The 72089-nt window shown below is 32.5% G+C and overlaps 2 protein-coding genes across 2 annotated transcripts; one reads left to right on the top strand and one right to left on the bottom strand.

Annotated features, from left to right (window-relative positions):
* Window positions 1-44832: 44832 nt before the first annotated feature.
* On the bottom strand, window positions 44833-52260 carry LOC148596723 (serine protease 29-like). The gene is made up of 7 exons (XM_088563878.1): window positions 52121-52260; window positions 51160-51306; window positions 49554-49645; window positions 48690-48778; window positions 46661-46929; window positions 46202-46341; window positions 44833-45055 (listed from the first exon to the last, which is right to left on the bottom strand). Exons 1-7 carry the CDS (start codon window positions 52176-52178, stop codon window positions 44834-44836), a joined length of 1017 nt encoding a protein of 338 aa, XP_088420004.1. The 5' UTR covers window positions 52179-52260; the 3' UTR covers window position 44833.
* A 7240-nt stretch (window positions 52261-59500) lies between these two features.
* Window positions 59501-71197, top strand: LOC148596722 (uncharacterized). The gene is made up of 11 exons (XM_088563788.1): window positions 59501-59580; window positions 60965-61030; window positions 62125-62210; window positions 63555-63626; window positions 64556-64691; window positions 65355-65446; window positions 66570-66644; window positions 67896-67998; window positions 69488-69612; window positions 70432-70597; window positions 71136-71197. The coding sequence occupies exons 1-11, from the start codon at window positions 59574-59576 to the stop codon at window positions 71144-71146; spliced, it is 939 nt and encodes a 312-aa protein (XP_088419914.1). The 5' UTR covers window positions 59501-59573; the 3' UTR covers window positions 71147-71197.
* The last annotated feature ends 892 nt before the right edge of the window (window positions 71198-72089 follow it).

The following is a 72089-nucleotide window of genomic DNA, read 5'->3' as shown; positions in this document are numbered from 1 at the left end:
TTCCTCATAGTGCTGTGAAAAAAGTTCTCATCTTATTTTAAAAATTTAAACAGTTTCTGAAAGGAAAAACATTTCTGTACATTTTATAGGTGCATTTTGCTTCTTGTGATGTGAAGCCTAATCTCCATAATGATTTTTAAATATACCCCTATCTTGTGAAAACACTGGGATTTCCCATGCTATTTATAGACCCTTCACTTCCGGTGACCAGTACTGCACTGCAAGTCTGCTAACCCCACATGCCATTCTGGGGATTGTGAGCTGACATATGTAGAATCAGGCTGATATATAGTCATCTGCAGGTTAAAGTTAAGGTAAAGTCCAGAGAAGCCATTGAATATTGTGAAATTAGCATAGAAGCCTATGGGAAGTGGAATTAGTGGTTTTTAGCCTGAAGATGAAGCCATGACAAAATGAAAAGTTTCTTGAAATAGCTTTAAACTACTTGAAGATCTTGTTAACTTTGCCATGAGAGGAATACACTACAAAAAGCCTTCAAAATATGCATTTTTTTAAGTTATAGGTCCAAATTATGGAAAATTGGTCTTTTTGGCTGATTTTTATGTCCTATCTTGTAAAAAGTGTAGAAAATTTAGTAAAAATATCAAATATTAAACTTTGAGGGCTATATTTACCTAAATATGGTAGTAATAAGCACTTGAAATCAAGTTTTGTGTAGATTTGAGCAAAAATTAGGTTAGAAATGAGGAAAAACTCACTTTCATTACTGCGGTTAAGGCCATATAAGCATTCCCCTATGGCAACATGGAAAATCCATTATTGAGCACTTTTTTTGCTTTAGGTGCCCTTTACTGGTCATGTTTCAATGTAAAAACACTGTATTTACAAATTTAAAGCCAAATATATCACCTTTTGTGAAAATTTAAAGATTTAGGATTTTTGACATGTGATCAAGAAAAAGGGGGAGGCATGTCAGAAATAAATTTTTAAAAATAGACCAATTTCTCAGAAAATGATTACTTTTAAAACTATTTCTTCATTAATATTGTTAAAAAACAAGTTGTGATTGATATTTTTTATTTGAAAAGTCAGAAAAAGTTCTTTGCAAATATTTAATGCATTTCAGTATGGTAGAATATTTTCACTTTTTTGCTCGCACAACTTGGTTACCCTATATTTAAAAATCAAATATTTAAAAAAGTGCTTGTCACATTTCACTGAAACTTTGCAAATGCATTCAGTATGTGTGTAGGAAGATACCTGTATAGTTATTTATTTTTTCTAAGACAAAAAGTGACCCTTTGAAGATGAAGCCATGACAAAATGAAAAGTTTCTTGAAATAGCTTTAAACTACTTGAAGATTTTGTTAACTTTGCCATGAGAGGAATACACTACAAAAAGCCTTCAAAATATGCATTTTTTTAAGTTATAGGTCCAAATTATGGAAAATTGGTCTTTTTGGCTGATTTTTATGTCCTATCTTGTAAAAAGTGTAGAAAATTTAGTAAAAATATCAAATATTAAACTTTGAGGGCTATATTTACCTAAATATGGTAGTAATAAGCACTTGAAATCAAGTTTTGTGTAGATTTGAGCAAAAATTAGGTTAGAAATGAGGAAAAACTCACTTTCATTACTGCGGTTAAGGCCATATAAGCATTCCCCTATGGCAACATGGAAAATCCATTATTGAGCACTTTTTTTGCTTTAGGTGCCCTTTACTGGTCATGTTTCAATGTGAAAACACTGTATTTACAAATTTAAAGCCAAATATATCACCTTTTGTGAAAATTTAAAGATTTAGGATTTTTGACATGTGATCAAGAAAAAGGGGGAGGCATGTCAGAAATAAATTTTTAAAAATAGACCAATTTCTCAGAAAATGATTACTTTTAAAACTATTTCTTCATTAATATTGTTAAAAAACAAGTTGTGATTGATATTTTTTATTTGAAAAGTCAGAAAAAGTTCTTTGCAAATATTTAATGCATTTCAGTATGGTAGAATATTTTCACTTTTTTGCTCGCACAACTTGGTTACCCTATATTTAAAAATCAAATATTTAAAAAAGTGCTTGTCACATTTCACTGAAACTTTGCAAATGCATTCAGTATGTGTGTAGGAAGATACCTGTATAGTTATTTATTTTTTCTAAGACAAAAAGTGACCCTTTAGGTTACAGACCACCAATTCAACCAATGAGCATTTGGAACGTACGCAAAAATAGTCCTACGCAGAAATTACCCCTGTTCCTCATAGTGCTGTGAAAAAAGTTCTCATCTTATTTTAAAAATTTAAACAGTTTCTGAAAGGAAAAACATTTCTGTACATTTTATAGGTGCATTTTGCTTCTTGTGATGTGAAGCCTAATCTCCATAATGATTTTTAAATATACCCCTATCTTGTGAAAACACTGGGATTTCCCATGCTATTTATAGACCCTTCACTTCCGGTGACCAGTACTGCACTGCAAGTCTGCTAACCCCACATGCCATTCTGGGGATTGTGAGCTGACATATGTAGAATCAGGCTGATATATAGTCATCTGCAGGTTAAAGTTAAGGTAAAGTCCAGAAAAGCCATTGAATATTGTGAAATTAGCATAGAAGCCTATGGGAAGTGGAATTAGTGGTTTTTAGCCTGAAGATGAAGCCATGACAAAATGAAAAGTTTCTTGAAATAGCTTTAAACTACTTGAAGATCTTGTTAACTTTGCCATGAGAGGAATACACTACAAAAAGCCTTCAAAATATGCATTTTTTTAAGTTATAGGTCCAAATTATGGAAAATTGGTCTTTTTGGCTGATTTTTATGTCCTATCTTGTAAAAAGTGTAGAAAATTTAGTAAAAATATCAAATATTAAACTTTGAGGGCTATATTTACCTAAATATGGTAGTAATAAGCACTTGAAATCAAGTTTTGTGTAGATTTGAGCAAAAATTAGGTTAGAAATGAGGAAAAACTCACTTTCATTACTGCGGTTAAGGCCATATAAGCATTCCCCTATGGCAACATGGAAAATCCATTATTGAGCACTTTTTTTGCTTTAGGTGCCCTTTACTGGTCATGTTTCAATGTGAAAACACTGTATTTACAAATTTAAAGCCAAATATATCACCTTTTGTGAAAATTTAAAGATTTAGGATTTTTGACATGTGATCAAGAAAAAGGGGGAGGCATGTCAGAAATAAATTTTTAAAAATAGACCAATTTCTCAGAAAATGATTACTTTTAAAACTATTTCTTCATTAATATTGTTAAAAAACAAGTTGTGATTGATATTTTTTATTTGAAAAGTCAGAAAAAGTTCTTTGCAAATATTTAATGCATTTCAGTATGGTAGAATATTTTCACTTTTTTGCTCGCACAACTTGGTTACCCTATATTTAAAAATCAAATATTTAAAAAAGTGCTTGTCACATTTCACTGAAACTTTGCAAATGCATTCAGTATGTGTGTAGGAAGATACCTGTATAGTTATTTATTTTTTCTAAGACAAAAAGTGACCCTTTAGGTTACAGACCACCAATTCAACCAATGAGCATTTGGAACGTACGCAAAAATAGTCCTACGCAGAAATTACCCCTGTTCCTCATAGTGCTGTGAAAAAAGTTCTCATCTTATTTTAAAAATTTAAACAGTTTCTGAAAGGAAAAACATTTCTGTACATTTTATAGGTGCATTTTGCTTCTTGTGATGTGAAGCCTAATCTCCATAATGATTTTTAAATATACCCCTATCTTGTGAAAACACTGGGATTTCCCATGCTATTTATAGACCCTTCACTTCCGGTGACCAGTACTGCACTGCAAGTCTGCTAACCCCACATGCCATTCTGGGGATTGTGAGCTGACATATGTAGAATCAGGCTGATATATAGTCATCTGCAGGTTAAAGTTAAGGTAAAGTCCAGAGAAGCCATTGAATATTGTGAAATTAGCATAGAAGCCTATGGGAAGTGGAATTAGTGGTTTTTAGCCTGAAGATGAAGCCATGACAAAATGAAAAGTTTCTTGAAATAGCTTTAAACTACTTGAAGATCTTGTTAACTTTGCCATGAGAGGAATACACTACAAAAAGCCTTCAAAATATGCATTTTTTTAAGTTATAGGTCCAAATTATGGAAAATTGGTCTTTTTGGCTGATTTTTATGTCCTATCTTGTAAAAAGTGTAGAAAATTTAGTAAAAATATCAAATATTAAACTTTGAGGGCTATATTTACCTAAATATGGTAGTAATAAGCACTTGAAATCAAGTTTTGTGTAGATTTGAGCAAAAATTAGGTTAGAAATGAGGAAAAACTCACTTTCATTACTGCGGTTAAGGCCATATAAGCATTCCCCTATGGCAACATGGAAAATCCATTATTGAGCACTTTTTTTGCTTTAGGTGCCCTTTACTGGTCATGTTTCAATGTGAAAACACTGTATTTACAAATTTAAAGCCAAATATATCACCTTTTGTGAAAATTTAAAGATTTAGGATTTTTGACATGTGATCAAGAAAAAGGGGGAGGCATGTCAGAAATAAATTTTTAAAAATAGACCAATTTCTCAGAAAATGATTACTTTTAAAACTATTTCTTCATTAATATTGTTAAAAAACAAGTTGTGATTGATATTTTTTATTTGAAAAGTCAGAAAAAGTTCTTTGCAAATATTTAATGCATTTCAGTATGGTAGAATATTTTCACTTTTTTGCTCGCACAACTTGGTTACCCTATATTTAAAAATCAAATATTTAAAAAAGTGCTTGTCACATTTCATTGAAACTTTGCAAATGCATTCAGTATGTGTGTAGGAAGATACCTGTATAGTTATTTATTTTTTCTAAGACAAAAAGTGACCCTTTAGGTTACAGACCACCAATTCAACCAATGAGCATTTGGAACGTACGCAAAAATAGTCCTACGCAGAAATTACCCCTGTTCCTCATAGTGCTGTGAAAAAAGTTCTCATCTTATTTTAAAAATTTAAACAGTTTCTGAAAGGAAAAACATTTCTGTACATTTTATAGGTGCATTTTGCTTCTTGTGATGTGAAGCCTAATCTCCATAATGATTTTTAAATATACCCCTATCTTGTGAAAACACTGGGATTTCCCATGCTATTTATAGACCCTTCACTTCCGGTGACCAGTACTGCACTGCAAGTCTGCTAACCCCACATGCCATTCTGGGGATTGTGAGCTGACATATGTAGAATCAGGCTGATATATAGTCATCTGCAGGTTAAAGTTAAGGTAAAGTCCAGAGAAGCCATTGAATATTGTGAAATTAGCATAGAAGCCTATGGGAAGTGGAATTAGTGGTTTTTAGCCTGAAGATGAAGCCATGACAAAATGAAAAGTTTCTTGAAATAGCTTTAAACTACTTGAAGATCTTGTTAACTTTGCCATGAGAGGAATACACTACAAAAAGCCTTCAAAATATGCATTTTTTTAAGTTATAGGTCCAAATTATGGAAAATTGGTCTTTTTGGCTGATTTTTATGTCCTATCTTGTAAAAAGTGTAGAAAATTTAGTAAAAATATCAAATATTAAACTTTGAGGGCTATATTTACCTAAATATGGTAGTAATAAGCACTTGAAATCAAGTTTTGTGTAGATTTGAGCAAAAATTAGGTTAGAAATGAGGAAAAACTCACTTTCATTACTGCGGTTAAGGCCATATAAGCATTCCCCTATGGCAACATGGAAAATCCATTATTGAGCACTTTTTTTGCTTTAGGTGCCCTTTACTGGTCATGTTTCAATGTGAAAACACTGTATTTACAAATTTAAAGCCAAATATATCACCTTTTGTGAAAATTTAAAGATTTAGGATTTTTGACATGTGATCAAGAAAAAGGGGGAGGCATGTCAGAAATAAATTTTTAAAAATAGACCAATTTCTCAGAAAATGATTACTTTTAAAACTATTTCTTCATTAATATTGTTAAAAAACAAGTTGTGATTGATATTTTTTATTTGAAAAGTCAGAAAAAGTTCTTTGCAAATATTTAATGCATTTCAGTATGGTAGAATATTTTCACTTTTTTGCTCGCACAACTTGGTTACCCTATATTTAAAAATCAAATATTTAAAAAAGTGCTTGTCACATTTCACTGAAACTTTGCAAATGCATTCAGTATGTGTGTAGGAAGATACCTGTATAGTTATTTATTTTTTCTAAGACAAAAAGTGACCCTTTAGGTTACAGACCACCAATTCAACCAATGAGCATTTGGAACGTACGCAAAAATAGTCCTACGCAGAAATTACCCCTGTTCCTCATAGTGCTGTGAAAAAAGTTCTCATCTTATTTTAAAAATTTAAACAGTTTCTGAAAGGAAAAACATTTCTGTACATTTTATAGGTGCATTTTGCTTCTTGTGATGTGAAGCCTAATCTCCATAATGATTTTTAAATATACCCCTATCTTGTGAAAACACTGGGATTTCCCATGCTATTTATAGACCCTTCACTTCCGGTGACCAGTACTGCACTGCAAGTCTGCTAACCCCACATGCCATTCTGGGGATTGTGAGCTGACATATGTAGAATCAGGCTGATATATAGTCATCTGCAGGTTAAAGTTAAGGTAAAGTCCAGAGAAGCCATTGAATATTGTGAAATTAGCATAGAAGCCTATGGGAAGTGGAATTAGTGGTTTTTAGCCTGAAGATGAAGCCATGACAAAATGAAAAGTTTCTTGAAATAGCTTTAAACTACTTGAAGATCTTGTTAACTTTGCCATGAGAGGAATACACTACAAAAAGCCTTCAAAATATGCATTTTTTTAAGTTATAGGTCCAAATTATGGAAAATTGGTCTTTTTGGCTGATTTTTATGTCCTATCTTGTAAAAAGTGTAGAAAATTTAGTAAAAATATCAAATATTAAACTTTGAGGGCTATATTTACCTAAATATGGTAGTAATAAGCACTTGAAATCAAGTTTTGTGTAGATTTGAGCAAAAATTAGGTTAGAAATGAGGAAAAACTCACTTTCATTACTGCGGTTAAGGCCATATAAGCATTCCCCTATGGCAACATGGAAAATCCATTATTGAGCACTTTTTTTGCTTTAGGTGCCCTTTACTGGTCATGTTTCAATGTGAAAACACTGTATTTACAAATTTAAAGCCAAATATATCACCTTTTGTGAAAATTTAAAGATTTAGGATTTTTGACATGTGATCAAGAAAAAGGGGGAGGCATGTCAGAAATAAATTTTTAAAAATAGACCAATTTCTCAGAAAATGATTACTTTTAAAACTATTTCTTCATTAATATTGTTAAAAAACAAGTTGTGATTGATATTTTTTATTTGAAAAGTCAGAAAAAGTTCTTTGCAAATATTTAATGCATTTCAGTATGGTAGAATATTTTCACTTTTTTGCTCGCACAACTTGGTTACCCTATATTTAAAAATCAAATATTTAAAAAAGTGCTTGTCACATTTCACTGAAACTTTGCAAATGCATTCAGTATGTGTGTAGGAAGATACCTGTATAGTTATTTATTTTTTCTAAGACAAAAAGTGACCCTTTAGGTTACAGACCACCAATTCAACCAATGAGCATTTGGAACGTACGCAAAAATAGTCCTACGCAGAAATTACCCCTGTTCCTCATAGTGCTGTGAAAAAAGTTCTCATCTTATTTTAAAAATTTAAACAGTTTCTGAAAGGAAAAACATTTCTGTACATTTTATAGGTGCATTTTGCTTCTTGTGATGTGAAGCCTAATCTCCATAATGATTTTTAAATATACCCCTATCTTGTGAAAACACTGGGATTTCCCATGCTATTTATAGACCCTTCACTTCCGGTGACCAGTACTGCACTGCAAGTCTGCTAACCCCACATGCCATTCTGGGGATTGTGAGCTGACATATGTAGAATCAGGCTGATATATAGTCATCTGCAGGTTAAAGTTAAGGTAAAGTCCAGAGAAGCCATTGAATATTGTGAAATTAGCATAGAAGCCTATGGGAAGTGGAATTAGTGGTTTTTAGCCTGAAGATGAAGCCATGACAAAATGAAAAGTTTCTTGAAATAGCTTTAAACTACTTGAAGATCTTGTTAACTTTGCCATGAGAGGAATACACTACAAAAAGCCTTCAAAATATGCATTTTTTTAAGTTATAGGTCCAAATTATGGAAAATTGGTCTTTTTGGCTGATTTTTATGTCCTATCTTGTAAAAAGTGTAGAAAATTTAGTAAAAATATCAAATATTAAACTTTGAGGGCTATATTTACCTAAATATGGTAGTAATAAGCACTTGAAATCAAGTTTTGTGTAGATTTGAGCAAAAATTAGGTTAGAAATGAGGAAAAACTCACTTTCATTACTGCGGTTAAGGCCATATAAGCATTCCCCTATGGCAACATGGAAAATCCATTATTGAGCACTTTTTTTGCTTTAGGTGCCCTTTACTGGTCATGTTTCAATGTGAAAACACTGTATTTACAAATTTAAAGCCAAATATATCACCTTTTGTGAAAATTTAAAGATTTAGGATTTTTGACATGTGATCAAGAAAAAGGGGGAGGCATGTCAGAAATAAATTTTTAAAAATAGACCAATTTCTCAGAAAATGATTACTTTTAAAACTATTTCTTCATTAATATTGTTAAAAAACAAGTTGTGATTGATATTTTTTATTTGAAAAGTCAGAAAAAGTTCTTTGCAAATATTTAATGCATTTCAGTATGGTAGAATATTTTCACTTTTTTGCTCGCACAACTTGGTTACCCTATATTTAAAAATCAAATATTTAAAAAAGTGCTTGTCACATTTCACTGAAACTTTGCAAATGCATTCAGTATGTGTGTAGGAAGATACCTGTATAGTTATTTATTTTTTCTAAGACAAAAAGTGACCCTTTAGGTTACAGACCACCAATTCAACCAATGAGCATTTGGAACGTACGCAAAAATAGTCCTACGCAGAAATTACCCCTGTTCCTCATAGTGCTGTGAAAAAAGTTCTCATCTTATTTTAAAAATTTAAACAGTTTCTGAAAGGAAAAACATTTCTGTACATTTTATAGGTGCATTTTGCTTCTTGTGATGTGAAGCCTAATCTCCATAATGATTTTTAAATATACCCCTATCTTGTGAAAACACTGGGATTTCCCATGCTATTTATAGACCCTTCACTTCCGGTGACCAGTACTGCACTGCAAGTCTGCTAACCCCACATGCCATTCTGGGGATTGTGAGCTGACATATGTAGAATCAGGCTGATATATAGTCATCTGCAGGTTAAAGTTAAGGTAAAGTCCAGAGAAGCCATTGAATATTGTGAAATTAGCATAGAAGCCTATGGGAAATGGAATTAGTGATTTTTAGCCTGAAGATGAAGCCATGACAAAATGAAAAGTTTCTTGAAATAGCTTTAAACTACTTGAAGATCTTGTTAACTTTGCCATGAGAGGAATACACTACAAAAAGCCTTCAAAATATGCATTTTTTTAAGTTATAGGTCCAAATTATGGAAAATTGGTCTTTTTGGCTGATTTTTATGTCCTATCTTGTAAAAAGTGTAGAAAATTTAGTAAAAATATCAAATATTAAACTTTGAGGGCTATATTTACCTAAATATGGTAGTAATAAGCACTTGAAATCAAGTTTTGTGTAGATTTGAGCAAAAATTAGGTTAGAAATGAGGAAAAACTCACTTTCATTACTGCGGTTAAGGCCATATAAGCATTCCCCTATGGCAACATGGAAAATCCATTATTGAGCACTTTTTTTGCTTTAGGTGCCCTTTACTGGTCATGTTTCAATGTGAAAACACTGTATTTACAAATTTAAAGCCAAATATATCACCTTTTGTGAAAATTTAAAGATTTAGGATTTTTGACATGTGATCAAGAAAAAGGGGGAGGCATGTCAGAAATAAATTTTTAAAAATAGACCAATTTCTCAGAAAATGATTACTTTTAAAACTATTTCTTCATTAATATTGTTAAAAAACAAGTTGTGATTGATATTTTTTATTTGAAAAGTCAGAAAAAGTTCTTTGCAAATATTTAATGCATTTCAGTATGGTAGAATATTTTCACTTTTTTGCTCGCACAACTTGGTTACCCTATATTTAAAAATCAAATATTTAAAAAAGTGCTTGTCACATTTCACTGAAACTTTGCAAATGCATTCAGTATGTGTGTAGGAAGATACCTGTATAGTTATTTATTTTTTCTAAGACAAAAAGTGACCCTTTAGGTTACAGACCACCAATTCAACCAATGAGCATTTGGAACGTACGCAAAAATAGTCCTACGCAGAAATTACCCCTGTTCCTCATAGTGCTGTGAAAAAAGTTCTCATCTTATTTTAAAAATTTAAACAGTTTCTGAAAGGAAAAACATTTCTGTACATTTTATAGGTGCATTTTGCTTCTTGTGATGTGAAGCCTAATCTCCATAATGATTTTTAAATATACCCCTATCTTGTGAAAACACTGGGATTTCCCATGCTATTTATAGACCCTTCACTTCCGGTGACCAGTACTGCACTGCAAGTCTGCTAACCCCACATGCCATTCTGGGGATTGTGAGCTGACATATGTAGAATCAGGCTGATATATAGTCATCTGCAGGTTAAAGTTAAGGTAAAGTCCAGAGAAGCCATTGAATATTGTGAAATTAGCATAGAAGCCTATGGGAAGTGGAATTAGTGGTTTTTAGCCTGAAGATGAAGCCATGACAAAATGAAAAGTTTCTTGAAATAGCTTTAAACTACTTGAAGATCTTGTTAACTTTGCCATGAGAGGAATACACTACAAAAAGCCTTCAAAATATGCATTTTTTTAAGTTATAGGTCCAAATTATGGAAAATTGGTCTTTTTGGCTGATTTTTATGTCCTATCTTGTAAAAAGTGTAGAAAATTTAGTAAAAATATCAAATATTAAACTTTGAGGGCTATATTTACCTAAATATGGTAGTAATAAGCACTTGAAATCAAGTTTTGTGTAGATTTGAGCAAAAATTAGGTTAGAAATGAGGAAAAACTCACTTTCATTACTGCGGTTAAGGCCATATAAGCATTCCCCTATGGCAACATGGAAAATCCATTATTGAGCACTTTTTTTGCTTTAGGTGCCCTTTACTGGTCATGTTTCAATGTGAAAACACTGTATTTACAAATTTAAAGCCAAATATATCACCTTTTGTGAAAATTTAAAGATTTAGGATTTTTGACATGTGATCAAGAAAAAGGGGGAGGCATGTCAGAAATAAATTTTTAAAAATAGACCAATTTCTCAGAAAATGATTACTTTTAAAACTATTTCTTCATTAATATTGTTAAAAAACAAGTTGTGATTGATATTTTTTATTTGAAAAGTCAGAAAAAGTTCTTTGCAAATATTTAATGCATTTCAGTATGGTAGAATATTTTCACTTTTTTGCTCGCACAACTTGGTTACCCTATATTTAAAAATCAAATATTTAAAAAAGTGCTTGTCACATTTCACTGAAACTTTGCAAATGCATTCAGTATGTGTGTAGGAAGATACCTGTATAGTTATTTATTTTTTCTAAGACAAAAAGTGACCCTTTGAAGATGAAGCCATGACAAAATGAAAAGTTTCTTGAAATAGCTTTAAACTACTTGAAGATCTTGTTAACTTTGCCATGAGAGGAATACACTACAAAAAGCCTTCAAAATATGCATTTTTTTAAGTTATAGGTCCAAATTATGGAAAATTGGTCTTTTTGGCTGATTTTTATGTCCTATCTTGTAAAAAGTGTAGAAAATTTAGTAAAAATATCAAATATTAAACTTTGAGGGCTATATTTACCTAAATATGGTAGTAATAAGCACTTGAAATCAAGTTTTGTGTAGATTTGAGCAAAAATTAGGTTAGAAATGAGGAAAAACTCACTTTCATTACTGCGGTTAAGGCCATATAAGCATTCCCCTATGGCAACATGGAAAATCCATTATTGAGCACTTTTTTTGCTTTAGGTGCCCTTTACTGGTCATGTTTCAATGTGAAAACACTGTATTTACAAATTTAAAGCCAAATATATCACCTTTTGTGAAAATTTAAAGATTTAGGATTTTTGACATGTGATCAAGAAAAAGGGGGAGGCATGTCAGAAATAAATTTTTAAAAATAGACCAATTTCTCAGAAAATGATTACTTTTAAAACTATTTCTTCATTAATATTGTTAAAAAACAAGTTGTGATTGATATTTTGTATTTGAAAAGTCAGAAAAAGTTCTTTGCAAATATTTAATGCATTTCAGTATGGTAGAATATTTTCACTTTTTTGCTCGCACAACTTGGTTACCCTATATTTAAAAATCAAATATTTAAAAAAGTGCTTGTCACATTTCACTGAAACTTTGCAAATGCATTCAGTATGTGTGTAGGAAGATACCTGTATAGTTATTTATTTTTTCTAAGACAAAAAGTGACCCTTTAGGTTACAGACCACCAATTCAACCAATGAGCATTTGGAACGTATGCAAAAATAGTCCTACGCAGAAATTACCCCTGTTCCTCATAGTGCTGTGAAAAAAGTTCTCATCTTATTTTAAAAATTTAAACAGTTTCTGAAAGGAAAAACATTTCTGTACATTTTATAGGTGCATTTTGCTTCTTGTGATGTGAAGCCTAATCTCCATAATGATTTTTAAATATACCCCTATCTTGTGAAAACACTGGGATTTCCCATGCTATTTATAGACCCTTCACTTCCGGTGACCAGTACTGCACTGCAAGTCTGCTAACCCCACATGCCATTCTGGGGATTGTGAGCTGACATATGTAGAATCAGGCTGATATATAGTCATCTGCAGGTTAAAGTTAAGGTAAAGTCCAGAGAAGCCATTGAATATTGTGAAATTAGCATAGAAGCCTATGGGAAGTGGAATTAGTGGTTTTTAGCCTGAAGATGAAGCCATGACAAAATGAAAAGTTTCTTGAAATAGCTTTAAACTACTTGAAGATCTTGTTAACTTTGCCATGAGAGGAATACACTACAAAAAGCCTTCAAAATATGCATTTTTTTAAGTTATAGGTCCAAATTATGGAAAATTGGTCTTTTTGGCTGATTTTTATGTCCTATCTTGTAAAAAGTGTAGAAAATTTAGTAAAAATATCAAATATTAAACTTTGAGGGCTATATTTACCTAAATATGGTAGTAATAAGCACTTGAAATCAAGTTTTGTGTAGATTTGAGCAAAAATTAGGTTAGAAATGAGGAAAAACTCACTTTCATTACTGCGGTTAAGGCCATATAAGCATTCCCCTATGGCAACATGGAAAATCCATTATTGAGCACTTTTTTTGCTTTAGGTGCCCTTTACTGGTCATGTTTCAATGTGAAAACACTGTATTTACAAATTTAAAGCCAAATATATCACCTTTTGTGAAAATTTAAAGATTTAGGATTTTTGACATGTGATCAAGAAAAAGGGGGAGGCATGTCAGAAATAAATTTTTAAAAATAGACCAATTTCTCAGAAAATGATTACTTTTAAAACTATTTCTTCATTAATATTGTTAAAAAACAAGTTGTGATTGATATTTTTTATTTGAAAAGTCAGAAAAAGTTCTTTGCAAATATTTAATGCATTTCAGTATGGTAGAATATTTTCACTTTTTTGCTCGCACAACTTGGTTACCCTATATTTAAAAATCAAATATTTAAAAAAGTGCTTGTCACATTTCACTGAAACTTTGCAAATGCATTCAGTATGTGTGTAGGAAGATACCTGTATAGTTATTTATTTTTTCTAAGACAAAAAGTGACCCTTTAGGTTACAGACCACCAATTCAACCAATGAGCATTTGGAACGTACGCAAAAATAGTCCTACGCAGAAATTACCCCTGTTCCTCATAGTGCTGTGAAAAAAGTTCTCATCTTATTTTAAAAATTTAAACAGTTTCTGAAAGGAAAAACATTTCTGTACATTTTATAGGTGCATTTTGCTTCTTGTGATGTGAAGCCTAATCTCCATAATGATTTTTAAATATACCCCTATCTTGTGAAAACACTGGGATTTCCCATGCTATTTATAGACCCTTCACTTCCGGTGACCAGTACTGCACTGCAAGTCTGCTAACCCCACATGCCATTCTGGGGATTGTGAGCTGACATATGTAGAATCAGGCTGATATATAGTCATCTGCAGGTTAAAGTTAAGGTAAAGTCCAGAGAAGCCATTGAATATTGTGAAATTAGCATAGAAGCCTATGGGAAGTGGAATTAGTGGTTTTTAGCCTGAAGATGAAGCCATGACAAAATGAAAAGTTTCTTGAAATAGCTTTAAACTACTTGAAGATCTTGTTAACTTTGCCATGAGAGGAATACACTACAAAAAGCCTTCAAAATATGCATTTTTTTAAGTTATAGGTCCAAATTATGGAAAATTGGTCTTTTTGGCTGATTTTTATGTCCTATCTTGTAAAAAGTGTAGAAAATTTAGTAAAAATATCAAATATTAAACTTTGAGGGCTATATTTACCTAAATATGGTAGTAATAAGCACTTGAAATCAAGTTTTGTGTAGATTTGAGCAAAAATTAGGTTAGAAATGAGGAAAAACTCACTTTCATTACTGCGGTTAAGGCCATATAAGCATTCCCCTATGGCAACATGGAAAATCCATTATTGAGCACTTTTTTTGCTTTAGGTGCCCTTTACTGGTCATGTTTCAATGTGAAAACACTGTATTTACAAATTTAAAGCCAAATATATCACCTTTTGTGAAAATTTAAAGATTTAGGATTTTTGACATGTGATCAAGAAAAAGGGGGAGGCATGTCAGAAATAAATTTTTAAAAATAGACCAATTTCTCAGAAAATGATTACTTTTAAAACTATTTCTTCATTAATATTGTTAAAAAACAAGTTGTGATTGATATTTTTTATTTGAAAAGTCAGAAAAAGTTCTTTGCAAATATTTAATGCATTTCAGTATGGTAGAATATTTTCACTTTTTTGCTCGCACAACTTGGTTACCCTATATTTAAAAATCAAATATTTAAAAAAGTGCTTGTCACATTTCACTGAAACTTTGCAAATGCATTCAGTATGTGTGTAGGAAGATACCTGTATAGTTATTTATTTTTTCTAAGACAAAAAGTGACCCTTTAGGTTACAGACCACCAATTCAACCAATGAGCATTTGGAACGTACGCAAAAATAGTCCTACGCAGAAATTACCCCTGTTCCTCATAGTGCTGTGAAAAAAGTTCTCATCTTATTTTAAAAATTTAAACAGTTTCTGAAAGGAAAAACATTTCTGTACATTTTATAGGTGCATTTTGCTTCTTGTGATGTGAAGCCTAATCTCCATAATGATTTTTAAATATACCCCTATCTTGTGAAAACACTGGGATTTCCCATGCTATTTATAGACCCTTCACTTCCGGTGACCAGTACTGCACTGCAAGTCTGCTAACCCCACATGCCATTCTGGGGATTGTGAGCTGACATATGTAGAATCAGGCTGATATATAGTCATCTGCAGGTTAAAGTTAAGGTAAAGTCCAGAGAAGCCATTGAATATTGTGAAATTAACATAGAAGCCTATGGGAAGTGGAATTAGTGGTTTTTAGCCTGAAGATGAAGCCATGACAAAATGAAAAGTTTCTTGAAATAGCTTTAAACTACTTGAAGATCTTGTTAACTTTGCCATGAGAGGAATACACTACAAAAAGCCTTCAAAATATGCATTTTTTTAAGTTATAGGTCCAAATTATGGAAAATTGGTCTTTTTGGCTGATTTTTATGTCCTATCTTGTAAAAAGTGTAGAAAATTTAGTAAAAATATCAAATATTAAACTTTGAGGGCTATATTTACCTAAATATGGTAGTAATAAGCACTTGAAATCAAGTTTTGTGTAGATTTGAGCAAAAATTAGGTTAGAAATGAGGAAAAACTCACTTTCATTACTGCGGTTAAGGCCATATAAGCATTCCCCTATGGCAACATGGAAAATCCATTATTGAGCACTTTTTTTGCTTTAGGTGCCCTTTACTGGTCATGTTTCAATGTGAAAACACTGTATTTACAAATTTAAAGCCAAATATATCACCTTTTGTGAAAATTTAAAGATTTAGGATTTTTGACATGTGATCAAGAAAAAGGGGGAGGCATGTCAGAAATAAATTTTTAAAAATAGACCAATTTCTCAGAAAATGATTACTTTTAAAACTATTTCTTCATTAATATTGTTAAAAAACAAGTTGTGATTGATATTTTTTATTTGAAAAGTCAGAAAAAGTTCTTTGCAAATATTTAATGCATTTCAGTATGGTAGAATATTTTCACTTTTTTGCTCGCACAACTTGGTTACCCTATATTTAAAAATCAAATATTTAAAAAAGTGCTTGTCACATTTCACTGAAACTTTGCAAATGCATTCAGTATGTGTGTAGGAAGATACCTGTATAGTTATTTATTTTTTCTAAGACAAAAAGTGACCCTTTAGGTTACAGACCACCAATTCAACCAATGAGCATTTGGAACGTACGCAAAAATAGTCCTACGCAGAAATTACCCCTGTTCCTCATAGTGCTGTGAAAAAAGTTCTCATCTTATTTTAAAAATTTAAACAGTTTCTGAAAGGAAAAACATTTCTGTACATTTTATAGGTGCATTTTGCTTCTTGTGATGTGAAGCCTAATCTCCATAATGATTTTTAAATATACCCCTATCTTGTGAAAACACTGGGATTTCCCATGCTATTTATAGACCCTTCACTTCCGGTGACCAGTACTGCACTGCAAGTCTGCTAACCCCACATGCCATTCTGGGGATTGTGAGCTGACATATGTAGAATCAGGCTGATATATAGTCATCTGCAGGTTAAAGTTAAGGTAAAGTCCAGAGAAGCCATTGAATATTGTGAAATTAGCATAGAAGCCTATGGGAAGTGGAATTAGTGGTTTTTAGCCTGAAGATGAAGCCATGACAAAATGAAAAGTTTCTTGAAATAGCTTTAAACTACTTGAAGATCTTGTTAACTTTGCCATGAGAGGAATACACTACAAAAAGCCTTCAAAATATGCATTTTTTTAAGTTATAGGTCCAAATTATGGAAAATTGGTCTTTTTGGCTGATTTTTATGTCCTATCTTGTAAAAAGTGTAGAAAATTTAGTAAAAATATCAAATATTAAACTTTGAGGGCTATATTTACCTAAATATGGTAGTAATAAGCACTTGAAATCAAGTTTTGTGTAGATTTGAGCAAAAATTAGGTTAGAAATGAGGAAAAACTCACTTTCATTACTGCGGTTAAGGCCATATAAGCATTCCCCTATGGCAACATGGAAAATCCATTATTGAGCACTTTTTTTGCTTTAGGTGCCCTTTACTGGTCATGTTTCAATGTGAAAACACTGTATTTACAAATTTAAAGCCAAATATATCACCTTTTGTGAAAATTTAAAGATTTAGGATTTTTGACATGTGATCAAGAAAAAGGGGGAGGCATGTCAGAAATAAATTTTTAAAAATAGACCAATTTCTCAGAAAATGATTACTTTTAAAACTATTTCTTCATTAATATTGTTAAAAAACAAGTTGTGATTGATATTTTTTATTTGAAAAGTCAGAAAAAGTTCTTTGCAAATATTTAATGCATTTCAGTATGGTAGAATATTTTCACTTTTTTGCTCGCACAACTTGGTTACCCTATATTTAAAAATCAAATATTTAAAAAAGTGCTTGTCACATTTCACTGAAACTTTGCAAATGCATTCAGTATGTGTGTAGGAAGATACCTGTATAGTTATTTATTTTTTCTAAGACAAAAAGTGACCCTTTAGGTTACAGACCACCAATTCAACCAATGAGCATATGGAACGTACGCAAAAATAGTCCTACGCAGAAATTACCCCTGTTCCTCATAGTGCTGTGAAAAAAGTTCTCATCTTATTTTAAAAATTTAAACAGTTTCTGAAAGGAAAAACATTTCTGTACATTTTATAGGTGCATTTTGCTTCTTGTGATGTGAAGCCTAATCTCCATAATGATTTTTAAATATACCCCTATCTTGTGAAAACACTGGGATTTCCCATGCTATTTATAGACCCTTCACTTCCGGTGACCAGTACTGCACTGCAAGTCTGCTAACCCCACATGCCATTCTGGGGATTGTGAGCTGACATATGTAGAATCAGGCTGATATATAGTCATCTGCAGGTTAAAGTTAAGGTAAAGTCCAGAGAAGCCATTGAATATTGTGAAATTAGCATAGAAGCCTATGGGAAGTGGAATTAGTGGTTTTTAGCCTGAAGATGAAGCCATGACAAAATGAAAAGTTTCTTGAAATAGCTTTAAACTACTTGAAGATCTTGTTAACTTTGCCATGAGAGGAATACACTACAAAAAGCCTTCAAAATATGCATTTTTTTAAGTTATAGGTCCAAATTATGGAAAATTGGTCTTTTTGGCTGATTTTTATGTCCTATCTTGTAAAAAGTGTAGAAAATTTAGTAAAAATATCAAATATTAAACTTTGAGGGCTATATTTACCTAAATATGGTAGTAATAAGCACTTGAAATCAAGTTTTGTGTAGATTTGAGCAAAAATTAGGTTAGAAATGAGGAAAAACTCACTTTCATTACTGCGGTTAAGGCCATATAAGCATTCCCCTATGGCAACATGGAAAATCCATTATTGAGCACTTTTTTTGCTTTAGGTGCCCTTTACTGGTCATGTTTCAATGTGAAAACACTGTATTTACAAATTTAAAGCCAAATATATCACCTTTTGTGAAAATTTAAAGATTTAGGATTTTTGACATGTGATCAAGAAAAAGGGGGAGGCATGTCAGAAATAAATTTTTAAAAATAGACCAATTTCTCAGAAAATGATTACTTTTAAAACTATTTCTTCATTAATATTGTTAAAAAACAAGTTGTGATTGATATTTTTTATTTGAAAAGTCAGAAAAAGTTCTTTGCAAATATTTAATGCATTTCAGTATGGTAGAATATTTTCACTTTTTTGCTCGCACAACTTGGTTACCCTATATTTAAAAATCAAATATTTAAAAAAGTGCTTGTCACATTTCACTGAAACTTTGCAAATGCATTCAGTATGTGTGTAGGAAGATACCTGTATAGTTATTTATTTTTTCTAAGACAAAAAGTGACCCTTTAGGTTACAGACCACCAATTCAACCAATGAGCATATGGAACGTACGCAAAAATAGTCCTACGCAGAAATTACCCCTGTTCCTCATAGTGCTGTGAAAAAAGTTCTCATCTTATTTTAAAAATTTAAACAGTTTCTGAAAGGAAAAACATTTCTGTACATTTTATAGGTGCATTTTGCTTCTTGTGATGTGAAGCCTAATCTCCATAATGATTTTTAAATATACCCCTATCTTGTGAAAACACTGGGATTTCCCATGCTATTTATAGACCCTTCACTTCCGGTGACCAGTACTGCACTGCAAGTCTGCTAACCCCACATGCCATTCTGGGGATTGTGAGCTGACATATGTAGAATCAGGCTGATATATAGTCATCTGCAGGTTAAAGTTAAGGTAAAGTCCAGAGAAGCCATTGAATATTGTGAAATTAGCATAGAAGCCTATGGGAAGTGGAATTAGTGGTTTTTAGCCTGAAGATGAAGCCATGACAAAATGAAAAGTTTCTTGAAATAGCTTTAAACTACTTGAAGATCTTGTTAACTTTGCCATGAGAGGAATACACTACAAAAAGCCTTCAAAATATGCATTTTTTTAAGTTATAGGTCCAAATTATGGAAAATTGGTCTTTTTGGCTGATTTTTATGTCCTATCTTGTAAAAAGTGTAGAAAATTTAGTAAAAATATCAAATATTAAACTTTGAGGGCTATATTTACCTAAATATGGTAGTAATAAGCACTTGAAATCAAGTTTTGTGTAGATTTGAGCAAAAATTAGGTTAGAAATGAGGAAAAACTCACTTTCATTACTGCGGTTAAGGCCATATAAGCATTCCCCTATGGCAACATGGAAAATCCATTATTGAGCACTTTTTTTGCTTTAGGTGCCCTTTACTGGTCATGTTTCAATGTGAAAACACTGTATTTACAAATTTAAAGCCAAATATATCACCTTTTGTGAAAATTTAAAGATTTAGGATTTTTGACATGTGATCAAGAAAAAGGGGGAGGCATGTCAGAAATAAATTTTTAAAAATAGACCAATTTCTCAGAAAATGATTACTTTTAAAACTATTTCTTCATTAATATTGTTAAAAAACAAGTTGTGATTGATATTTTTTATTTGAAAAGTCAGAAAAAGTTCTTTGCAAATATTTAATGCATTTCAGTATGGTAGAATATTTTCACTTTTTTGCTCGCACAACTTGGTTACCCTATATTTAAAAATCAAATATTTAAAAAAGTGCTTGTCACATTTCACTGAAACTTTGCAAATGCATTCAGTATGTGTGTAGGAAGATACCTGTATAGTTATTTATTTTTTCTAAGACAAAAAGTGACCCTTTAGGTTACAGACCACCAATTCAACCAATGAGCATATGGAACGTACGCAAAAATAGTCCTACGCAGAAATTACCCCTGTTCCTCATAGTGCTGTGAAAAAAGTTCTCATCTTATTTTAAAAATTTAAACAGTTTCTGAAAGGAAAAACATTTCTGTACATTTTATAGGTGCATTTTGCTTCTTGTGATGTGAAGCCTAATCTCCATAATGATTTTTAAATATACCCCTATCTTGTGAAAACACTGGGATTTCCCATGCTATTTATAGACCCTTCACTTCCGGTGACCAGTACTGCACTGCAAGTCTGCTAACCCCACATGCCATTCTGGGGATTGTGAGCTGACATATGTAGAATCAGGCTGATATATAGTCATCTGCAGGTTAAAGTTAAGGTAAAGTCCAGAGAAGCCATTGAATATTGTGAAATTAGCATAGAAGCCTATGGGAAGTGGAATTAGTGGTTTTTAGCCTGAAGATGAAGCCATGACAAAATGAAAAGTTTCTTGAAATAGCTTTAAACTACTTGAAGATCTTGTTAACTTTGCCATGAGAGGAATACACTACAAAAAGCCTTCAAAATATGCATTTTTTTAAGTTATAGGTCCAAATTATGGAAAATTGGTCTTTTTGGCTGATTTTTATGTCCTATCTTGTAAAAAGTGTAGAAAATTTAGTAAAAATATCAAATATTAAACTTTGAGGGCTATATTTACCTAAATATGGTAGTAATAAGCACTTGAAATCAAGTTTTGTGTAGATTTGAGCAAAAATTAGGTTAGAAATGAGGAAAAACTCACTTTCATTACTGCGGTTAAGGCCATATAAGCATTCCCCTATGGCAACATGGAAAATCCATTATTGAGCACTTTTTTTGCTTTAGGTGCCCTTTACTGGTCATGTTTCAATGTGAAAACACTGTATTTACAAATTTAAAGCCAAATATATCACCTTTTGTGAAAATTTAAAGATTTAGGATTTTTGACATGTGATCAAGAAAAAGGGGGAGGCATGTCAGAAATAAATTTTTAAAAATAGACCAATTTCTCAGAAAATGATTACTTTTAAAACTATTTCTTCATTAATATTGTTAAAAAACAAGTTGTGATTGATATTTTTTATTTGAAAAGTCAGAAAAAGTTCTTTGCAAATATTTAATGCATTTCAGTATGGTAGAATATTTTCACTTTTTTGCTCGCACAACTTGGTTACCCTATATTTAAAAATCAAATATTTAAAAAAGTGCTTGTCACATTTCACTGAAACTTTGCAAATGCATTCAGTATGTGTGTAGGAAGATACCTGTATAGTTATTTATTTTTTCTAAGACAAAAAGTGACCCTTTGAAGATGAAGCCATGACAAAATGAAAAGTTTCTTGAAATAGCTTTAAACTACTTGAAGATCTTGTTAACTTTGCCATGAGAGGAATACACTACAAAAAGCCTTCAAAATATGCATTTTTTTAAGTTATAGGTCCAAATTATGGAAAATTGGTCTTTTTGGCTGATTTTTATGTCCTATCTTGTAAAAAGTGTAGAAAATTTAGTAAAAATATCAAATATTAAACTTTGAGGGCTATATTTACCTAAATATGGTAGTAATAAGCACTTGAAATCAAGTTTTGTGTAGATTTGAGCAAAAATTAGGTTAGAAATGAGGAAAAACTCACTTTCATTACTGCGGTTAAGGCCATATAAGCATTCCCCTATGGCAACATGGAAAATCCATTATTGAGCACTTTTTTTGCTTTAGGTGCCCTTTACTGGTCATGTTTCAATGTGAAAACACTGTATTTACAAATTTAAAGCCAAATATATCACCTTTTGTGAAAATTTAAAGATTTAGGATTTTTGACATGTGATCAAGAAAAAGGGGGAGGCATGTCAGAAATAAATTTTTAAAAATAGACCAATTTCTCAGAAAATGATTACTTTTAAAACTATTTCTTCATTAATATTGTTAAAAAACAAGTTGTGATTGATATTTTTTATTTGAAAAGTCAGAAAAAGTTCTTTGCAAATATTTAATGCATTTCAGTATGGTAGAATATTTTCACTTTTTTGCTCGCACAACTTGGTTACCCTATATTTAAAAATCAAATATTTAAAAAAGTGCTTGTCACATTTCACTGAAACTTTGCAAATGCATTCAGTATGTGTGTAGGAAGATACCTGTATAGTTATTTATTTTTTCTAAGACAAAAAGTGACCCTTTAGGTTACAGACCACCAATTCAACCAATGAGCATATGGAACGTACGCAAAAATAGTCCTACGCAGAAATTACCCCTGTTCCTCATAGTGCTGTGAAAAAAGTTCTCATCTTATTTTAAAAATTTAAACAGTTTCTGAAAGGAAAAACATTTCTGTACATTTTATAGGTGCATTTTGCTTCTTGTGATGTGAAGCCTAATCTCCATAATGATTTTTAAATATACCCCTATCTTGTGAAAACACTGGGATTTCCCATGCTATTTATAGACCCTTCACTTCCGGTGACCAGTACTGCACTGCAAGTCTGCTAACCCCACATGCCATTCTGGGGATTGTGAGCTGACATATGTAGAATCAGGCTGATATATAGTCATCTGCAGGTTAAAGTTAAGGTAAAGTCCAGAGAAGCCATTGAATATTGTGAAATTAGCATAGAAGCCTATGGGAAGTGGAATTAGTGGTTTTTAGCCTGAAGATGAAGCCATGACAAAATGAAAAGTTTCTTGAAATAGCTTTAAACTACTTGAAGATCTTGTTAACTTTGCCATGAGAGGAATACACTACAAAAAGCCTTCAAAATATGCATTTTTTTAAGTTATAGGTCCAAATTATGGAAAATTGGTCTTTTTGGCTGATTTTTATGTCCTATCTTGTAAAAAGTGTAGAAAATTTAGTAAAAATATCAAATATTAAACTTTGAGGGCTATATTTACCTAAATATGGTAGTAATAAGCACTTGAAATCAAGTTTTGTGTAGATTTGAGCAAAAATTAGGTTAGAAATGAGGAAAAACTCACTTTCATTACTGCGGTTAAGGCCATATAAGCATTCCCCTATGGCAACATGGAAAATCCATTATTGAGCACTTTTTTTGCTTTAGGTGCCCTTTACTGGTCATGTTTCAATGTGAAAACACTGTATTTACAAATTTAAAGCCAAATATATCACCTTTTGTGAAAATTTAAAGATTTAGGATTTTTGACATGTGATCAAGAAAAAGGGGGAGGCATGTCAGAAATAAATTTTTAAAAATAGACCAATTTCTCAGAAAATGATTACTTTTAAAACTATTTCTTCATTAATATTGTTAAAAAACAAGTTGTGATTGATATTTTTTATTTGAAAAGTCAGAAAAAGTTCTTTGCAAATATTTAATGCATTTCAGTATGGTAGAATATTTTCACTTTTTTGCTCGCACAACTTGGTTACCCTATATTTAAAAATCAAATATTTAAAAAAGTGCTTGTCACATTTCACTGAAACTTTGCAAATGCATTCAGTATGTGTGTAGGAAGATACCTGTATAGTTATTTATTTTTTCTAAGACAAAAAGTGACCCTTTGAAGATGAAGCCATGACAAAATGAAAAGTTTCTTGAAATAGCTTTAAACTACTTGAAGATCTTGTTAACTTTGCCATGAGAGGAATACACTACAAAAAGCCTTCAAAATATGCATTTTTTTAAGTTATAGGTCCAAATTATGGAAAATTGGTCTTTTTGGCTGATTTTTATGTCCTATCTTGTAAAAAGTGTAGAAAATTTAGTAAAAATATCAAATATTAAACTTTGAGGGCTATATTTACCTAAATATGGTAGTAATAAGCACTTGAAATCAAGTTTTGTGTAGATTTGAGCAAAAATTAGGTTAGAAATGAGGAAAAACTCACTTTCATTACTGCGGTTAAGGCCATATAAGCATTCCCCTATGGCAACATGGAAAATCCATTATTGAGCACTTTTTTTGCTTTAGGTGCCCTTTACTGGTCATGTTTCAATGTGAAAACACTGTATTTACAAATTTAAAGCCAAATATATCACCTTTTGTGAAAATTTAAAGATTTAGGATTTTTGACATGTGATCAAGAAAAAGGGGGAGGCATGTCAGAAATAAATTTTTAAAAATAGACCAATTTCTCAGAAAATGATTACTTTTAAAACTATTTCTTCATTAATATTGTTAAAAAACAAGTTGTGATTGATATTTTTTATTTGAAAAGTCAGAAAAAGTTCTTTGCAAATATTTAATGCATTTCAGTATGGTAGAATATTTTCACTTTTTTGCTCGCACAACTTGGTTACCCTATATTTAAAAATCAAATATTTAAAAAAGTGCTTGTCACATTTCACTGAAACTTTGCAAATGCATTCAGTATGTGTGTAGGAAGATACCTGTATAGTTATTTATTTTTTCTAAGACAAAAAGTGACCCTTTAGGTTACAGACCACCAATTCAACCAATGAGCATTTGGAACGTACGCAAAAATAGTCCTACGCAGAAATTACCCCTGTTCCTCATAGTGCTGTGAAAAAAGTTCTCATCTTATTTTAAAAATTTAAACAGTTTCTGAAAGGAAAAACATTTCTGTACATTTTATAGGTGCATTTTGCTTCTTGTGATGTGAAGCCTAATCTCCATAATGATTTTTAAATATACCCCTATCTTGTGAAAACACTGGGATTTCCCATGCTATTTATAGACCCTTCACTTCCGGTGACCAGTACTGCACTGCAAGTCTGCTAACCCCACATGCCATTCTGGGGATTGTGAGCTGACATATGTAGAATCAGGCTGATATATAGTCATCTGCAGGTTAAAGTTAAGGTAAAGTCCAGAGAAGCCATTGAATATTGTGAAATTAGCATAGAAGCCTATGGGAAGTGGAATTAGTGGTTTTTAGCCTGAAGATGAAGCCATGACAAAATGAAAAGTTTCTTGAAATAGCTTTAAACTACTTGAAGATCTTGTTAACTTTGCCATGAGAGGAATACACTACAAAAAGCCTTCAAAATATGCATTTTTTTAAGTTATAGGTCCAAATTATGGAAAATTGGTCTTTTTGGCTGATTTTTATGTCCTATCTTGTAAAAAGTGTAGAAAATTTAGTAAAAATATCAAATATTAAACTTTGAGGGCTATATTTACCTAAATATGGTAGTAATAAGCACTTGAAATCAAGTTTTGTGTAGATTTGAGCAAAAATTAGGTTAGAAATGAGGAAAAACTCACTTTCATTACTGCGGTTAAGGCCATATAAGCATTCCCCTATGGCAACATGGAAAATCCATTATTGAGCACTTTTTTTGCTTTAGGTGCCCTTTACTGGTCATGTTTCAATGTGAAAACACTGTATTTACAAATTTAAAGCCAAATATATCACCTTTTGTGAAAATTTAAAGATTTAGGATTTTTGACATGTGATCAAGAAAAAGGGGGAGGCATGTCAGAAATAAATTTTTAAAAATAGACCAATTTCTCAGAAAATGATTACTTTTAAAACTATTTCTTCATTAATATTGTTAAAAAACAAGTTGTGATTGATATTTTTTATTTGAAAAGTCAGAAAAAGTTCTTTGCAAATATTTAATGCATTTCAGTATGGTAGAATATTTTCACTTTTTTGCTCGCACAACTTGGTTACCCTATATTTAAAAATCAAATATTTAAAAAAGTGCTTGTCACATTTCACTGAAACTTTGCAAATGCATTCAGTATGTGTGTAGGAAGATACCTGTATAGTTATTTATTTTTTCTAAGACAAAAAGTGACCCTTTAGGTTACAGACCACCAATTCAACCAATGAGCATATGGAACGTACGCAAAAATAGTCCTACGCAGAAATTACCCCTGTTCCTCATAGTGCTGTGAAAAAAGTTCTCATCTTATTTTAAAAATTTAAACAGTTTCTGAAAGGAAAAACATTTCTGTACATTTTATAGGTGCATTTTGCTTCTTGTGATGTGAAGCCTAATCTCCATAATGATTTTTAAATATACCCCTATCTTGTGAAAACACTGGGATTTCCCATGCTATTTATAGACCCTTCACTTCCGGTGACCAGTACTGCACTGCAAGTCTGCTAACCCCACATGCCATTCTGGGGATTGTGAGCTGACATATGTAGAATCAGGCTGATATATAGTCATCTGCAGGTTAAAGTTAAGGTAAAGTCCAGAGAAGCCATTGAATATTGTGAAATTAGCATAGAAGCCTATGGGAAGTGGAATTAGTGGTTTTTAGCCTGAAGATGAAGCCATGACAAAATGAAAAGTTTCTTGAAATAGCTTTAAACTACTTGAAGATCTTGTTAACTTTGCCATGAGAGGAATACACTACAAAAAGCCTTCAAAATATGCATTTTTTTAAGTTATAGGTCCAAATTATGGAAAATTGGTCTTTTTGGCTGATTTTTATGTCCTATCTTGTAAAAAGTGTAGAAAATTTAGTAAAAATATCAAATATTAAACTTTGAGGGCTATATTTACCTAAATATGGTAGTAATAAGCACTTGAAATCAAGTTTTGTGTAGATTTGAGCAAAAATTAGGTTAGAAATGAGGAAAAACTCACTTTCATTACTGCGGTTAAGGCCATATAAGCATTCCCCTATGGCAACATGGAAAATCCATTATTGAGCACTTTTTTTGCTTTAGGTGCCCTTTACTGGTCATGTTTCAATGTGAAAACACTGTATTTACAAATTTAAAGCCAAATATATCACCTTTTGTGAAAATTTAAAGATTTAGGATTTTTGACATGTGATCAAGAAAAAGGGGGAGGCATGTCAGAAATAAATTTTTAAAAATAGACCAATTTCTCAGAAAATGATTACTTTTAAAACTATTTCTTCATTAATATTGTTAAAAAACAAGTTGTGATTGATATTTTTTATTTGAAAAGTCAGAAAAAGTTCTTTGCAAATATTTAATGCATTTCAGTATGGTAGAATATTTTCACTTTTTTGCTCGCACAACTTGGTTACCCTATATTTAAAAATCAAATATTTAAAAAAGTGCTTGTCACATTTCACTGAAACTTTGCAAATGCATTCAGTATGTGTGTAGGAAGATACCTGTATAGTTATTTATTTTTTCTAAGACAAAAAGTGACCCTTTAGGTTACAGACCACCAATTCAACCAATGAGCATTTGGAACGTACGCAAAAATAGTCCTACGCAGAAATTACCCCTGTTCCTCATAGTGCTGTGAAAAAAGTTCTCATCTTATTTTAAAAATTTAAACAGTTTCTGAAAGGAAAAACATTTCTGTACATTTTATAGGTGCATTTTGCTTCTTGTGATGTGAAGCCTAATCTCCATAATGATTTTTAAATATACCCCTATCTTGTGAAAACACTGGGATTTCCCATGCTATTTATAGACCCTTCACTTCCGGTGACCAGTACTGCACTGCAAGTCTGCTAACCCCACATGCCATTCTGGGGATTGTGAGCTGACATATGTAGAATCAGGCTGATATATAGTCATCTGCAGGTTAAAGTTAAGGTAAAGTCCAGAGAAGCCATTGAATATTGTGAAATTAGCATAGAAGCCTATGGGAAGTGGAATTAGTGGTTTTTAGCCTGAAGATGAAGCCATGACAAAATGAAAAGTTTCTTGAAATAGCTTTAAACTACTTGAAGATCTTGTTAACTTTGCCATGAGAGGAATACACTACAAAAAGCCTTCAAAATATGCATTTTTTTAAGTTATAGGTCCAAATTATGGAAAATTGGTCTTTTTGGCTGATTTTTATGTCCTATCTTGTAAAAAGTGTAGAAAATTTAGTAAAAATATCAAATATTAAACTTTGAGGGCTATATTTACCTAAATATGGTAGTAATAAGCACTTGAAATCAAGTTTTGTGTAGATTTGAGCAAAAATTAGGTTAGAAATGAGGAAAAACTCACTTTCATTACTGCGGTTAAGGCCATATAAGCATTCCCCTATGGCAACATGGAAAATCCATTATTGAGCACTTTTTTTGCTTTAGGTGCCCTTTACTGGTCATGTTTCAATGTGAAAACACTGTATTTACAAATTTAAAGCCAAATATATCACCTTTTGTGAAAATTTAAAGATTTAGGATTTTTGACATGTGATCAAGAAAAAGGGGGAGGCATGTCAGAAATAAATTTTTAAAAATAGACCAATTTCTCAGAAAATGATTACTTTTAAAACTATTTCTTCATTAATATTGTTAAAAAACAAGTTGTGATTGATATTTTTTATTTGAAAAGTCAGAAAAAGTTCTTTGCAAATATTTAATGCATTTCAGTATGGTAGAATATTTTCACTTTTTTGCTCGCACAACTTGGTTACCCTATATTTAAAAATCAAATATTTAAAAAAGTGCTTGTCACATTTCACTGAAACTTTGCAAATGCATTCAGTATGTGTGTAGGAAGATACCTGTATAGTTATTTATTTTTTCTAAGACAAAAAGTGACCCTTTAGGTTACAGACCACCAATTCAACCAATGAGCATTTGGAACGTACGCAAAAATAGTCCTACGCAGAAATTACCCCTGTTCCTCATAGTGCTGTGAAAAAAGTTCTCATCTTATTTTAAAAATTTAAACAGTTTCTGAAAGGAAAAACATTTCTGTACATTTTATAGGTGCATTTTGCTTCTTGTGATGTGAAGCCTAATCTCCATAATGATTTTTAAATATACCCCTATCTTGTGAAAACACTGGGATTTCCCATGCTATTTATAGACCCTTCACTTCCGGTGACCAGTACTGCACTGCAAGTCTGCTAACCCCACATGCCATTCTGGGGATTGTGAGCTGACATATGTAGAATCAGGCTGATATATAGTCATCTGCAGGTTAAAGTTAAGGTAAAGTCCAGAGAAGCCATTGAATATTGTGAAATTAGCATAGAAGCCTATGGGAAGTGGAATTAGTGGTTTTTAGCCTGAAGATGAAGCCATGACAAAATGAAAAGTTTCTTGAAATAGCTTTAAACTACTTGAAGATCTTGTTAACTTTGCCATGAGAGGAATACACTACAAAAAGCCTTCAAAATATGCATTTTTTTAAGTTATAGGTCCAAATTATGGAAAATTGGTCTTTTTGGCTGATTTTTATGTCCTATCTTGTAAAAAGTGTAGAAAATTTAGTAAAAATATCAAATATTAAACTTTGAGGGCTATATTTACCTAAATATGGTAGTAATAAGCACTTGAAATCAAGTTTTGTGTAGATTTGAGCAAAAATTAGGTTAGAAATGAGGAAAAACTCACTTTCATTACTGCGGTTAAGGCCATATAAGCATTCCCCTATGGCAACATGGAAAATCCATTATTGAGCACTTTTTTTGCTTTAGGTGCCCTTTACTGGTCATGTTTCAATGTGAAAACACTGTATTTACAAATTTAAAGCCAAATATATCACCTTTTGTGAAAATTTAAAGATTTAGGATTTTTGACATGTGATCAAGAAAAAGGGGGAGGCATGTCAGAAATAAATTTTTAAAAATAGACCAATTTCTCAGAAAATGATTACTTTTAAAACTATTTCTTCATTAATATTGTTAAAAAACAAGTTGTGATTGATATTTTTTATTTGAAAAGTCAGAAAAAGTTCTTTGCAAATATTTAATGCATTTCAGTATGGTAGAATATTTTCACTTTTTTGCTCGCACAACTTGGTTACCCTATATTTAAAAATCAAATATTTAAAAAAGTGCTTGTCACATTTCACTGAAACTTTGCAAATGCATTCAGTATGTGTGTAGGAAGATACCTGTATAGTTATTTAATTTTTCTAAGACAAAAAGTGACCCTTTAGGTTACAGACCACCAATTCAACCAATGAGCATTTGGAACGTACGCAAAAATAGTCCTACGCAGAAATTACCCCTGTTCCTCATAGTGCTGTGAAAAAAGTTCTCATCTTATTTTAAAAATTTAAACAGTTTCTGAAAGGAAAAACATTTCTGTACATTTTATAGGTGCATTTTGCTTCTTGTGATGTGAAGCCTAATCTCCATAATGATTTTTAAATATACCCCTATCTTGTGAAAACACTGGGATTTCCCATGCTATTTATAGACCCTTCACTTCCGGTGACCAGTACTGCACTGCAAGTCTGCTAACCCCACATGCCATTCTGGGGATTGTGAGCTGACATATGTAGAATCAGGCTGATATATAGTCATCTGCAGGTTAAAGTTAAGGTAAAGTCCAGAGAAGCCATTGAATATTGTGAAATTAGCATAGAAGCCTATGGGAAGTGGAATTAGTGGTTTTTAGCCTGAAGATGAAGCCATGACAAAATGAAAAGTTTCTTGAAATAGCTTTAAACTACTTGAAGATCTTGTTAACTTTGCCATGAGAGGAATACACTACAAAAAGCCTTCAAAATATGCATTTTTTTAAGTTATAGGTCCAAATTATGGAAAATTGGTCTTTTTGGCTGATTTTTATGTCCTATCTTGTAAAAAGTGTAGAAAATTTAGTAAAAATATCAAATATTAAACTTTGAGGGCTATATTTACCTAAATATGGTAGTAATAAGCACTTGAAATCAAGTTTTGTGTAGATTTGAGCAAAAATTAGGTTAGAAATGAGGAAAAACTCACTTTCATTACTGCGGTTAAGGCCATATAAGCATTCCCCTATGGCAACATGGAAAATCCATTATTGAGCACTTTTTTTGCTTTAGGTGCCCTTTACTGGTCATGTTTCAATGTGAAAACACTGTATTTACAAATTTAAAGCCAAATATATCACCTTTTGTGAAAATTTAAAGATTTAGGATTTTTGACATGTGATCAAGAAAAAGGGGGAGGCATGTCAGAAATAAATTTTTAAAAATAGACCAATTTCTCAGAAAATGATTACTTTTAAAACTATTTCTTCATTAATATTGTTAAAAAACAAGTTGTGATTGATATTTTTTATTTGAAAAGTCAGAAAAAGTTCTTTGCAAATATTTAATGCATTTCAGTATGGTAGAATATTTTCACTTTTTTGCTCGCACAACTTGGTTACCCTATATTTAAAAATCAAATATTTAAAAAAGTGCTTGTCACATTTCACTGAAACTTTGCAAATGCATTCAGTATGTGTGTAGGAAGATACCTGTATAGTTATTTATTTTTTCTAAGACAAAAAGTGACCCTTTAGGTTACAGACCACCAATTCAACCAATGAGCATATGGAACGTACGCAAAAATAGTCCTACGCAGAAATTACCCCTGTTCCTCATAGTGCTGTGAAAAAAGTTCTCATCTTATTTTAAAAATTTAAACAGTTTCTGAAAGGAAAAACATTTCTGTACATTTTATAGGTGCATTTTGCTTCTTGTGATGTGAAGCCTAATCTCCATAATGATTTTTAAATATACCCCTATCTTGTGAAAACACTGGGATTTCCCATGCTATTTATAGACCCTTCACTTCCGGTGACCAGTACTGCACTGCAAGTCTGCTAACCCCACATGCCATTCTGGGGATTGTGAGCTGACATATGTAGAATCAGGCTGATATATAGTCATCTGCAGGTTAAAGTTAAGGTAAAGTCCAGAGAAGCCATTGAATATTGTGAAATTAGCATAGAAGCCTATGGGAAGTGGAATTAGTGGTTTTTAGCCTGAAGATGAAGCCATGACAAAATGAAAAGTTTCTTGAAATAGCTTTAAACTACTTGAAGATCTTGTTAACTTTGCCATGAGAGGAATACACTACAAAAAGCCTTCAAAATATGCATTTTTTTAAGTTATAGGTCCAAATTATGGAAAATTGGTCTTTTTGGCTGATTTTTATGTCCTATCTTGTAAAAAGTGTAGAAAATTTAGTAAAAATATCAAATATTAAACTTTGAGGGCTATATTTACCTAAATATGGTAGTAATAAGCACTTGAAATCAAGTTTTGTGTAGATTTGAGCAAAAATTAGGTTAGAAATGAGGAAAAACTCACTTTCATTACTGCGGTTAAGGCCATATAAGCATTCCCCTATGGCAACATGGAAAATCCATTATTGAGCACTTTTTTTGCTTTAGGTGCCCTTTACTGGTCATGTTTCAATGTGAAAACACTGTATTTACAAATTTAAAGCCAAATATATCACCTTTTGTGAAAATTTAAAGATTTAGGATTTTTGACATGTGATCAAGAAAAAGGGGGAGGCATGTCAGAAATAAATTTTTAAAAATAGACCAATTTCTCAGAAAATGATTACTTTTAAAACTATTTCTTCATTAATATTGTTAAAAAACAAGTTGTGATTGATATTTTTTATTTGAAAAGTCAGAAAAAGTTCTTTGCAAATATTTAATGCATTTCAGTATGGTAGAATATTTTCACTTTTTTGCTCGCACAACTTGGTTACCCTATATTTAAAAATCAAATATTTAAAAAAGTGCTTGTCACATTTCACTGAAACTTTGCAAATGCATTCAGTATGTGTGTAGGAAGATACCTGTATAGTTATTTATTTTTTCTAAGACAAAAAGTGACCCTTTAGGTTACAGACCACCAATTCAACCAATGAGCATATGGAACGTACGCAAAAATAGTCCTACGCAGAAATTACCCCTGTTCCTCATAGTGCTGTGAAAAAAGTTCTCATCTTATTTTAAAAATTTAAACAGTTTCTGAAAGGAAAAACATTTCTGTACATTTTATAGGTGCATTTTGCTTCTTGTGATGTGAAGCCTAATCTCCATAATGATTTTTAAATATACCCCTATCTTGTGAAAACACTGGGATTTCCCATGCTATTTATAGACCCTTCACTTCCGGTGACCAGTACTGCACTGCAAGTCTGCTAACCCCACATGCCATTCTGGGGATTGTGAGCTGACATATGTAGAATCAGGCTGATATATAGTCATCTGCAGGTTAAAGTTAAGGTAAAGTCCAGAGAAGCCATTGAATATTGTGAAATTAGCATAGAAGCCTATGGGAAGTGGAATTAGTGGTTTTTAGCCTGAAGATGAAGCCATGACAAAATGAAAAGTTTCTTGAAATAGCTTTAAACTACTTGAAGATCTTGTTAACTTTGCCATGAGAGGAATACACTACAAAAAGCCTTCAAAATATGCATTTTTTTAAGTTATAGGTCCAAATTATGGAAAATTGGTCTTTTTGGCTGATTTTTATGTCCTATCTTGTAAAAAGTGTAGAAAATTTAGTAAAAATATCAAATATTAAACTTTGAGGGCTATATTTACCTAAATATGGTAGTAATAAGCACTTGAAATCAAGTTTTGTGTAGATTTGAGCAAAAATTAGGTTAGAAATGAGGAAAAACTCACTTTCATTACTGCGGTTAAGGCCATATAAGCATTCCCCTATGGCAACATGGAAAATCCATTATTGAGCACTTTTTTTGCTTTAGGTGCCCTTTACTGGTCATGTTTCAATGTGAAAACACTGTATTTACAAATTTAAAGCCAAATATATCACCTTTTGTGAAAATTTAAAGATTTAGGATTTTTGACATGTGATCAAGAAAAAGGGGGAGGCATGTCAGAAATAAATTTTTAAAAATAGACCAATTTCTCAGAAAACGATTACTTTTAAAACTATTTCTTCATTAATATTGTTAAAAAACAAGTTGTGATTGATATTTTTTATTTGAAAAGTCAGAAAAAGTTCTTTGCAAATATTTAATGCATTTCAGTATGGTAGAATATTTTCACTTTTTTGCTCGCACAACTTGGTTACCCTATATTTAAAAATCAAATATTTAAAAAAGTGCTTGTCACATTTCACTGAAACTTTGCAAATGCATTCAGTATGTGTGTAGGAAGATACCTGTATAGTTATTTATTTTTTCTAAGACAAAAAGTGACCCTTTAGGTTACAGACCACCAATTCAACCAATGAGCATATGGAACGTACGCAAAAATAGTCCTACGCAGAAATTACCCCTGTTCCTCATAGTGCTGTGAAAAAAGTTCTCATCTTATTTTAAAAATTTAAACAGTTTCTGAAAGGAAAAACATTTCTGTACATTTTATAGGTGCATTTTGCTTCTTGTGATGTGAAGCCTAATCTCCATAATGATTTTTAAATATACCCCTATCTTGTGAAAACACTGGGATTTCCCATGCTATTTATAGACCCTTCACTTCCGGTGACCAGTACTGCACTGCAAGTCTGCTAACCCCACATGCCATTCTGGGGATTGTGAGCTGACATATGTAGAATCAGGCTGATATATAGTCATCTGCAGGTTAAAGTTAAGGTAAAGTCCAGAGAAGCCATTGAATATTGTGAAATTAGCATAGAAGCCTATGGGAAGTGGAATTAGTGGTTTTTAGCCTGAAGATGAAGCCATGACAAAATGAAAAGTTTCTTGAAATAGCTTTAAACTACTTGAAGATCTTGTTAACTTTGCCATGAGAGGAATACACTACAAAAAGCCTTCAAAATATGCATTTTTTTAAGTTATAGGTCCAAATTATGGAAAATTGGTCTTTTTGGCTGATTTTTATGTCCTATCTTGTAAAAAGTGTAGAAAATTTAGTAAAAATATCAAATATTAAACTTTGAGGGCTATATTTACCTAAATATGGTAGTAATAAGCACTTGAAATCAAGTTTTGTGTAGATTTGAGCAAAAATTAGGTTAGAAATGAGGAAAAACTCACTTTCATTACTGCGGTTAAGGCCATATAAGCATTCCCCTATGGCAACATGGAAAATCCATTATTGAGCACTTTTTTTGCTTTAGGTGCCCTTTACTGGTCATGTTTCAATGTGAAAACACTGTATTTACAAATTTAAAGCCAAATATATCACCTTTTGTGAAAATTTAAAGATTTAGGATTTTTGACATGTGATCAAGAAAAAGGGGGAGGCATGTCAGAAATAAATTTTTAAAAATAGACCAATTTCTCAGAAAATGATTACTTTTAAAACTATTTCTTCATTAATATTGTTAAAAAACAAGTTGTGATTGATATTTTTTATTTGAAAAGTCAGAAAAAGTTCTTTGCAAATATTTAATGCATTTCAGTATGGTAGAATATTTTCACTTTTTTGCTCGCACAACTTGGTTACCCTATATTTAAAAATCAAATATTTAAAAAAGTGCTTGTCACATTTCACTGAAACTTTGCAAATGCATTCAGTATGTGTGTAGGAAGATACCTGTATAGTTATTTATTTTTTCTAAGACAAAAAGTGACCCTTTAGGTTACAGACCACCAATTCAACCAATGAGCATATGGAACGTACGCAAAAATAGTCCTACGCAGAAATTACCCCTGTTCCTCATAGTGCTGTGAAAAAAGTTCTCATCTTATTTTAAAAATTTAAACAGTTTCTGAAAGGAAAAACATTTCTGTACATTTTATAGGTGCATTTTGCTTCTTGTGATGTGAAGCCTAATCTCCATAATGATTTTTAAATATACCCCTATCTTGTGAAAACACTGGGATTTCCCATGCTATTTATAGACCCTTCACTTCCGGTGACCAGTACTGCACTGCAAGTCTGCTAACCCCACATGCCATTCTGGGGATTGTGAGCTGACATATGTAGAATCAGGCTGATATATAGTCATCTGCAGGTTAAAGTTAAGGTAAAGTCCAGAGAAGCCATTGAATATTGTGAAATTAGCATAGAAGCCTATGGGAAGTGGAATTAGTGGTTTTTAGCCTGAAGATGAAGCCATGACAAAATGAAAAGTTTCTTGAAATAGCTTTAAACTACTTGAAGATCTTGTTAACTTTGCCATGAGAGGAATACACTACAAAAAGCCTTCAAAATATGCATTTTTTTAAGTTATAGGTCCAAATTATGGAAAATTGGTCTTTTTGGCTGATTTTTATGTCCTATCTTGTAAAAAGTGTAGAAAATTTAGTAAAAATATCAAATATTAAACTTTGAGGGCTATATTTACCTAAATATGGTAGTAATAAGCACTTGAAATCAAGTTTTGTGTAGATTTGAGCAAAAATTAGGTTAGAAATGAGGAAAAACTCACTTTCATTACTGCGGTTAAGGCCATATAAGCATTCCCCTATGGCAACATGGAAAATCCATTATTGAGCACTTTTTTTGCTTTAGGTGCCCTTTACTGGTCATGTTTCAATGTGAAAACACTGTATTTACAAATTTAAAGCCAAATATATCACCTTTTGTGAAAATTTAAAGATTTAGGATTTTTGACATGTGATCAAGAAAAAGGGGGAGGCATGTCAGAAATAAATTTTTAAAAATAGACCAATTTCTCAGAAAATGATTACTTTTAAAACTATTTCTTCATTAATATTGTTAAAAAACAAGTTGTGATTGATATTTTTTATTTGAAAAGTCAGAAAAAGTTCTTTGCAAATATTTAATGCATTTCAGTATGGTAGAATATTTTCACTTTTTTGCTCGCACAACTTGGTTACCCTATATTTAAAAATCAAATATTTAAAAAAGTGCTTGTCACATTTCACTGAAACTTTGCAAATGCATTCAGTATGTGTGTAGGAAGATACCTGTATAGTTATTTATTTTTTCTAAGACAAAAAGTGACCCTTTAGGTTACAGACCACCAATTCAACCAATGAGCATATGGAACGTACGCAAAAATAGTCCTACGCAGAAATTACCCCTGTTCCTCATAGTGCTGTGAAAAAAGTTCTCATCTTATTTTAAAAATTTAAACAGTTTCTGAAAGGAAAAACATTTCTGTACATTTTATAGGTGCATTTTGCTTCTTGTGATGTGAAGCCTAATCTCCATAATGATTTTTAAATATACCCCTATCTTGTGAAAACACTGGGATTTCCCATGCTATTTATAGACCCTTCACTTCCGGTGACCAGTACTGCACTGCAAGTCTGCTAACCCCACATGCCATTCTGGGGATTGTGAGCTGACATATGTAGAATCAGGCTGATATATAGTCATCTGCAGGTTAAAGTTAAGGTAAAGTCCAGAGAAGCCATTGAATATTGTGAAATTAGCATAGAAGCCTATGGGAAGTGGAATTAGTGGTTTTTAGCCTGAAGATGAAGCCATGACAAAATGAAAAGTTTCTTGAAATAGCTTTAAACTACTTGAAGATCTTGTTAACTTTGCCATGAGAGGAATACACTACAAAAAGCCTTCAAAATATGCATTTTTTTAAGTTATAGGTCCAAATTATGGAAAATTGGTCTTTTTGGCTGATTTTTATGTCCTATCTTGTAAAAAGTGTAGAAAATTTAGTAAAAATATCAAATATTAAACTTTGAGGGCTATATTTACCTAAATATGGTAGTAATAAGCACTTGAAATCAAGTTTTGTGTAGATTTGAGCAAAAATTAGGTTAGAAATGAGGAAAAACTCACTTTCATTACTGCGGTTAAGGCCATATAAGCATTCCCCTATGGCAACATGGAAAATCCATTATTGAGCACTTTTTTTGCTTTAGGTGCCCTTTACTGGTCATGTTTCAATGTGAAAACACTGTATTTACAAATTTAAAGCCAAATATATCACCTTTTGTGAAAATTTAAAGATTTAGGATTTTTGACATGTGATCAAGAAAAAGGGGGAGGCATGTCAGAAATAAATTTTTAAAAATAGACCAATTTCTCAGAAAACGATTACTTTTAAAACTATTTCTTCATTAATATTGTTAAAAAACAAGTTGTGATTGATATTTTTTATTTGAAAAGTCAGAAAAAGTTCTTTGCAAATATTTAATGCATTTCAGTATGGTAGAATATTTTCACTTTTTTGCTCGCACAACTTGGTTACCCTATATTTAAAAATCAAATATTTAAAAAAGTGCTTGTCACATTTCACTGAAACTTTGCAAATGCATTCAGTATGTGTGTAGGAAGATACCTGTATAGTTATTTATTTTTTCTAAGACAAAAAGTGACCCTTTAGGTTACAGACCACCAATTCAACCAATGAGCATATGGAACGTACGCAAAAATAGTCCTACGCAGAAATTACCCCTGTTCCTCATAGTGCTGTGAAAAAAGTTCTCATCTTATTTTAAAAATTTAAACAGTTTCTGAAAGGAAAAACATTTCTGTACATTTTATAGGTGCATTTTGCTTCTTGTGATGTGAAGCCTAATCTCCATAATGATTTTTAAATATACCCCTATCTTGTGAAAACACTGGGATTTCCCATGCTATTTATAGACCCTTCACTTCCGGTGACCAGTACTGCACTGCAAGTCTGCTAACCCCACATGCCATTCTGGGGATTGTGAGCTGACATATGTAGAATCAGGCTGATATATAGTCATCTGCAGGTTAAAGTTAAGGTAAAGTCCAGAGAAGCCATTGAATATTGTGAAATTAGCATAGAAGCCTATGGGAAGTGGAATTAGTGGTTTTTAGCCTGAAGATGAAGCCATGACAAAATGAAAAGTTTCTTGAAATAGCTTTAAACTACTTGAAGATCTTGTTAACTTTGCCATGAGAGGAATACACTACAAAAAGCCTTCAAAATATGCATTTTTTTAAGTTATAGGTCCAAATTATGGAAAATTGGTCTTTTTGGCTGATTTTTATGTCCTATCTTGTAAAAAGTGTAGAAAATTTAGTAAAAATATCAAATATTAAACTTTGAGGGCTATATTTACCTAAATATGGTAGTAATAAGCACTTGAAATCAAGTTTTGTGTAGATTTGAGCAAAAATTAGGTTAGAAATGAGGAAAAACTCACTTTCATTACTGCGGTTAAGGCCATATAAGCATTCCCCTATGGCAACATGGAAAATCCATTATTGAGCACTTTTTTTGCTTTAGGTGCCCTTTACTGGTCATGTTTCAATGTGAAAACACTGTATTTACAAATTTAAAGCCAAATATATCACCTTTTGTGAAAATTTAAAGATTTAGGATTTTTGACATGTGATCAAGAAAAAGGGGGAGGCATGTCAGAAATAAATTTTTAAAAATAGACCAATTTCTCAGAAAATGATTACTTTTAAAACTATTTCTTCATTAATATTGTTAAAAAACAAGTTGTGATTGATATTTTTTATTTGAAAAGTCAGAAAAAGTTCTTTGCAAATATTTAATGCATTTCAGTATGGTAGAATATTTTCACTTTTTTGCTCGCACAACTTGGTTACCCTATATTTAAAAATCAAATATTTAAAAAAGTGCTTGTCACATTTCACTGAAACTTTGCAAATGCATTCAGTATGTGTGTAGGAAGATACCTGTATAGTTATTTATTTTTTCTAAGACAAAAAGTGACCCTTTAGGTTACAGACCACCAATTCAACCAATGAGCATATGGAACGTACGCAAAAATAGTCCTACGCAGAAATTACCCCTGTTCCTCATAGTGCTGTGAAAAAAGTTCTCATCTTATTTTAAAAATTTAAACAGTTTCTGAAAGGAAAAACATTTCTGTACATTTTATAGGTGCATTTTGCTTCTTGTGATGTGAAGCCTAATCTCCATAATGATTTTTAAATATACCCCTATCTTGTGAAAACACTGGGATTTCCCATGCTATTTATAGACCCTTCACTTCCGGTGACCAGTACTGCACTGCAAGTCTGCTAACCCCACATGCCATTCTGGGGATTGTGAGCTGACATATGTAGAATCAGGCTGATATATAGTCATCTGCAGGTTAAAGTTAAGGTAAAGTCCAGAGAAGCCATTGAATATTGTGAAATTAGCATAGAAGCCTATGGGAAGCGGAATTAGTGGTTTTTAGCCTGAAGATGAAGCCATGACAAAATGAAAAGTTTCTTGAAATAGCTTTAAACTACTTGAAGATCTTGTTAACTTTGCCATGAGAGGAATACACTACAAAAAGCCTTCAAAATATGCATTTTTTTAAGTTATAGGTCCAAATTATGGAAAATTGGTCTTTTTGGCTGATTTTTATGTCCTATCTTGTAAAAAGTGTAGAAAATTTAGTAAAAATATCAAATATTAAACTTTGAGGGCTATATTTACCTAAATATGGTAGTAATAAGCACTTGAAATCAAGTTTTGTGTAGATTTGAGCAAAAATTAGGTTAGAAATGAGGAAAAACTCACTTTCATTACTGCGGTTAAGGCCATATAAGCATTCCCCTATGGCAACATGGAAAATCCATTATTGAGCACTTTTTTTGCTTTAGGTGCCCTTTACTGGTCATGTTTCAATGTGAAAACACTGTATTTACAAATTTAAAGCCAAATATATCACCTTTTGTGAAAATTTAAAGATTTAGGATTTTTGACATGTGATCAAGAAAAAGGGGGAGGCATGTCAGAAATAAATTTTTAAAAATAGACCAATTTCTCAGAAAATGATTACTTTTAAAACTATTTCTTCATTAATATTGTTAAAAAACAAGTTGTGATTGATATTTTTTATTTGAAAAGTCAGAAAAAGTTCTTTGCAAATATTTAATGCATTTCAGTATGGTAGAATATTTTCACTTTTTTGCTCGCACAACTTGGTTACCCTATATTTAAAAATCAAATATTTAAAAAAGTGCTTGTCACATTTCACTGAAACTTTGCAAATGCATTCAGTATGTGTGTAGGAAGATACCTGTATAGTTATTTATTTTTTCTAAGACAAAAAGTGACCCTTTAGGTTACAGACCACCAATTCAACCAATGAGCATTTGGAACGTACGCAAAAATAGTCCTACGCAGAAATTACCCCTGTTCCTCATAGTGCTGTGAAAAAAGTTCTCATCTTATTTTAAAAATTTAAACAGTTTCTGAAAGGAAAAACATTTCTGTACATTTTATAGGTGCATTTTGCTTCTTGTGATGTGAAGCCTAATCTCCATAATGATTTTTAAATATACCCCTATCTTGTGAAAACACTGGGATTTCCCATGCTATTTATAGACCCTTCACTTCCGGTGACCAGTACTGCACTGCAAGTCTGCTAACCCCACATGCCATTCTGGGGATTGTGAGCTGACATATGTAGAATCAGGCTGATATATAGTCATCTGCAGGTTAAAGTTAAGGTAAAGTCCAGAGAAGCCATTGAATATTGTGAAATTAGCATAGAAGCCTATGGGAAGTGGAATTAGTGGTTTTTAGCCTGAAGATGAAGCCATGACAAAATGAAAAGTTTCTTGAAATAGCTTTAAACTACTTGAAGATCTTGTTAACTTTGCCATGAGAGGAATACACTACAAAAAGCCTTCAAAATATGCATTTTTTTAAGTTATAGGTCCAAATTATGGAAAATTGGTCTTTTTGGCTGATTTTTATGTCCTATCTTGTAAAAAGTGTAGAAAATTTAGTAAAAATATCAAATATTAAACTTTGAGGGCTATATTTACCTAAATATGGTAGTAATAAGCACTTGAAATCAAGTTTTGTGTAGATTTGAGCAAAAATTAGGTTAGAAATGAGGAAAAACTCACTTTCATTACTGCGGTTAAGGCCATATAAGCATTCCCCTATGGCAACATGGAAAATCCATTATTGAGCACTTTTTTTGCTTTAGGTGCCCTTTACTGGTCATGTTTCAATGTGAAAACACTGTATTTACAAATTTAAAGCCAAATATATCACCTTTTGTGAAAATTTAAAGATTTAGGATTTTTGACATGTGATCAAGAAAAAGGGGGAGGCATGTCAGAAATAAATTTTTAAAAATAGACCAATTTCTCAGAAAATGATTACTTTTAAAACTATTTCTTCATTAATATTGTTAAAAAACAAGTTGTGATTGATATTTTTTATTTGAAAAGTCAGAAAAAGTTCTTTGCAAATATTTAATGCATTTCAGTATGGTAGAATATTTTCACTTTTTTGCTCGCACAACTTGGTTACCCTATATTTAAAAATCAAATATTTAAAAAAGTGCTTGTCACATTTCACTGAAACTTTGCAAATGCATTCAGTATGTGTGTAGGAAGATACCTGTATAGTTATTTATTTTTTCTAAGACAAAAAGTGACCCTTTATGAAGATGAAGCCATGACAAAATGAAAAGTTTCTTGAAATAGCTTTAAACTACTTGAAGATCTTGTTAACTTTGCCATGAGAGGAATACACTACAAAAAGCCTTCAAAATATGCATTTTTTTAAGTTATAGGTCCAAATTATGGAAAATTGGTCTTTTTGGCTGATTTTTATGTCCTATCTTGTAAAAAGTGTAGAAAATTTAGTAAAAATATCAAATATTAAACTTTGAGGGCTATATTTACCTAAATATGGTAGTAATAAGCACTTGAAATCAAGTTTTGTGTAGATTTGAGCAAAAATTAGGTTAGAAATGAGGAAAAACTCACTTTCATTACTGCGGTTAAGGCCATATAAGCATTCCCCTATGGCAACATGGAAAATCCATTATTGAGCACTTTTTTTGCTTTAGGTGCCCTTTACTGGTCATGTTTCAATGTGAAAACACTGTATTTACAAATTTAAAGCCAAATATATCACCTTTTGTGAAAATTTAAAGATTTAGGATTTTTGACATGTGATCAAGAAAAAGGGGGAGGCATGTCAGAAATAAATTTTTAAAAATAGACCAATTTCTCAGAAAATGATTACTTTTAAAACTATTTCTTCATTAATATTGTTAAAAAACAAGTTGTGATTGATATTTTTTATTTGAAAAGTCAGAAAAAGTTCTTTGCAAATATTTAATGCATTTCAGTATGGTAGAATATTTTCACTTTTTTGCTCGCACAACTTGGTTACCCTATATTTAAAAATCAAATATTTAAAAAAGTGCTTGTCACATTTCACTGAAACTTTGCAAATGCATTCAGTATGTGTGTAGGAAGATACCTGTATAGTTATTTATTTTTTCTAAGACAAAAAGTGACCCTTTATGAAGATGAAGCCATGACAAAATGAAAAGTTTCTTGAAATAGCTTTAAACTACTTGAAGATCTTGTTAACTTTGCCATGAGAGGAATACACTACAAAAAGCCTTCAAAATATGCATTTTTTTAAGTTATAGGTCCAAATTATGGAAAATTGGTCTTTTTGGCTGATTTTTATGTCCTATCTTGTAAAAAGTGTAGAAAATTTAGTAAAAATATCAAATATTAAACTTTGAGGGCTATATTTACCTAAATATGGTAGTAATAAGCACTTGAAATCAAGTTTTGTGTAGATTTGAGCAAAAATTAGGTTAGAAATGAGGAAAAACTCACTTTCATTACTGCGGTTAAGGCCATATAAGCATTCCCCTATGGCAACATGGAAAATCCATTATTGAGCACTTTTTTTGCTTTAGGTGCCCTTTACTGGTCATGTTTCAATGTGAAAACACTGTATTTACAAATTTAAAGCCAAATATATCACCTTTTGTGAAAATTTAAAGATTTAGGATTTTTGACATGTGATCAAGAAAAAGGGGGAGGCATGTCAGAAATAAATTTTTAAAAATAGACCAATTTCTCAGAAAATGATTACTTTTAAAACTATTTCTTCATTAATATTGTTAAAAAACAAGTTGTGATTGATATTTTTTATTTGAAAAGTCAGAAAAAGTTCTTTGCAAATATTTAATGCATTTCAGTATGGTAGAATATTTTCACTTTTTTGCTCGCACAACTTGGTTACCCTATATTTAAAAATCAAATATTTAAAAAAGTGCTTGTCACATTTCACTGAAACTTTGCAAATGCATTCAGTATGTGTGTAGGAAGATACCTGTATAGTTATTTATTTTTTCTAAGACAAAAAGTGACCCTTTAGGTTACAGACCACCAATTCAACCAATGAGCATTTGGAACGTACGCAAAAATAGTCCTACGCAGAAATTACCCCTGTTCCTCATAGTGCTGTGAAAAAAGTTCTCATCTTATTTTAAAAATTTAAACAGTTTCTGAAAGGAAAAACATTTCTGTACATTTTATAGGTGCATTTTGCTTCTTGTGATGTGAAGCCTAATCTCCATAATGATTTTTAAATATACCCCTATCTTGTGAAAACACTGGGATTTCCCATGCTATTTATAGACCCTTCACTTCCGGTGACCAGTACTGCACTGCAAGTCTGCTAACCCCACATGCCATTCTGGGGATTGTGAGCTGACATATGTAGAATCAGGCTGATATATAGTCATCTGCAGGTTAAAGTTAAGGTAAAGTCCAGAGAAGCCATTGAATATTGTGAAATTAGCATAGAAGCCTATGGGAAGTGGAATTAGTGGTTTTTAGCCTGAATACATACCATTTCCGACGCGTGGGTAATATAAATTAAAATAAAAATGACAAGTTCGTTCTTTGGTTCCGAAATTAATACGTACGTATTAAGGTATTATGTGGTACCCTCCGTCCGTCTGTCCGCGCCCCTGACGATTTCCAGATTATAACTATAGAAGGTATTGAAGGATCATTTTTAAAGTGTTGAATATCATAAAACAAAGATTAAATTCGAATTCCACTTTGGTCGGATTATTTACACAAAGTTACGGCCATTTCAATTGTTTTCATCCCATTTTTTAATTTTTTTTTTTTGGTTGTTGATGAATTAGATTTATCACGGGGTATTTATGGAAAGCAACACAACTTCAAACATAGAATACTTTATTTTTAAGACTATCTCTCTTTCCAACGGCGGGTATTTCACCGGAAAACGCATTGACAACCTGATTAATCCAGCCGGTATAAGACTGGACTCTGGTGTATACTCCTGGTTGATAAGCTCCGGCGCATGTGTAACCCCATGACGTGATACCAACAAGGCTCCAGATGCCATTCTTATGGCAAACCATTGGTCCACCTGAATCTCCCTACAATTATTTTGAAAATTACTGGATCACTTTGTAGAAGGGCAAGACCGATTGAGAAGCATGACAAGCCCAATTTGTTCACGTGAATGACATGTTTGGTGGTTTGTTTTAGTAGTGCTACAAAATAGGAGTATGTAGTAAAACATTTCTTAACATATCCAATTCTTTAAATGTGAGTCTTTGTAAGACCCAGGCAAACTGGGAAATATTAGAAAACCCACCAATCTGGCGATATAAATTCAAAGATGATTTCTCAATTTGAAAAAACCACTATTTGATTTCCGTATCGATGCATTTGTTTAGGAATGTTAAAAACGTGACATTTTTGTTATCCGCCCTTTAAATGTTAATTGCAATTATAACCCAATATACCAAAATGATATTTTTTCCTTGATCCTGATGGTGCAAATAGTCAAATCACACTTTCAAAATGGCTGTTTTTACTATGTTTCACACACTACCTGATACTTACAAAGACTGACACTTTACCTAAAAAGTCGTAGGACAAAACTGCCGTCACATATTCTCGACTTGCGGATCAACATTTTGGCAACATTTATCTACCTTTGGAGCAGGTGTTTATTCGGAACACGTAAGGTTTTCCATCCGATATCGACGATACTTTAGAAAATCTCGAAAGTCAAAAGGGAATTTCTCGTTCTACCGACCCTGCCATAAATTTTCTTTACCCGGGATACAAATGAAAATCATCCTTATGTAACCTACCAACAAAATGAAACACCCTGTAAATTTTAAAAACACCGTTGTGTTTGCCTGCTGGGGATTCCATTTTCATTCGAGTTACCTCTTTTTTCTGCACCCGAATCCGAACATCGATTAGAGAGACTTCGAAATTATACCTGCTCTTACGGGAGGTAACTCTGCAAAACAGGATAAAATATCGCTGTGTCCCGAGCTCCGCATGTAGGGAATATGTGATGTAACGTCAAATATTATTTTGCAGCAAATATGTCATAGAAACTAACTATTTTGCATAGTCACTTATGTATCCGAGAAATAGGTTGTTTAAAAAATTTGGATAATATGAACAGTTTCTAGGAATTTTAAGTGTTTAAAATAAAAATATAACAGCAAGGAACTGAGGGCGACAGGCTAAGCCCTACATAGTTTAAACAGAATAAGTACCTGGCACGAGTCCACGCCACCATGTTTTCTGCCAGCACATACTTCAGTTTCAGGAATCTGTCGGTCCATCAAATATGAACAGATTTCATTAGACAATAAGGGTACATCTGCTTTGTACAAACCATGGGTGCCATGTCCACCTGCAATTACCAATAACAATTAGCCATAACATTCAATTATTTTCTCCATTTGTGGCAAAGATGTCATGAAAAAGAGGACGCCACTGCCATTATGTTTGTTTTGTTACCAATATTTTGAGTGCATAAGCATGTGTTGTAAATGTCGTAGACATTTTTTATTGCAATGTTCACAATCATCACTATTAACGCTGCGCACTTCTAATTTAACGATTTGATTTCACAAATTATTCGACGTTTAAAAGAAATGTTCGTTGCGGTCCCATATTAAGATCACATAATATTTGCACTTACAATTACTACTAATTAACATTTTACAAACCGTTATGATTTGCTCCCCATCCTGTTATAGTACAGATCATGTCATCAAAATTTGTGGTGTTGTCAGGGAGACACGCAGGCCGGATGTACATGTTGTAACTTGGCACGGGATGTCCGAGTTTGAGAAGGGCAATGTCATTCTTGAATGATTGAGGAAGGAAATTTCGGTGGATGAAAAGCGTGTCGACTTTCTCTAATATTTCCGTTCCCTCGATATAAGCTCTGTCGTGCTCGCCGACAACAACCGTGAAGGCGTATGGATTTTTCTCTCTAAAATTGAAAAAAAAAGTGAAATATGTAGTACAGTAAAACTTCTCCAAACCGGCCACCACTTGGACAAGAAAAAAAATGGCAGGTTTATAGAGGTGGCCGGTTTTGTGAAAAATAGCAATGCATTCCAAGAGCTGTTTCCATTAATGTGTTCTATAACCCTACACCTTGTCAGTTTGTTGGTCGAGATATTTAATGCCAATCCAAACTTTTGACCTTTTAATTTCATTTCAAAGCTTGCATCATTTGTAAAAGATTTGATTTTGCAAACGGTACTGCCGATAAAATAATGTTCGCGGTTTTGAAAGAAAGTGTATTAAAGATCAAAGGGCTTTTGATGGTAACTTATTATTTGTATTGTTTTCGTAAATTACTTTCAATAAAGTCTAATAATTTCACCCCTATGTTGTTTTGGCTTGGGCACAGGTCACATTAATTGACAGTTCAAAGATCGTAAAGATCGTACTATTAAATGACCCCGGTTGCCCGGCATGTGTACACACCAGTTAACAGCCAGCCAGTGACAAAATGTAATGTTTGGATTACATTTGTTGTTTAAACTACTGTCCCTTTCAGTTATCATCTGTCCACTGATGAAGTGAATGAATTATTAATTACGTAATATTACGTAATCATTGACCGTTTTGTTGACACATTCAACACAGGTGAGCAAGAACCGGACGGCAGGAATTGAGAGGTTGTTTTTATGTGAAATATGTAACTTAAACTGTGAAAAATCGACCGGTGTACGGTTTTAGGGGGTGGTCGGTCTATTGAAGAAAAAACACAGGTTTTAAGGTATCTCGGTCGGACTTTGGAAATCGGCCGGTTTGAAGAGAAGACCGATTTTCTGAGGGTCCGGTTTGGAGAAATTTCACTATATTATTTAAATAGTGTGCACCACGTGATTGAGGTTATTTCATTATAGACCGAACAAAATATAACAGTCATTCCTGAAATGCCCTTGCAAAGAGGAACAATAGGCACATAATTACCAGTACATGTGATAAAATGCAACGTATACTGTTCCTCTATTGTTTTATATACAACTTAAAACATGTTCGTCATATTATTGTACTTGTTATGAAAGGTCTTATATTACACTAAGAAACAATTGCGGACTTTTTATTTATTCATAAAACTCTATGAATCTAATCATACTAGAAGAGACCTACATAACAACACATGCGGGGCTGTAAAATGGACACCAACTAATGCCAAGTGAAACAGGGAAGCACTCAAAGAAACCTAGCTGGCGAATAACAATGATCAGTGATTTGAGCAGTATGAGAAAGAAGATGGGTGAAATGGAGAAAATTGCCAATGACAAAGATGCTGTATAGGAGATCCCTGGTAATATCATTATGCGACTATAAGCGTGGAGAGGATACTAGTCAGTAAGCTTGTAAATGACTTTGAACATCAAATGCTGATAGCCGAAAATGAACTGGGGTACCATATTTAGTTTCTCGGTATCAAGCTGTTGACTGTTTAAAAGAAAAGTCAGCAGACAATGGCATGAAGTATATTTATACATATTGAGTGCATAGTTTAGCTTACTATGGGTTGCGATGTTCACCATGTGGCTCACCAGTGAGTACAAACCGTGTTTTATATACTTACTATTTGAAACAAGGAGCTCAGGTGTTTACCCACTCATATGATGTACTTACTCTTTCAAGCAATGAACTGCAGTCAGAACCCGATTGTTGTACACTTAGCTTCGGTGAGTACCCACAGGTTGTATATGAAATACTTACTCTTTGAAACAATGAGCTGCGGTAAGTACCCACTGGTTGTTTATCAAAGTACCACCGCAGATATGGTAATCATGCAGCCTTAATGAAACCTGTTAATTTAATTAAATATTTTAAATAAAGGCAAACGAAATGTAAAGAACTTGGTCAGGAACAAATCTGATTCTTTTGACAATTCTTATATCAATTTATGTTTAAAACAGATTTTTTCCGACGCAGTCGGTATAGTTTTGCGCTTTGACCTTACAGACGCTCTTCCAGGGAAACGCAAATCACCTGATCTAAATTATGTTTCCAGATTGACCATATACTGATAACTTAGTGGGGTCCGAAATAGGAAATTGAAATTGTGTGCATTGCGTTATTTCCTCATAAAAAATATAAGTAAAAAGAACAAATTTTACTGCGTCGGCTATCTTTTTTTAAAGATAGTACTTGTTTTACTGTGAAGGACGAAAAAATGTGTCACGTGCATTAGTTGTAACGGATACATATCGCGTGTCGGAAATGTTTTAAGTGGAGGCAAATAACAGGGGAACATATGCATACTGGCATGTGTTCCATCTATTTTTTTTTAATGCATGAAATTACCATTTTACGAAATGTTCGCCTAATCAATACGCGCCTCGGCCTATATTACTGACTTCAGATCATGTATTACCCACCTTGTATCCTCCACAGACCTACAACTTTAATCACGCTGAAGACAACACATCGATTCTGTTGCGAACGAACTCCGTCATGTTCCGGAATAAATTCATGTTAACTCTTTGTTTGACGTAAAATGGAATTGTTTTTAATAGGTTTCCTCCAATAGAACGAGACTGAATGTTTGGTTTTGATGCGATTCCATTATATGCTACTCACTTGCCAGGGAAATTCTCCTGCCGCCGCCACAGTCCCACCAACTATTTTGGTATTGTGTATTTTTGGTACTGGCGTACTAATACCACACTGACCTAGAATTACATATGGACACTAGGGGTATTTGTTCTTAAATTTACGAGGGGTGTGTATAACAAAAGGAACGAATGTAGATTTTTAGTTTTAATGAGGCCTGCCGGGGACGATTTCCGTAGCTCCATACCCCAGCCACTAACTTCCAAGCGCCATATTGCAGACCTAATCTTTTCCTTTGCGGTGAATTTTACATGTTAAATGCCAGAGTTAAGAGTGGCACCAAGGTAGAAATAGCGTGCCAGACAACCTCTAGTATTGCTTGAGTATTGCTAGGGTGAGTATGAATAGAAAAAAAACAATTTGAGAAACATTATCATGTTTTTTATTTAAAAAAAACAAACAAAAAAACAAGAGTTTTGCCAAGTAACGAACACGTGCAATTAACAATATGGTTTTCAATGATGGGTAAACCCATACACTAAAACAAGCTGTAAAATGCCCCAAAATAAATGATGTGATTGTATTCATTGGTTCGACACCAACATGGTAAAATGTCAAACTCAGGGAAACGTTTTATATATACTCAAAATATACATGTATACATGTAGTTTCATATCTTCACTGTAAAACAATACCAAAAATATAAGGGGCATAATTTGAACCAAGAAAAACGATAACCCAGAGACAACAACTAGACAAAGAATATAGACATACAGCAACAACGAACATGAAATAACCACAGCACGTACAAAGAAACAATATTAAACGAGAAGCACGCGAAAGGTGCACCGGTAGGGTAAGGGTCCTCTGCTTTTCTAGAAACATCCGCCGAAGAGCGCATAAAATGTCTCGATTGGACTAGACAGACAGGGAAAATAAAACGTACGTATAACACGGCGAACAAGCGCAGACGGACAGAGTGAGGAAAGGACATATACCATTACCAAGTCCATCGATAAACCGAATACTGTTCAGGACTATGGCGGTGTTTGAGTTTGTATGTTATAAAATTGGCGACGTTTCATGTTCTTGCAAAATGCCATTGGTAAAAGGTTACAATAGCGCAATTATGTCTCCTCGGTATTTAGCCAGAATTTTACCCCAACATGCAGCCCAGTGGAAAATACAGAAACGTTTACGATTGGTGGATGATAAAAAAAGATATTTTCATGAAAAAAATGTACGAACAGTAAGGAACCAAAGGTATTGATATTGAAAGCTAGCAGCCCATATATGTGTATTTTATGGAGCACTTAAGGCTTAGGGTGGCTACTGAAAAAATGATGTTTTGAAAAAGTATACCCCTTTTTGAACCTTAATTTACGGGCAGAAACGCCGCATGACGAGGTGGTTTTTATTTCAAAATTAAAAGCTATATGGGTTTATTGTAGCAACATTGCGTTAGATTAGAGAAATTTCACCCGAATCTATTTTTAGATTTAAGTGGAAGTGAGGACCCCCCCCCCCCCACCCCCATACGGAAATTGCTTTGTGAATAATTGCACTCTTGTATCCTAAAGAATTAAACAAAAGAAATATGATTTAAAGCGTAAATGTATAAATTAAATCATACCCGGGAGTAATGGTGGCGATGTCACGTGAACAGCAGGTATACAGCATATTTCTTGGAAGCCACAACCACTTCTGGAGTAGTATGATCCTGATAGGCAGTGATTGAAGTACATGTTGACACAAGTCCCACCCCATTGTGAGTGACACACTGAAAATTTGACTCATTAATTCAATAAAGCATTGTAAATCATTATATTTATTTTCTATTTCAGAAAGTTTATTTTTTAAATTTCTATATTTTATCTATTGTCTATTTTAAAGAGTTGAAATAAATGGTAAATATAGTTAATGCATAACTATATCCAAAAGGGGTCAGGGCAGACCCCACCCCCTTTATGCTTAAAAACTTACCTAGAAAGAGGCTGATGTACGTGAGATTCAGTGGGGGATCCTCAGAAATAAATTGTTATTTTCGCGTAAAAGTTTGGCAAACATGAGCAACTAATAGCCTGTAACCCAATCTTTTCTGGAACCCAACTTAACCACCTTTTTCAAAATATCTGGATTCGAAACTGAGATAAGATACATGTGGGTGTTTTTTGGAAGACTTTCCATTGTGCCCTAATGTTTCTTTTTCCAGACCCCTTCCATAGTTGATTTAGTGCACTGACCGTTTTTTTATACGAGGGTAATGTTCGGGAAAAAGGGGAGATGTCTTTGGTCAGTGGAGCATAAACACATTATGTATAGAAAAAACACGTATAGAAAAAAGAAATTGATAATTGAAAGAAACATATTAGGAAAATAAAAGTGTATGCATACAGTGTTAACAAATGAAAAAGTATTGTGCATGAATGGCGTAATTTGAAGAGATATCTACCGGAAGGAAGCAGGACTCTGTGATTGGAGGTTCTACCGCGTATCATTTAGAAGTTGCAACAGCCAATATAAGCTCATTTAAACAAAGTTTAAAAACAAAAGAATAGAATTAAAAAAATAAATTTAAAATCATAATATCCTACCGTCATCTGCCAGACCAGATGTCAATAATAGTGTAATGACTACCGCAGTAGATTTCATGGTAAAATGAAATTCTCCTTATCTCTCTACGTATATTTACATAGACACTTAGTGTCAAAAAGGTCAACTGCCATGAACTTGTATCGTGAGTAGGATGGTCCATATAACAAATAAAACCGGAAACTGTTTTTGTGTTGTAATTGTCATTGGAACATGTGCTACATTGAGTTACTCAGTGCCTATGATTTGGTCACTGAAGGTTAAAAAGATTCTTGGACCGCAGGTTTTATAAATATGGTACATTAATTAGTCATAATTTTTTTTTTTAGGAAATGCTTCCCCTTCAGAAGTCAAAATCTAACTTTCTGAAGAAAAAGTGCGTTAATAATATCAAGAAGCATCTCTCACATTAAGCAAAAATGTACTATTTTAAATTTGGGACCGATGCTAAACATTTAACCACATAAAAATCCGCGGCAAATAGACCGATTTTAAAGAACCCGAGAAATGCATATTATATTAGTGAGAAATATCTACAAACCTAAGCTTGTTGCCTGATAATGAACACCCAGTGACGGATCCATGCAAGGATTGGGGGTGGGTGGGTTCAACCCCCGTCCCCTTTTCATGTGAACATTTTTTTTTTTTTTCACTCAAATTCAGTGAAAGTGCGCCAAAGCCAATGTTCGTAGTCACAAGCTATTTTCAAAGACAAAAAGCTGTTTCCTAATATAGTTTTGGGTTCAAATTACTATCAGGGTTATGCCAGATTGTAAAAACATAGTTTACGGGGCATCGATCGGGTTCACTGAACAAAAACGATAAATATCCAAGACTCAATGGACAAAAACCCTATGTTACAAATTAGGGTTCCCCTAAAAATACATAGACAAATATAAAATACTCCAAATGAAGAACACCTAATAAGTTTTCTAGGGAGAAAAATGGCTAGAAAACATTATTTGAACGTTTATGTATACATCGAAAACGATTTAAGATTTTTTTTTAACAAAATACGGATGTCCCATGAAACAGTGAATTACGTTACAATTTTCCTGAAGCTGTAATGCAAATGTAACTGACACATACGGTAAGTCTATGTGAGGAAAAAATAACCATAATATTATAAACAAGATGAAAATGATTGATTCACACGTGAAGGATATTTTTTTATTGAAAAAATACATGATTTTTATCTTTTTTCCAAATGAGCATTTAATTGTGAATTACGTTACGGTGTCAATTGCATCTGTTAATGGAGATAGCAAACTTTCCATATTCTTAATTATACACACACCAATGTCAGTCATAAATGACTCGCAAACAAATTTTTCTGGGGCTATGTATTTTTTTCACATGAATTACGTTACGGTAATTTTTTTTAAACGGATTAAAAAACACTGCTCTAAGAACAAACTAACTATAAATCATGATCAGTGACATCGCCTATCATACGGGCATTTTCAGAAAGGAAGTTGTGACGCGGGAACAATTGTAAATGCTTTACTGATGTAAACATTCCCTCTAGTCGTAAGTGTCCTTAATTTCTGTCAAGTGCAATTATTAAGATATAATTTATTTTCAGTTTAATTTAATTTAGAAACGTAGAATACATATATTGGTAAGATGTTATGAATGGTATATTGCTATGTATGATGTATAGATCAAGCACTGGTATATATTTCGGTGTAACGGAATTGACAACATTGTAACGTAATTCAACAGTTTATAAACTGTGTATTTTGATTACAAAAATGGTTTTACATGACAAGTTGTCGTAAGAAACATTAAATTAATGCTAAACAAAGATAGGAATAACTTTCGAAAAACAAAAGCCATTCAAAACCGATTAATCCTTGCAAGAATTTCAGTAATCACAAAAAGATATGTGTGCTCTTCTTCAACTGATATAGATAAATTATATTTTTGTTTATTCAGATCACTTGAAAACAAGGAATATATATTGAACTCGTGCATCACTACAATAAAATATTTGATATTGCACCTTAAAGCATATACCAACGATCAATTTCAATTTCTCAGCTATATAGATGACGTATTATCTTTAAACAATCATAGTTTCGGGGGTTTGATACATCGCATCTACCCCCAAAAAACTTGAGATAAAGGATACCACAGACACTGTGAAGTCAGCCTCGTATGTTGACCTACACGTAGAGATCGATTGTAAATGAAAACTATTTGCCAAACTTTACGACAAACACGATGGCTTATCATTCAGAATTTTAAACTTTCCTTTTATCTGTGGCAACATCCCTTCAGCACCTGCGTATGGAGTTTTCATATCACAAATCATACGTTCTGCCAGAGCTTGCCGAAACTACGCAGACTGTTTGTATCGCACTAGAACTCTTAATAGGCTTCTGGAACAGGGTTATGTTGCTACAAGATTGAAGTCATCACTGCAGAAGTTTTATGGTCGTCATCATGAACTCGTGGATCGTTATTGTGAATCCATCTGCACCATGAAAACTGGTTTATTCAAAGGGTCATTGTTTTCCTTTCCTCGTTTGTCTATCTCAGACTTTTTATGAGCAACTCGACGGGTGTTTCTAGAAAAGCAGAGGACGCTTACCCTACTGGTGCACCTGGTTCATGCTCCCAGTTTTTCGTGGAGTCCGAGTTGCTGATTTACTTTTGTTACTTTGTATGTATTATCTTAGTTATTTTTTTCTTTGTTGTGTTTGTCTGTTTTCCGTTTCTAGTCTTTGTCCCCGGATTGCATTCGTGATTTCCGCTAGAATCTTGGTTCCCTTGATTACTCTTTCAAGTGACGTTACAATATCAGCGAAAAGTTGTTTCTGTGAATTACGTTACATTTTAGTTTTGACATTATAATAATTTCTGGTAGAAGATTACTCGTTGATCAAACAACTTGTGTTTTGAAAGTATACCAGAAATATTTGTTATAATATGTTAAACAATTGATCGAACCAATTATACCATTATCATTTCATTTCATGCCACTGAAGACTTATTTCTTCATGTGGCGTATATAAAAATGACAAACTCAACAGATATGATTTATTATTTTAAATTTTACTTGCCAAAATATTGCTATTAGTTATTTTTGTGTTTAACATGCCAATTTTGTTATGTGCTCTAATTAAAGCATGAGATTAGATATTACACGGTTTTAAGTGAATTACGTTACAAAGTCGGTCATTCCCGTTAAGCTAATTATAAATATTCCAATTGGATTTGAATGCACAATTGTTTTCTATGTATCATCTAAACTAAAAGATGTATGAATGGAAATATGTTGCTTAATTCGCCTTCATCTTTTGCTAATTATGTTTCCAAAGAAAACGGTTTTCAATTTCATTTTGTTTTATTTATTTATGTATTCATTTATTTATGTATTCATTCATTCATTCATTCATTTATTTATTTGACTAGATGTTATAAAACATAGAGTATCTTAAAGAAGATAACAATTTCTGAACAAAATATTTGTTTTGTGTTATGAATTTATTGTTTATCTATTGAATGATATCATTTGAAGCGCAGTTTTGAATAATTGTATGATGAAACTTATATATTATTATTCAACATGGGTGTCCAGCAGTAACGTAATTCACTACCAAAATACAATGGGCATGTTCAAAATGCGTTTTCTTTCAATTCAAACTTTGTTTTATTGTAATAAAAGCATTCGAGTTGTTTTCAGTGTTCAAAATGTCCGGCCGCTTTACTGTTCCTATTGGGGCACCTTAACCGAATTTGAATGTTTTGTGAATATTTTGTAACAAAATAAGCAAAGTATAGCTGGAATCTCTTTTTATGAATTCCCTCCTTTAATTAGTTCGTGAAATCATTGGATTTCGAGGGTCACCTTGGTTTGCAAATGAATTTTGCCTTGTCGCATGGAATTGTTTACGTGGTCATACCTTACCACGAAAATCACGAACATCTATATTTAAAAGAATGTAACGCAGTATTTGAGATGTCATACTTGGGTACAGTCTACTTAGCTCATTGACTGAAAATGTTGTGCGTGTGTTTGCTCTGTCTCCATTTTAATCATGCGGTTTTTGGTCTAAACAGGTAAAATTGCAAGTTTCTAACATGAAGTAAACAACCATTGCCATTCTTTAATCCATTTATTATTGCTAAACGCAATATGGTTTAAGATTCCACTAAATTGCACTAAATACAAAACAAATCGGTTTAAATTTAACTTCCAGTTTTATTCGTCTATCAAAAATGCCGATCAATAGGAACTACTTGGCCATTTTCGCTACACTACCCCTTTGAAAAATTGGCGGCATTGTAGTCATACAGGTCTATACACCATATGGCGCTAAAAAATTGGTTAGATATCAGTTGAAATAAAGAACAAGAAGTTTGCGAAGAATTTTGGCGCGAAGCGAGGAGCTAGGAAAAAGGTAAAGATAAAAAAATCAACTGGTAAAAATGCAATTTTAGAATAGGTACGGTCAAATTTCGGACATATTCTTTCGCCTAGTACCTCCGAGGTTTTCTTTGTGTAACTTGAATGGTTGAAATGTTCCGAATGAAATGTTCCGATAGGCCACAATGTGGACATGCATTTTTATCTTTTTTAATGCGTTTTATTTGCATGTTATTTAAACTTGTTCTATTTTTACCTTTTAAATGTTGCTTCTTTTGACTTATTTACTTTTCATATGTACAGTTTCCAAAGCCACCTTACAACAGTAATAAGAGGTATATAAGCGGACATTATATGTCCCAAAACGGAATGCATCAAACAGTGACGTCGACAAATTTGTGGACCTGATCAAAACAATATGGCGGCGCCCATCATCTAGCTTCAGGTACAGCTTAAAGTGAAAAATACTTGCATATGTACAGTTTCCAAAGCCACCTTACAACAGTAATGTCAGTTTACATTATTTTTAAAGACGTATAAGAAATTCAAGGCATCGACTATGAGGTGTACTTTTGTATGGTTTGCAATATCCATAAAAATAGAATGTATGATCCACAAAATAAAAAAAATAATCAAAAATAGATTTTTTTCTTGAATGTGAATAAAGAAAACATATCTCTCCATAAAATCAAATAATAAGGACATAGAACTCTGTATAAGCTATCTAGTTTCTTTCCGAATCCTACCATGAGTTTGTATGTAGATGTGTTTACTGTATTTGCTTGTGCTTATATACGTGAATAAATATGTTTAAACTAAAATCAAATATGTGCAAGTTGTCTTAAAAAAGCGAATTAGTATATGATTGTTCATAAAATATATGTCCATTGAACCAAATATTTATACATAGAAACGAAATACATACACATGAAATTAAATATGCGTTCGTAAGATCCAATATGTATATATAAAATCAAATATGCATTCATATGAACAAAACATATGTTTGTAAAAATTTCAATACTACCTCGACAGTACCTATAAAATGCGGAACGAAATAGAAACGATATAAAGTGTTACGAAATATAATAGAAGCTAAATGAAATAAAAACTGAAATGCAACGCAATTAAACGAAATGGATTAATTGCATCCTAAAACGTTAAAAAATTGGAAAGTGGGCCAGTTAACAAGCGATTTTACCCAAATTTAAGATGAGTCTTCTCTATCGTATTAATTGTATTTCTGGAAAGTGATTTCATACGGTTGTTGTACTTGCAAATATCATAAAAATCATGATGCAAAAAGTGACCAGAAAGGTACGTTACACTCCTTTCAAGAAAAATACATTTGTGGATGAAGGGCACATTTGGTTTCTTTGACATATGAAGTGTGTGTTTACTGTAATATGTATTTACAACCCTTTATAAACGCTGTTTTGTACTTACATGTTAATACATGTATCCATAAGATCAAATTCTCGTTTTGGCTTTCTATCATATTATATATGTTTATTTAATCCATAAATAATGAGAATCTTTAGAGCTGTTTACTCTGACAACGGGATTAATGTAATGACGAAATCCCAGGCAATTGTTTGTGAATAAAAGGTAAACAACGGCAGTAGGATTCGAACGATGTTGATTTATGAAACTGGCATATCCCAGGATAAATAATTAACAATAACACTAAATGATTAAAATGAAACGCACACACATTTTTATAAAATCAAATGTACTTAGTAACTATGGCTACCCCGGACTGCATCAAAACTGGGAAACTCATCCTGCAAGACACAAATGACCTTATTTTCAAACCCAACTATATGGGATGACGAAACTATTTTACAAAATTTAAATAATTTGCACTGAATATTTATATTATTCATATAAAAGCTCCAGATCATGAACTCTATAGTTATAATATTTTAGTACATATATGGACAAGCTATGTACCTGAAATTCAGACAGACGCGCGGAAGGACTGAAGTAAACTAGTGTGACCTAAAAAAAACATAGAGGGACATTATACGTACATTTCATGTTGTAATGCTGAACTACGTATAACAGTAGAGCACGATTCACTTTTCAAAATTCAAAACTAGTCGGTGATCGAACCCGACACTCCTGGTACTATGAGTTGATGTTCTAGTAATTGCATGAGCTATAAAGAGTATTCCACTAGCACAGCTGATGGAGTATGGTATTTACTAGAAATTCGAAGGCTACATACATTTGGTGAGTTTTAATTACTCATTGTATATTGCCAAACATGTTGATGACCATATTGGTGCAGTTGTAGCAGGGATGATGCAAATCAATATTTCCTGATTTTATCATATGTCAAAATCTTCGGACAATCCAAATTGAAAATTATCCAGACGATTACCATTAAAAAATAGACTCCCTTTTGTCAGATAAACTGTATTTATACTTGTAAAAAATGTTAACTTCCATAGCAACAAGTGTTACATGTATTCACGGTAACGAATTAATAAACCGTCTGGTTATTTGAATTGTTTAATTCCGGAAAATGTTCACCGTCTTTGCGTATCCAAAAAATATCATTTCCGGTTTCTTTCGTGTCTTTTCGGTTCATCTAGTTTCTTTTTCGCCATGGCATTTTATAGGTACCATAGAGCTATCACAAAAAGTAAATTATTGAACAAATTTATTTATTTGTTGTTATGAACATATACATTGTTGAATGAATGCATATTTGGTTTTATGATCAAATATTTTATTTTTTTGAAAATATTTTTCATTTAATGAATATATATTTCATTTTTATAAACAAATTTCATTTTAATAAACATATATTTCATTTTTATTAGTACATATTTAGGAACATGCGTTTAATTTTATGAACAGATTTTTTTTACACGCAATAATCGAACCCATACATAGGTGTCCGGTTAAGATAGATGTTTTACTCAAGAAAAATGACGTCATAGAAAAACATGTTATATTGTGACACGAACATTACATAAAGTATGATATATACATAAACTTAACCTAAACTTAAGACTTGATAATTCGGGACATAGATAAGAACAATCTTTCCTTGGGGTCACAAGGTAAAAATGGCAGGTATGTCTATACTTTTGTAGAAAGCAAAGTTTGTTTTGGCGCAGTTATATCTTACTTGGCTCAAAATTTCCCATTTATAGATACTTCTAAGAGAAAAGTCTGGATGTGTATGTAAATGAACATGTACTATCATTCAGTTCATACGATCCGGAAAGAAGATGACCTTTATGCGTTTTTTTTCCCTCTAGTATTAATCAGATAATTACAAGAAACAATTTCAATTTATGCATTACCGGAAGTTAACTGAAGTGCTTATTATAAGCATATTAGCTTTCTATTTTTGATATTACATAACATGACATGCACTTTAGAACCCCACAATGATAAGTTTACATATGTAGTGACATTACAAATTCGTATCTAAGACATGTCAATGAGTAATCAAGGGAACCACGATTCTAGCGGAAATCAAAAGAATGTAATCCAGGGACAGAGACCAGACACGGAAAACAGACAAGCACAACAACAAAAAAACATAAAGTAACTTAAAAGAAAATACATACAAAGTAACAAAAGTAAATGAGCAACTCGGACTCCACTAAAATCCACTAAAAACTGGAGCATGGACCAGGTGCATCAGTAGGGTAAGCGTCCACTGCTTTTCTAGAAGCACCCATCGAGTTGATTTACAGATGGGACAACGAGGTATTATTATAGCAACAACACCGATTGTATAAACAATAAAATACAATGGGAATGTTGTCTCTTAACCCGAAGAATCATGATTTTATAGTGTTTTATAATTAAGTCAAAGAAATATTTTGTTGAATATGCTTTATGCTGATGACGTCATTTTTACATATCCGGTATTTTTTGTTGTTGCTGTTAATTTTGTTTTAGTTTGGTTTTGTTGTTGTTTTTATGTAATAAATCAGAGGAACTTTTATCGGGACGATGTAAAATGCATGCTATTCTAGATCTTTAAGATAACATCCCATTCTAAATATCTAGAATATCTACAATAATAATATATAGAAGTGCCTTCGTATAGTAATGGTTTTGCATTGTCTAACGAGAACGTTTTTTGCCAAAGAACTATTTGTTTTCCCTGAAATTTCACAACTTTTGTGTTCCTCCTATGATATTATGATAAGATTTAATTTTGACTCCATACCAAAAAAAGGGGGAAAATGGTTTATTCTACTCCCATACCTCCGTATATAGCATTTGAATTGTCAGATTGTAAACATTAACGATAAGGGTAACAACAAAATTACCGAACACTAATCCGATTCATAATCAAGTCCAAAATAGTCTGGCATAATAGATATTACACCACCGGCACAGCTGATGGCACAATATTAATGGTCCTGACTTGGTACAGGCACTGCAAACGAAATGTCGGATTGAATCTAAATGAAATTGTTGCTTTATTTTATTCAAGGTATACTGGAAACATTGATACTCAGCTTAGTCTGTTTACAACTAAGTCTTGTCACCGTATATGGTGGTAAGGAAAAGTTTCTACTTCTTTCATAGTACAGCAAATTATACAGTTCATTGCTATGGAAAAGCAGGCTTATTGATTTACAATAGATTTTCCATTAGATATGACGTACGATTTTAAAGACAGCATTCCTACACAGGAAAAATATTTTACGTGATTTTCTCATGAATTTCACATGATTTTCACCTAAATTGAGCAAATAAACTTCGTGATAAATTTCATGTTAAATTCAGGTGAATCGAGTCTTCACATGAAATTCACGTGAATTGATAGCATGAAAGTGTGTTAAGTGAATTTCACGTGAAAATCACGTTAATTGCATGTGAAGATCACATGAACTTCACATATAAAATATTTGCCTGTGTACAGCTCTGTTATTAATTTAAAATAATCTTCTCGATTTTGCTTTTGAATGTTTTTCTCTTTCATTTCACTTTAAATGTGAGTTTTTATATTCTTTATTTTCATATGAAATTAAAATAATTTTCATGTGAAATTCACTAAACACGAATTTCATGTGAACATTTCGTGTGAATTTCACGTGACGACTCCATTCACCCGAATTTCACGTGAACTCTGTCACTTAGTTTGTTTGCTCAATTCAGGTGAAAATCATGTGAAATTCGTGTGAAAATCATGTGAAATAATTTTTCCTGTGTACACATATGTATTTTTTTTTAAAGATTTGCTATCATTGTTCATACACTAAATAATATTCTAGTAGTGTTGACATGACGTACAGCACTCGAATGGTGAAAGCTTCCTTTTCTGCGCCAAATACCATTAAAATAAGCTAAGGGCAAAGCAAATAAAAGTCTTGTCTCCTACTACCAGCAAGACAAAATAGGGTAAGTAGGTGGGAGAATTATTTTATTATCTCAAAAACATTTTAAATTGAATTCATGAAGAAACGATTTAGACTTTATCAGTGTTCGAGCCAAAATGGCTATAAAACGTTACGGGTAAGCATAAAAAAAATAGGGCTAGCCTCGGACCAATGACTAAGCTGATATGGAAAACCTTACGCAATAATTCTATAGAATAGCAGAGCAATATGTACCCTATTAAATGACTGCTTAATGCTGATATTTACATAGCTGGAAACCAAACTAAGTGCTTCCAGTGTGAAGGTGTTCCTAAGATGGAGGATTGTGCACACGTAGTTACCTGTGGCGATCATGAGGTAAATAATTATGTTTAAATAGACCCATTTGATTGATGAGCATGCAAGATTGTTACTTGATTGGGGTAGAAAAGATAATTTGTCTAGCGGAAGTTTTTATTACGTATGTCATTGTCCGCCCCGCAGTAGGGACTATAGAAGGAATAACAAGAAAATCTTCTAAAACAAGTTTCACTTTTCGAATGATATACAGTCATATATCTTACAGAAATGGCAGCGGCTGGTTACTACCTACTAGCGAATACAGGACTACAAATAGGAACCCATATGGAAATATTCGTTTTATGCATATTAAAACTCATAAAACATGAAACTTTCAAATCACGCAGAAAACATACTTTTTCACATAACGGATAACAGGTTATTACCTACTTCTGTTTTGCGAATTAAGTTCCCTTCCATATAAAATTCGCACACTGCAGTGGGAGAAGTGATTCGAGGTGTAAAAAACGATGTTTTATCGGTCTTCAGATGCTATAATATTTATGGAACAATAGTCTTTTCTGTATACAGATCTGTATTTCTGAGAAAACCGTATGTCCATCTCATAATAAAATCAACCAAATCTAAAGCATACTGTAAAAGTACTTTAATTTGTGGATACCAATTTTGGTGAATTAGGAAAGAAACGCATGTTCGTGGATTCTTGAATTCGTGGTATTGAGGCGTTTAGTATACACATCAATTTAAATCAATCTCCTTTTCTTTATGAACCAAATTTCGTGGTTTAGCCTACACACGAAAACCACGACAATTGGTACCCCACGAATAACAGTACTTACACAGTATTAAGAACAACAATTCGTGCAAAGTTTTAATTTCATGTGTAATCTATATAATCTTTATCTCAAAAGTGCAACAACAGAAAGAGAATCTGAGACTGATAAAGAGTTTCTGAATAAGAAAGTGAAATCTGTGGGTTTATGATATGCATGAATCATCTCCTGTCTGTTTTTAAATGTCGCTACTCAAAACGTTATTCCGTAAGTTGTTTAAAAAACTTAAAAAAAAAAACATATACATTGTATTGCAGTATTTCCACCAAAAGGGGGAGCGATCTCATGCCTGGGTCCACTGGATCCGCCACTGTTAGCTGTCTTCGTGAAAAATACACATACTATTTTTTTCTCTTTATCTACATCTCACATAAATAATTTTTTAAGAGATTTTTACCAAATATGCTAATTACTTAATACGAATTAATTTTAATAATCAAAATTATTAGAACATTCAAGTATACATTTTCTTCTATTTCATTAGTAGTTAAGAGTTCATGCATTGCCGATAACAGCATTAGGTACACCGTGATCATAACTTATTTAAGCTTAGTTTTTATTTATTTAGGAATGTTATACCAGAAGGAGCACGGGATCAATTGGGAATGTTTTATATGAATCAGGATGCATTTCTAAAAATGTAAGTCGAAAATGGGCATTTTTGGAATCTATATATAGGGTCGAATTAATTTGGGACGTAGCATGCCTGGTTGCATTTTGAAAGAAGAAATCCGGATGGAAACAATTCGATAACAGATTTAAGTAACACGTGAAGATAACAAGGAATGTTTAATACAAAAATAGGAGATGTGGTATGATTGTCAATGAGACAGTAATCCACCAAATGCCAAGCAACGAATAACTATACTGTTACAAGTCAACGCACCGTCTACAAGAACTGCATGGTCTACATAAATGTTTACATCCAGCGCTCGGAGTCCTTGGCATCTTTGTCACTTCAAGTTTTCAATCCGCCCCTGATACATGTTCTGAAGATTTTGTATGTAGATCTGTATTTTTTTTAAATATTTTTTTTATTTATCTATCTATCGATTTATTTATATATTTTTTAGGAAACTTGGAATTCTTCTCCCAAGTAAATTAACCATACAATTTGCATTCTTGCAAAATGCAAATTTCATGCACACCCATAATTGTAATTTTTGAAGTACAAGTAATCAAGGGAACCAAGGTTATAGCGGTAATCAAAAAAATGTAATCCAGGGACAAAGACCAGACATGGAAAACAGACATACACAACAAAGTAACAAAAGTAAATGAGCAATTCGGACTCCACTAAAAACTGGGAACATAGACCAGGTGCACCGGTAGGGTAAGCGTCCTCTGCTTTTCTAGAAACACCCGCCGAGTTGCTCATAAAAAGTCAAGTCCGGGGTAGACAAACGAGGAAAGGAAAACTATGACCCGTTAAATAAATCAGTTTTCATGGTGCTGATGTATGAAATATGTAACTGTTGTTGACAGGCATAAATCCCCTCATGTTTTTTTTTGTAAATACTGCTATCTTATTAAAATTTAAATAAAACTTCTTTATTCATTTAACTGAAGATCTGCCAGCAACTGTCGTCAATTAGTGGGAAGAGAGAATTAGATGAACCAAAATCCCGAAATAGGAGAGTTTATGTCAACTGTCTACAGTGCTGTAAAGGGGAGTTGTGCAACAAACATTTATGCACTAAAAGACGTAAGTATTACTTGGGGTCTTGAATTATGGTTGAATTTTAGAAAATTTTCTGATCAGCATTTAATGCATAATTAAAATCATCAGTACAACCACTTAAACAAAAATAAATAAAATCTTAAACTGAAAGAGGAAGCAAAAGAACATACGTTCGAACTTAGTAAACGATGAGCCGGAGATAAATAGCCTGAACTAATCCGTGAATTGAAAGGCTAAAAGAGGTTGTTTATATTTGTATTGGTATTTTGTCTACCGTTGTAATGATGGTAATGCTGTTATGAATTAATTATAATCACTGTTCTTAAATGTGCAGTTACGTATGAGAAATGGGAAAGGGGATAGTTTTGCATTAGGTTTATTTATATGAAGTAAGATTCAATGTTTTAACAAAGAGGAAAGGTATCATTTTATAATGTGTAATATCAGAAAACGTAATGATTTGTTATGATTGAGTTTTAGAAGTAAACAGATGTGAACTTGAATTCATAATCAACACATTGATTTTAAGTTAGCCCATAAAAAGTACATTTCAATATAATAAAATATATTGTGTTTCCATGATAATATGCTGAGAGAACCAGGTTCAATGCATCAAAAGTAGAAAAAATGCTTAGGCCTGAAAATATTGTATTTTTACGTGTTTGTTCATAAGCGCCTATTTTCCAGCCGCCGTCACCAATATGATCGAATGTTTTAAATGTGATGATGTAATACGACCTGAAGATTGTACCTATACTACACTGTGTGGACTTGATTACGTAAGCGCTTTTAAGTTGATTTATAATTTCTCCTTTGAATGGTTGGAACGTTTACATGTATCACTGATAGACGTAATTTTAAATTTATGATAACATCATAATACATTGTGTGCTTTATTATTTGAAGTTAAATTATAGGAAGGATTGAAAGAGGTAAGAATTAGTTAGAGAAAAATACGATAGTAACGTAAAGATAAAAAAATTACAACTTATCTATGATATCGCCAACGCCCTTGTTCCCAAATTAATTAAACACGAATAAAGACGAGAGCATGTGATCTTCTCTTACATTGGTAGTTATTTCATTCCACTATACCTATTTAAATATATTTGAGGAACCAGTTGTAATGTACATCACTCTGTTCCTTGCAAAAATCATATAGACGTTTTAGTGTTAACTGCGGGACAGGGACAGTCGATACAAGAAGGTAAGGCTTGAAGTAGAACAAAAATGATTTTCCTCCCTGAAGTGTATATTGAACATGATCATTAACTACCAAGCAGTTAACAAGAAAATGGTGTATTGTCGAAAGAAAAAAGAAAATTATTTAAAAGCGATTATAAATGAGAATCATACGTCAACGAAAGAAAATTGTAAAATAGCTTTGTAAAATAACCAAAACTAAAACCCTTAGTTATTGTAGTTACTCGATGTTATAGAGAAACTAGTCCAAACAGAACCCTGGATCATCCGACGACCGGCCTACACCACACCCTTTGTATCAACTGGAATGTATTTTTAATCTCTGGAAACCGAACACCTCTCCGATCCAATTTTTAAATAAAAAGGGGTTAGATTTTGCTGTATAAGTTTGTCGTGAGTGATGTGTACTGATCATGCGTGTTATTAACTATGTAAAACTCTGGCAGATCCTATGATCATGCGTGCTATTAGCTGTACTAAACGACATACGTTTAAGATGATGTCCATGTAAAACTCGGCCAAATCCTATGATATGGGTGACACATGGAACATTTTATCCCACTGAACTTTTTGTTTCAATGTAATGGCTCGGAAATGTAATGGGTGATCACTGAACAAAATATGTCATATATATAATATGTGCCACCCATTGCCTGGTTTCTGGATGGACCTCCATCTTAAAGTGACCAATTCTTTCAGAAATGTTCCACAGTTCGGAGACAGTTAGACGTCAACAACGAACTCCGGTATCAGCTAGGATGTCAACGGAAAGTGGTATTTTTTATTTGATATTCTTATATAATTAAATATAAATTCAACTAAAGACACAGTTGAAAACGAGAGATTTAAATCCTTTCAGAATTATTATATAATTCGGAAAGAATAAATCTAAATTCAGAAAGTCTGAGAAATATGATCGACAAGGATTATACGGGAACTACTGCAAGTGACTACATTAAAGATAATACACTACAAAAACATTGCAATCATATCCCCGTCGTTCATTGTCTTACAAAAAAGAGTAGAAATACCACAGTAAACGCCTTTATTTTTGACACATTCTCTTCAAAATGTTTTAATGATTACTAACAATAAATGATTGGATTAGATTATTACTTTACAGAAATCAGTAAAAGGGGGGGGGGCTTTTTGGGGGGACTTATTGAAAATAATTATTTATTCTTGTCCTCTTGTATAGAATCTCCAGGTTGTTACGAATTTCTTCAAAGTTTGGTAACAGTTTAGTTGCCATGTTACAGAAAATTCAATGCTAACCGATCATTTCTTCTTTTAATGTAAACTTCCCGCTCCCATACAAGTAAAAAAACACATGTGCAATCGTATGGTATTGAAGAGGTACATTTCGATCTCGTATTAAGTTAGAATATGACGGTTCTATGGCACCTATATCTGCAAAACATATGGAGTAGTGATATATAATTATGCACATCATATACGAATGTACAGCACTGAAGTTGCGAGTGCACGATATCATGAAATTTATTACTCCTATTACTACAGAAATAGCTCAATCGAGTCACTTTTTGGGAAGGGGACTTAGTTCATGTTAATAGTAAAGGCTTATTGTCTTCATTTTTATGATGGATTTCCTTTAAATTCAATTGGCATATAATGAAACACTAGATTTAACTCCCAAGAATTCGGACAAGGGGGCGGGGAATTTTTGAGAAGGAGACATAGATAAAAATAATTATTAAGGCTTGTTGCCTTGGGTAGCGCTTCTACTTTGTACGGATTTCCCTCAAACGTAAATGAAAGATAAGTAACAACAAAAGCGTTTATAGGTTTGACTTTCATAAAAAGTATTGACAGAGGCAAAATTACTTGGAATTAGGAAATGGGCGTCAACTGTGCAAATGTGGGCGCTAGGAGTATAGAAAGCGTGCTTCCAAAGATCCTTTTTAAAAGTTCTAGTGCGGTATGAAATCGTTAGTTTGTTTTGTTAAGCTTTCAAAATCGTAGTAAGTTTAAATTTCATCTAATAAGATCTGTTATTTCTTTTAGGCTTGTGATGTCATAGAAACACAAAATAATCAGACCAATTTATGTGTCAAATGTTGCGGTGACAACTACTGTAATCCTAAAATGTGCGGTTTCCTTGATCAAGGTTTGTATTATTATCAATATAGTAGTACAAAACACTATAATGATAGCGGTGATTCATAGTACTGAAAAACCCACCAATCAAACGATGTTTCCGAAGTCTTCATTTTACAAATTTTTACATTTTCGATAATTGATCTGCATAAAAAAAGCTAAAATCTTCAATGATGACTAGTTGTACTGAAAAACACACCTAAACAAACGATGTTCTCGAAAGAGTACTCATGGGATACCATTATACTAGCGGAAATCAAAAGAACGTAATACAGGGACAAAGACCAGACGTGCAAAACCGACACTCACAACAAGGAACATAAAAAAATACAAAAGTAACAAAAGTAATTGAGCAACTCGAACCCTCTAAAAACTGGGAGCATGGACCAGGTGCACTGGTAGGGTAAGCCTCCTCCAAGTATTCCTTTGCTATATTTTACTTTTAAATGTTTGATAATTCACTGCCATCAGTAAAACAAAAAATCAAATTTTCGATGAAGACTCATAAAAGAACTTGTTTATCGATAGGTAAGACTACCAGGTGTATTAGTAGGATAATACGTGCATGTTAAGAAATATGATCTCATCTTGAAAAGTATACCTTATGAATACGGACGTTAAGGTGTTTGCTATAATAGTAAACTTTTCAAACGGTGATTCGTATTTAGAATGTTGCCATTGCCATTTTGGCATAGCGCTGGATTTTAATAGAAATAGACACGTGTACTCTAAAAATTTGCAATTTTTAGTGTCGGAAGAAAGTTTTACATAAAACTCCAAAACGAACCATAGGGGAATTTTGTGTACGAACTTTGATCACATCAGATTATGAAGATATTTAACATGATTAGTATAATAGTGAATATAAGGTACTCACATACATTGTTATTCAATACCTTATCGTTTACCTTATATCAAACTTACCCGATACTAAGTACCAATCTACATAAAATTTAGACACTGCCAATGGTAAAGTGATTAATGTTGAATAAAACTCACCTAACAAATGGTGTTTTTTTTTCAGTCTATATATTCTATATTTTCACTTGTAACATGAATTGAGATTTTACCAGTTCTTAAAATTTAAATAATAAGGTTAGTAAACAATTCTGATTTACTTACACAAATTGATAATGTAACCACTTAGAAGAGTATCAGGCATTAAATCACGAATTAAAATAATTTGATGTGAAAATAAATGCCAACTACTCGGCGGGTGTTTCTAGAAAAGCAGAGGACGCTTACCCTACCGGTGCGCCTGGTCCATGTCCCCAGTTTTTAGTGGAGTCCGAGTTGCTCATTTGCTTTTGTTACTTTGTATGTATGATTTTAGTTACTTTATGTTCTTTGTTGTGTATGTCTGTTTCCATGTCTGGTCTGTGTCCCCGGATTACATTCTTGTGATTACCGCTATAACCTTGGTTCCCTTGATTACTCTTCCAGGTAATATTGTTCAATATTGTGTTGGTTAAAAGCAAGGGTATTTTATTTCATTTTAGCAAAACCTCTCTTGATTGCCTATCCCCAAAACAAAGTTGCTGGATTAGGTGAGCATGTTCAACTACAATGCCTTGTTGCTCATATAGAAAATTTGCCGTTCACGATTGAATGGAAACATGAAAAGGTATGTTTATATGCGCTGGTTTTTTTTTTGTTTTTTTTGTTTTTTTTGTTTTTTTTTTTTTAATTTATTTTATTTTATTTTATTTTATTTCTTTGGCTGAGAATATTTATTTTGATTTTGGGCAAAGAAAACATATGCAAAATCATGACAAAAATGGAACCTTACTTTCAATACAAATACTAGTAAAGTATAAGTGTCACCAAGGTATATCATAAAGGGTACATTTTTTTTTCTAAATGATTTTAGGCAGTTTAAGCTACATAAAATCATACTTAAAACCTGAAGATAATTGATAAAGATATCATTTCGTAGTAATTTGTACATTGTTCGAGTCATTTCCGCGTCATTTTGGCATTTGGTGCTGCCTTAGATCAATATGACCAACCTTGGTCATATGGAAGAGCAAATAAGAAATTCACTACGTAATAAAACCATAATATGAGCTGCATAAAATAAAATCTATAGACATTAAAGGTGGTGTCAGATACTACCACTAAAAGTTATCATACATGTAACAACAGCGGACCCTGTCTATAAAACATAAGTATTAGGTAGATCCCAAGGTGATGGTATAAAGAGTACATTATTTATTTAAAAAAATACTGCAGTCTAAGCTGCATGAAACATTATATAGTAAATTAACAATGGTTTCATTGCTTATTGACTGAGTTGCCTCGGGCGAATATGACCAGCCTTGAACCAATGACTTAGCCGATATGAATACCACTGCATAATACTATGATATTGTTACTTACAGCGATTTCAAAAATCCATTTATGTGGTGTTTTACACAACTCACAGTGAACGATTTTATTTCAGGCCGATCACACAACAACCATGCCTTCCGTCACATATTCAAATGAAAAGCAGGTGCTCGATATGACCGTCACAAGGGAACATTATGGTTTTTGGAAATGTACTGTAACGAACAAAAATGGATCTGTATCTAAAATATCGAAGATAACTCCCAAAGTTCCTGGTATAAGTAAGTCAATTACAATATGGAGAAATAATTGGTCACGCTAAAACTTGTAAATAATACCAAAAAACTTTTCCTCTAATTTAGATGTTTGTCTTGTTTCCACAGTCGGGCGAAAATGGTAATGACTAGGAATTTTCTATTACAGCTGTACAAGATATTGTAACGACATTTAATTTTTAGTCTAACATAAACCCTGGCACATGTACAGTATATATTATTTAGAGTAAACAACACATCTGCTTGTACAATGAATTGTTTATCATACCGAAACTGCAATTGAAATATAAGTGTGAGTGCAACATGTTGTCTATCCAGACGCATTATTTCGCGAGAAACACTCTTCGTGGTGTTTCAAGGTTTGGTCTTTCAGGCAGAAATATTTGGTGTTCATTTCTTACTAAGACGTTCTTTAATTATTCACGAATTCTAAACTTAACAAAAACAAAACTTTTACATTTCTAAAGAATACGTTTTGATAAACTACGACTAAACAACTAAATTCCTAGATAAGATCATACCTAATTATTGTTTTATTTTGTAGGTTCCGGATGAAGCTTAATATCATTTTCACGTTGGAAATTTTAAAATAAATTTAGAAGTCACTGCTCATGTATTTAAATTAAAATGCACGTTTCATTAACTTAACTGCTTATCTGTTACATACAAACATTTCTTCCATAAAAAGCTATAAACAATGTTGTTGTTACATGAAAAAAAATCGTGCACTCTGAATAATGTAATCCAATGACAACGGCTAGACATGGAAAACAATAATTAACTAATACATACAAAGTAACAAAAGCAACTCGAACTCCACTAAAAACTGGGAACATGCACCAGGTGCACCGGTAGGGTCAGCGTCCACTGCTTTTCTAGAAATAACCGCCGAAATTCTCTTAAAAAGTCAAGTCCGGGGAAGAGGTAAGGAAAACTATGACACGTCGAACAAATCGGTTTTCATGGTGCAGATAGATACACCGTAACACTCCAACTTGACCAGTTTATTAGTTAAAATTTGAGGTTACAAAATTAAATACCAATCCATAAGATAGTTAATGTGAAAATTTGCCTCTTTTAATAATTCAATGTAAGCAACATAACAGGTCACAGGTTTCAATATGTTGAATGAGTTCACTGAGGGTGCTTTGAAAAATGTTTTTCCATCGATGACGGTCTTGTAAATGTCATCCTATAGTTGCTAGAAAAGACAACTTTGATTTATTTGAGTAAACAGGGAGAAGAAGCACAAGCGGCGTCCTGTATATATGTCGATGCTCATATCTTGACCTACACTTAGAAATCGATGGTAAAGGAAAACTATTGACCAAACTTTACGACAAACGTGATGACTTTTCATTCAGAATTGTCAACTTTCCTTTCATATGTGGCAACATCCCTTCGGCTCCTGCGTATGGAGTGTTCATATCACAACTCATACGTTATGCCAGAGCTTGCCGAAACTACGCAGACTTTTTGTATCGCGCTAGAACTCTAA

Source organism: Perna viridis, chromosome 15, assembly GCF_037379345.1.
Source record: "Perna viridis isolate PV_CMFRI_1.1 ecotype Kerala chromosome 15, ASM3737934v1, whole genome shotgun sequence".
NCBI classification, from domain to species: domain Eukaryota; kingdom Metazoa; phylum Mollusca; class Bivalvia; order Mytilida; family Mytilidae; genus Perna; species Perna viridis.
This window is presented reverse-complemented; position numbering and strand designations above follow the sequence as displayed.

Coding starts and splice junctions, on each gene's coding strand:
- LOC148596722 (XM_088563788.1), top strand. Junction 65,447..66,569: donor CACTGTGTGGACTTGATTAC/GTAAGCGCTTTT, acceptor CAATTCTTTCAG/AAATGTTCCACAGTTCGGAG. Junction 67,999..69,487: donor GTGCGGTTTCCTTGATCAAG/GTTTGTATTATT, acceptor ATTTCATTTTAG/CAAAACCTCTCTTGATTGCC.
- LOC148596723 (XM_088563878.1), bottom strand. CDS start 52,178: ATGAAATCTACTGCGGTAGTCATTACACTATTATTGACATCTGGTCTG. Junction 48,779..49,553: donor CAGGAGAATTTCCCTGGCAA/GTGAGTAGCATA, acceptor TTAAATTAACAG/GTTTCATTAAGGCTGCATGA. Junction 46,930..48,689: donor GCAGCTCATTGTTTCAAAGA/GTAAGTATTTCA, acceptor TTTCAATTTTAG/AGAGAAAAATCCATACGCCT.